The sequence below is a fragment of the Lytechinus variegatus genome, chromosome 3 (assembly GCF_018143015.1).
Source record: "Lytechinus variegatus isolate NC3 chromosome 3, Lvar_3.0, whole genome shotgun sequence".
Classification (NCBI taxonomy): Eukaryota; Metazoa; Echinodermata; class Echinoidea; order Temnopleuroida; family Toxopneustidae; genus Lytechinus; species Lytechinus variegatus.
In genome coordinates, this window is record NC_054742.1 from 69,032,939 (window position 1) to 69,093,886 (window position 60,948).

At 36.2% G+C, this 60,948-nt stretch overlaps 1 protein-coding gene across 7 annotated transcripts; it reads right to left on the bottom strand.

The window, feature by feature from the left end:
- Positions 1-14,185: 14,185 nt before the first annotated feature.
- LOC121411787 (stAR-related lipid transfer protein 3-like) lies at positions 14,186-60,621 on the bottom strand. 7 transcript variants are annotated; one of them, XM_041604639.1, is made up of 13 exons: positions 60,586-60,621; positions 45,319-45,638; positions 42,816-42,860; positions 37,096-37,344; positions 36,354-36,518; positions 34,683-34,742; positions 33,330-33,486; positions 32,844-32,963; positions 31,922-32,049; positions 23,629-23,784; positions 22,524-22,699; positions 21,630-21,834; positions 14,186-15,847 (listed from the first exon to the last, which is right to left on the bottom strand). In XM_041604639.1, the coding sequence occupies exons 2-13, from the start codon at positions 45,331-45,333 to the stop codon at positions 15,737-15,739; spliced, it is 1,587 nt and encodes a 528-aa protein (XP_041460573.1). In that variant the 5' UTR covers positions 45,334-45,638; positions 60,586-60,621; the 3' UTR covers positions 14,186-15,736. The 7 variants fall into 7 exon arrangements, with proteins under 7 accessions (XP_041460573.1, XP_041460572.1, XP_041460574.1 ...); XM_041604638.1 differs by having other exon boundaries at positions 60,582-60,619; XM_041604640.1 differs by having other exon boundaries at positions 60,578-60,601.
- Between the last annotated feature and the right edge of the window lie 327 nt (positions 60,622-60,948).

Here is a 60,948-nt window from a genome sequence, read left to right on the forward strand (position 1 = left end):
TGCCACTTGTTAGTACCCCACCCATACTAACACCATATAATGTCCTGCTTGAATCATACAATTCCTCTTTAATTGGAATTCTTAAGCAAGGGTATTTTAAATTTCGAGAGCATTGGAGATCCATGTTTTGTACATTAGAATGTTCGGACATTCTTGAAAATATCTACTAAGGGAGAAGGGTGTTATCTATTTAGAGGAGCGAGAATACCTGTTTAGGAGGGCGGGTTTTTTTTTTTGGGGGGGGGGTGCAAAAACATAATAAAATGTCTATCTTTTGTTTCACGGTTATCCATTGTCTTCCTTGGGAAAACATGTCAATCTTTCAAATTTGGTGTGTTGGGAAGCCAAAATTGAAAATTCATGTCGTTATTTTTTTACCTTTACTATACAATTGCGTTGTCTTGATAACTCTCATAGTTTATGTTGGATATGCATGTTTAAGGTTTGGGGAGGGTGCAAAAATGAGTCACTCTGTGACGTGGAATCCGTAACAGGTGATTCCCAGCACCTCTAGGGTGACTCATGACCCCTGTTTCACCAACAACAAAAAAATAATCAGAAGGCTTGCTTAGTTCGTTGAAGAAGTACGTCAAGTCTTAAGACATGCATGATGGTAATCCCACTGGCTTGTATCGTATTTTTAAAGTTTCTTCAAAGAGGCCGATCAGATGATCGCTTTATTGGCATCATCTGATCCTGTCGACTCTTGAATTAATGTCCCAACCTTCACTAGATCTGCCGAACTACAAGAAATGAAGTTAATTTTACGCACCACCGAAAAAATCACCAAATTTTTCTCAACCTTACTGACCTACATCAAACTTCCCTTAATTATAAAATGCAAGGAAATTACATGATTGATAGAACAAAAACGAGAACTGACTAGCCAGAGAACCCTGTCTATCCAGTTCCGTCGGGACGACAATAAAGTGGATACTGCCATGTAAGGCAAGCGCATTACACTAATATGACCTATATACGCCATGTTGCAACCAACTGACACAAAAAAGCTCACTGTGAAATTCTGATTGCCTTTCATTCCCTGCATCGCGCCTATCAAACTGTTATGAAGATAAATGATGTTCAAGACAATATGAAACATTTAAATTTTTGTGTTCCCAAGACGACCAATCATGCTAATAACGATTAGTTGAACGTAATCAATTGAAAGTTCACGAAGTCTCTTCAGGTTCTTAGCATATGAACATGTACAAATATCAGAACCTCTTGAAATCTGAAAATAGTAAATCGGAGGACGATGCAATTCAGCAGGCAATGTGGCTCCTAAATCATTACGAGACAAGTCTATATACACCCATCCAGATACTTAGGCACGGATACCCAAGCCATTATCACATCCACAAGTTTACGTTTATAATCGAGTCTTCGCCGATATTTGAAGTGACATACGCAAGCACGGAAGCACTGAAATTAGTTTACCAGTTTTTGCCTCTTAATTCCTCACCCTCCTAGGTAAGAGAAAGTTACATGCGGTAGATCGATCTATCCCTGCGATGTCGCCTGGAATATTGTACCTCTTTGATGGAGAAGGAAGACTGAATGCTTCACAGCAATATCACATCATTGAATGGCACAACCACTGCAAAGAGGCACTGTTTAGCGATAAAAACTGTTAATTGCATCGGCAAGATCAATTAATAGACCGAATTTGATTATTTTTTTCACCAATCATTTCTGTCAGACAAATTAAACATTGCATGAAAACCATCCTCAGCAAGATTTTAATTTTTTCCCCTCATCTTCGTCACCCCGAGTCGTTCCTTAACTCTTCCTTTGGGTCTATTTCATGAGAAAATGAGAGAAATTCAAGAGATAATGTTTTAATCCTCGATATTCAAATAATTGAATACGAGCATCTGTAAATATGTTTGAATTTGAGAAATGTAATTGTTAATGTTTTATGTTATTGTTTCCTTTTAAACCTAAACTCAGCAATGAAAATATAAACACGTAGACACCGCTTCGATTTAAATTCAGGTATTTTGATAATCAGAAGAACAATGGTTTTCTAAACAACATCCTATTTCATCCCCTATAAATTGCAATATAATTATCAATCAGAATATATATTAAGTTAGTTAAGTTAATCAGTCAACGATAACAATAATACAGACACAAAGAGATTGTTTGGGAAAAAGGAAGAATCACTTGGGAAAAGAGTGAGCGAAATATATACGTTTTTAATGATATTTTCCAAATTTTCGTCACCCCTGTATCTTTCAGTCGTCATAAGGACACATTGTTTCCAAAGTCAAATGTAGTTTTCTTTACTATAATGCAAAGCTAAAAAAAAATGAAGAGAGAGGGAGAGAGAGGGGAGGGAGAGCGGGAGAGAGAGAGGGACTTAGCGAGAGGGGGAGAGAGGAGGGGGGCATAGATATATATAGATAAGCGAATGAGCGAAAATGTTGACCTTTTTAAGATGAAATTTAGTTTTGTGAGAAAGGGATCGCTAGAGAGATGGGGGGGGGGGGGGTGAAAGGGGAATACATTATCTCTCTAGATTTCCCGCATAATGATACCAGTGTCTATACATCATTTCTATTTTCAAAACAAATTAACCAAAATAGATGGAAAACCAGACAACTCGTGACATTCTGAATATTGAATTCTCGCTTTTCACTCCAAATCTCCACACGGATCTCTGATCACAAACATTTTCATGTGATCATTATGCAGCGGTGAGCTTGGAGCAAAAAAGCGAAGTTCGCATATATCACGTCTTTTCTTTTTCCCCGAGGGGGACGGTATCTTCGACATCCCGATTGTGATATCCTACTAATAGTCGTCCTCGAAACATGCCATGGTCAAGGTCTCCGCCGATTCCATGGATGACACTTCTGATTCGAGTGAGAAGTACTCATCTCCCTATTTATTCATAGTCTCGACGCTCAAACACTATAATCCTCAGTCGAAAGTCTCCGTGCTCGAATACAAATTAGCGCGGATCTTTGCGATCACTTATATAGTACCCGTTAGCACACAGACTTACAATTATTCTAAAAATTCACAATTCTCTCAGCTCTATAGAAAGTTCATCGATACCTTGTTATATATTTATTTATCAGTACACCTCTTAATGAGAACACACAACAACACATTTGGCCTAAGACGCTACAAATACGGCCGACATGATAGTAGCTGATTTCTTCATAAATTTCTATCAAGTATAGATGGCATAATTTGATGTACAGAATTCCTAAGTGGGATTGAATACTAAAATCATACCTCAGACATCAAATGCGATGATGAACATCGACATTTAATCGACGTCATCGACACAGAATAAGGAACGGACAGATGTTTGCCCTCTTCCTGTGGAGCAATGATACTTTCCTCCAGATATGAGTGGGGATATTCTCGACAAAACCACCCAACAGAAATGAAAATAAGACATCTCTCTCCCCACGTGACGTGCAGCGGTGAAACCCAATTAGGAATTACAGGCAAATAAGCTTGTCTTGCTAATCATGGTAATGAAGAATCTGAAGGTGATATGCAATGGCGGTGTTGCACAAAGCTTTCAAATTCTGTAGTAAGATAAAAAGAGAATATTACAGACTACAGAGTCATTTTAAGGGGAGAGATTATGCCGCCGATAATACACGATAGTTGGGCAAGATACCCGATAATCCCTCTACGTGGAGACCGCGGCAAAAGATTCCCCCAACCGATTATAAATTATGCATTCAAGTTCACGTATAATACGAGGATGATAACATTACAACCCTGAAAGTGAAAAGCAGTGTCGTATTCCGAAGCTTACTAACATGACGAAAGAAGCATGATGGGAGAAAAAAAACGTTGTGTGAGGATGACGAAGGAAGAACAGGCTGTCATCCATCTCTAACATTTGCAAATCGTCACCAAATGTGGCAAGTTTTCGTGATTTGACACGACAACATTAATGTTCGTCGAGCTAGCTATGTAAGTCGGCGGACTGTCAGATCAGGAAAATGTTAATGTTCTCAGTATTATCAAAACCTAGACTATTTATCCCTTCGTCATTCGATGCTCAGGTCTGCGCTGTGCCTGTGGTTTGGCGTCTGCGTTGACATCCTTAAAAAGCGTCCTCACCGGCAGTGTGGACGGCACTGGTAGACGAAAAGGAAACAAAACTTCGGCTTCCCTCGATCATCGAAGCTGATTAATGAGTTCTTCTCCGGGGAGTAAAGGGATATGGTGTCAAGACGTTGCTATGATATGGCCCTTTTTTCGGTCATCCATAAGATGGAGAAGGGACACACTGACAATATGGCGTACTCGATGATTGAATGAATATGATAATTGGAAAATGATAGCATAGCCGCAAATGACAGAGGTGTTATAACTTTATTATCTTTATTTCGCAAAGATTGAAAGTCAACAGGACAACTTTCAGTACACCATCGTCCAGTTAAACTATGTGTATTCAGGCCAACCCTTTTATAATCAAATTTATGCAACCTGCGTCCAATATACGAATAAGGGCAAGGGACTACTGCCCCAAAGAAGAAATGAATTACCAGTAGTCATGGTAGTTGAAACAAAATATATTCCATATCTTACTGCGAGGTGGTTCGTTCAGATCATCGAGGCAACTAATGTTCAATAAACATTTGCAACATCTAGGCCTGTAAACAAAAGAACAGTCAACTTTACCCAAAATATCAAACAAACAAATTTGAAAAACAGTCGCAACAATCATCATCAGCAGCAGCAGCATATATTTGCCAGATTCTGTATTACTTTACTGCAATCCCAATATATTACGACTAATATTTCTTATTGCAGACAATGCTGTCGTTACACAATGCGTCAACAAATGAAGGGATGTACTCTTGAAATGAAAAAAAAAATAAAATATAAAAAAAATAATAAAGAATAAATAGCTGAACAAATAAATGAATGAGTAAATACACGAATAAATGAATTCATAAATGGATAGTTAAATGAATAATTAAGAGATGAATAGAAAATCAACAAATTAATATGAATAAACAAAAGAATGAATAAGTAAATAAACAAGGTTAATGAACAAATAAAAAAATCACAATTACAGAAGACTCGAAGCACCTATGGTTCTGTTACAAGATTTGTTTAACGACATAATTTTAATGCATTCAGAGTCATAATTTTTCACGTTACCTTCTGAGACTTTTCAACAGTAGATCAGTGTTTCCTTCCTCACCCTTTCGGTCCATTTTGATGAAAGTATGTTTCTTGAAATTTGAACATAAAGCTCTTAAGCACATTCGAAGCAATCATTTTAAGAAATAAATACATTTGCAAAGGCCCGGTGAATGGGCGATAATTAACTACATACACAATATGCATGGATATGAGGCCCGAGGTTCACATCAAAGTTAGATCGAAACCATCATACAATGAATGTGTATGTATATCACAACATGCTACCTCTAGGAGTGCCTTTAGCTTTGTTTGACCCATCACGGAGACCGATCAAACCTACCATTTTCGGACATTAACTATAACATGTTAAATATAACTAGAATTTTCCTCCTATTTTTTTTTCCTTCGCTGGAGCTTCTCGCAGCCCACTTGAAAGAGCTTCGCGGCCCACCGTTTGAGAAGCGCTGATCTAGAGCAACTGCCTGCTGCCTATTGGCTAAGAATTGTGAAGTCCATTCATATACTTTGATGATAGAAAGAAGGGATAAGGGTCTGGTGGGTGTTTCATAAAGCTGTTCGTAAGTTAAGAGCGACTTTAAGAACGACTGGTGATCCTTTCTTGTGGTAAATGGTATATACATTGGCGATGGTTAAGCGCATAAGAAAGGTTCACCAGTCGTTCTTAAAGTCGCTCTTAACTTACGAACATCTTTATGAAACGGCCCCCTGGAGTGGGATTTATCTTGTTCATTCCCTTCTTAGGCACAACTACAACAAGAGCAGTTTTAGAAAATGTAGTTTTCCTGTTCAAGGATATCTACTACAGCTTTGAAAGGACAGTAGCAAGCACAGTCCCTTGGTACCGAGGCTGACTATTCCGTCTGAACCAGTTGCCTTGGATGCGTCAAGAAGTGAAATTCTCATTTTTAACAAATTGTCTTTTAAAAAAACTTTTACAAGTTGCAAAATAATTTTTCCAATAACGTAAGAAATACAAAGTGGTGTTAGCCTCATAAATCTTTCATGGTTAAAGAGTAGCTTCCAACACGTAACTTCAAAGTAGGATTTAACAACACATCCCATCTTTATGCTTTAATTAGAAATCGAACCGTATTCTATTAGCATAAATTCTCAAAATCCCCACTCCTAAAACAGATCTGATAAAAATGAACCCCAATCCACCATATCTCCTCATTATTATCATGTCTATAAAGTTAAACCCCTTCATAAACCACTTTTGCCCAAATCCCTGACATTCTGAACAATTTCGCAAAAGAAAAAAAAACAAAACGTATCATTTTTTGTTCAGTTTATAATTCGCCGACACCTCTCAGAAATAACGTGTTTGAAATCCCTCTTTTTCAGCAATTACAAACAGACCAAAGGGTTGTTAAAATGTAAATGAGAGGATGAATACTTGAATAGACCGATATCTTATCAATATGTGAATGTGTTGTTATTTAAAATGATGTGACATTCAAAGGCATATTTCCTGATATTAAAAACCTAGTCGGAGTCCAAAAATGAGGACTGCGGTGGCGATGATTTTGTTTTTGTTTTAAAGAGGTCTTTATTGATAATTCAGTAAAATCAAATCGTATGCAAAACCTGGTTCTTACGGAAAAGAAAACATATGTAAGTATAACACAAAAGGCATAAATATTCATGTAGATACACACACACACACATATTATATATAATGTAAGGGGGCCCTCAGCACAACGAGTAGTGCAGGTACTCATCATTATTTTAGTGTAGATAAACTTGGAAGACAGAAATATATATATATATATGATAGCTATATATTGTTATATTGGTTTTCTTTTCCGTAAGAACCATGTATTGTATAATTCAAGTTCAATTCTTGGATTACTACAAATTGCTTCATTTTGACGGTTTCTAGAAACAAGCCTTCTTATAATCCCCCATACATCTAGGATAAAATAAAATCGACCCTGCTCATTGGGTCAGTAAGCTTCACACCATCACCCCCCACCCCCACCAGTAATTCTCATTGGCTGCCTCGAATAATAAAGCTTCTGCTATTTTTGTTTACTTTTTTCCCTTCATTTTTTAAAGGTTTTAAAGGATAACTCAGATTGAAGTGAAAGGAAATTTTAAGGATGTTTAAGACATATAAAAGGCCATATGGTCATAAAGGCCATATGGGCCAATCAATCAATCAAAATATATACAAACTTTGCACGATTATTACTGAAGTAGGTCTAGATGCCTATGCTTTTATTCATTTATTTTAATATTTTTTGGTCAACTCATTCCACTTGCTAGATCATTATAATAGGAAACAGAAGGTACAGTTTATGTACTAATCAAAGCCACTAGCGTACCTACGGGGGGGGGGGGCAGACTGCCCCCCTTTGACGAGTCACAACCCATGCAGGGGAGCTATCCCTGCCCCCCCCCCCCCCTGACGAGAAGTTGAAGATTTTTTTTGTTGCTTGTCAATTATTTTTATTTTTTCTGCTGTGAAATGTCCTTTATATCTTGTTGAGGACTTTTTTTTGTCAATTTTTTTTTTCTGGCACGAAATCCTTTATTTTTCGGTTGAAGACCTTTTTTTGGGGGGTCACGATTTTGCCCCCCCCCCCTGTGGAAAATCCTAGGTACGCTACTGATTAAAGGCAAAATTCAGCTCATAACAACATGAAGAGTAATGTTGGCATATTTCAATAATATCAGAATATTTGGGGATTAGTAAATTTGAAAAGTGGAAGCACTTACCCAGCAAACCCTTAAACACATATATGTATACGCAAACACATCCTAAAGTAAGCGACAAAACTGATCTAAAAAGGCTAAATCATTCAAATTTCTTTTCTTTTTAAGTCCTTTTATTGAAAAAGTGTGGTTGCATTTATTAAAAAAAAAGCTCATACTTCATTACTGCTCTTCAAACAGACCACATAACTGGCATTAAGATACATCACCACTGTTTATATCATTATTATTTATATACTGCGCTTTTCCCAGAATGATCCAAAACACAACAAGTGGAATGCCTCTGGCCGTCTCACCTGCATCACGCGGTTCAATATAGCAGCAGTGCTGACTTTGAATACTACTCTAACTCGCACAAGATGTTCAGTGATACATGGTTACTCTTATGTCCACTTTTTATGAACTAGACCAATAAACTTACAGAGATATGATGGTTATTCAACAAAAACCCCAACATGGCCAAAGTTCATTGACCTTACATGACCTTCGACCTTGATCATGTGACCTGAAACTCGAACAGGATATTCAGTGATACTTGATTACTCTTATGTACAAGTTTCATGAATCAGATCCATAAACTTTCAAAGTTATGATGATAATTCAACAGATACACCCAATTCGGCCAAAGTTCATTGACCTTTGACCTTGGTCATGTGACCTGAAACGCGCACAGGATGTTCAGTGATACTTGATTACTCTAATGTCCAAGTTTAATGAACTAGACCAATAAACTTTCAAAGTTATGATGGTAATTCAACAGATACCCCCGATTCGGCAAAAGTTCATTGACCCTAAATGACCTTTGACCTTAATCATGAGACCTGAAACTTGCACAAAATTTTCAGTGATGCTTGATTACTATTGTGTCCAAGTTTCATGAATCAGATCCATAAACTTTCAAAGTTATGATGGGAATTCAACAGATATCCCCAATTCGGCCAAAGTTCATTGACCCTAAATGACCTTTGACCTTGGTCATGTGACGTGAAACTCATGTAGGATGTTCAGTGATACTTGATTAACCTAATGTCCAAGTTTCATGAACTAGGTCCATATATTTTCTAAGTTATGATGACATTTCAAAAACTTAACCTCAGGTTAAGATTTCGATGTTGATTCCTCCAACATGGTCTAAGTTCATTGACCCTAAATGACCTTTGACCTTGGTCATATGACATGAAACTCTAATAGGATGTTCAGTAATACTTGATTAACCTTATGGCCAAGTTTTATTAACTAGGTCCATATACTTTCTAAGTTATGACGTCATTTCAAAAACTTAACCTCAGGTTAAGATTTGATGTTGACGCCGCCGCCGCCGTCGGAAAAGCGGCGCCTATAGTCTCACTTTGCTTCGCAGGTGAGACAACAAGAAAGAAATTGTTACAACTATAAAAATGAAACCTTACAATCCTAAAAATCTGGATTGGAAAAAAGAAAGGTTTAACTCTCTTTTAAATGAAGCAACAGATGGTGATTGTCTAAGAGTAAAAGGTAAGCGATTCCAATACTGTATTTTGAAGCAGTTATGGTAAAATAATGGTGTTAATAATAACACTTTCTGTTTGTTGTTTTTAAAAAAGTTTATTCTGGTGATAAGTTCGCTTTCGCACGAGCAGAAAAATATTGATGAAGGTTTGATGAAAATCCATCCAAGAATAAATTATGAAATTTCACACTTTTTACTTTGTGACTTCACAAACGAGCAGCTCTTCCAAACGTTGTTAGATATAAATGAAAAAAAAAATTTATTTCTAAAAATGTTGAAAACGATTTTATTTGTGCGGTGGATATATCACCAAATCAGACATATCACTTCATACCCACTTCCATAAAAAGACATTTTAATTCATTATTTTTAATTTACAATAGAAGAAATAGGGGGTAGCTGCCTGCATATGACATCACAAAATAAAAAATCTTTAAAAACTCTCACTGATTGATGGATTTTTATAAAAACCTGCACCATTGTATTGTTCTAAAATCTGCTGCTTATGTAAGAACCAACTTAACATCAGGGGAGTCTTTCATACCAAAGGACTTGTCAGACGTTTGATCGATGAGTCCTGTTTTATCAGACAGTTACCATAGGAAATGTGCTTCTCAGCCAATCAAAATCGAGGAAAGTAACGGATCTGACATGTCAGACGAAAATGTTGTTGAAATGCTCCCCAGGGTGAACTTCCCATTCTAACACTCTTTTGTGTTATGTTCAAATTCCAAGGTGAAATATGAACAGATAAATAGTACTGTGGTCCTCTTAATACACCAAATGGCATTTGTTCTCAACACTGTACGTTTTTACAGTGCGTGTTATTTATTAACAAACAAATGATTCTCATAATTGTAGCAAAGAATATATTTTATTTACACATATTAAGCACTCACTTGCCCTAAACATATACTAAAAAGCAATTAGGTATTTCAAAGTTCATACTTAAACTCAATAGGGCTTCTAAGGATAGAGCATTAATTTTTTAGAATGTAAAAGTCACGAAAAGTCCAAAATGAGATTTAAAAAATGCTAATAGGAACACATATCTAGTGAGTTTCTCTGGTAAAATGAGAGACTTGGCAGGGCTTTATTTACACACAGAAAAAAACTTTCACATTAGGAGCATTAGTAATAAAACAAATCTCATATAAAAGAAAAGTACAACATATATAAAGTATTATTATTGCAACAATTCAGCGAGCAATACCATATAATTTGTATAGGATTTTTTTTAAAAATAGAACAAAATGGTTAACATGATAAAGAGTACCTTCAATTAGTACAATAGGTTTTCAATATGAAAATGCACATCTAGTATAAAAAGTTACTTTACATTTAGAAATTCTTGATTATTCGAGTGTTATGATTCATAACAACATGAAATGTTAAGTTGCATAAATAAATAAGCTACTTAGAGAAATGAAAAGTTCCATGCTTTACTGACATTACATTTTTTCACTTCGATAGGTCCCTAAGAGGTCTCTGGCCTTTGAACCATAATGTTTTCGGTTCATTTCCCACCTCAACATCCATGCCCTTTGGCAAGGTATTTATATGTATCTACATTTGCCACTCTCTACCCAGGTGTAGTAAATACAAACTTTAACAGAAACATTGAATTAAGATCTTTATAAGTGTTGCATATTTTTATTAAACTCAACATGCTTTTTTTATTTGAAACTCATGTGGCACAAATGTTCAAAATACATCCTTGATATTCTTGTGGGATTTTTTTTATTTATTTTATCTTCTGAATTTTTGTGTTGTTGGAGTAAAAGTTTCAGTGAGCATGTTGTATTCATCATCTGTTATGTTGTATATCACTATCAGACATTACATTTCTAATGTAATGGACATAATGAAATATAACATGCCCTAAGACCATATTCTCTTCTGAAATGGACCGAAACTTTACAATTTATATTAACGGGTGTACTGGGCATGATTGTATCATATACCCATTGAAAAATAAAATAAGTGGGGTTATCTAATTGGCCTATTGAAGTACAAGAGTGTAATGCATGAAAATAGTAAGCAGTACTTTTCATTCAAATTCACATCTTTCACATGTATGACTTAAGGCCTGGTCCCACTTGCCGACGGATACAGCGGACAAGCAAAGTTTCAGGGTGGCTCCATCCGTTTTCATCCGCTCCAGACAATGGACAAAATGAGCGAACAATTAAATCACAGTGGACGTATGCTTGACGGATATGGAGCGTATGAAACGCGTATGCATAGAGTACACAATGGATACATAACGTTTTCCAACGGATGGCAAGATTCTTTTCCGTTTTACATCATCTCTGCATCTGTAAGTGCAGTGGGACCAAGCCTTAACATAATGATGACATCCACTGCAAAGACAATACTGTACATCCATTACTGTTACTTTAAGAGAAAACCTATTTACCTCATCTTGTAGAGGTAATTATAGAAAAGTGATACTGGAGATAAAAATTTGTCACTTATGCTCAGAAATGATTTCAAGGACTTTTGTTACACTTTCTGCTATTGTACAGGTTTACATGAAGAATAATGACACCAATGGCTTTCCACAGATGGGATATACCTGAAGAAATGCAACTACTGAAGGATACGCCATCTGGGCTCCGTCTTTCAGAGAGCTGCGATTCAAATCAAACTCAATTCAAAATTGATCCAAATTTATTACACAAGTTGAGACCAATCTAACTTTGAATTTCATTTGAAATCGACCGGAACTCTTTGTGAGACAAGTCCCTGTAATAAGAGCTTTTTTGTACAGAAAACCCAAAACGAAGCTTTAAACGAATATTGCTTCAAGCACCTCTGTGCTTATAATAGCTGGCCCCTGTATTTTACCGAACTATATCACATGCTTAGGTATGATTTAATTACCAGTCTTGTTTATATTATTTACATTGTATCTTTTAAATTGTCACATTTAATTTGTATTCATTCAATTATGTGAACATGTTAATCTATCATTGATTTCTGAATAAAATGCAGAAACTCCTGCAAAAAAAAAAATAATAATAATAATAATCCTACAGCAGACCATGAACACATCATGCTCTTTGATGATAAATTATGATCATGCCCTCTATAGGCAAAATAATTACACTTCTGGAAGGGTTCACACCCAAAACTGCATTAGCAGAAACTTTGTATTTTGGCAAAGGCATACATGGAAAAATAGATGTTGGAAATGAAATATTCTCATGGTTAAAGGTATTGTTTAACTTTGTCAGCAGCTGATTTAAAAAATTCTCAAACCAAGATGAAGCATGTGTACAGGTGCATGTATCAGAACTATTAAACCCTGAAAACAATCATTATTGAGATTGAAAAGCTAAAACTACAAAAAAAAACCAGATTTTGCAAATAGGCGTCTTATAGACACCTAAATAGTACACATAAGTGTATGGGATGAAATTAAGATGGTGTCTCCGGTCACTTTATAATTCAATTTTTGAAGCACTAAATAATTATTTTCGGATGCAATTTTTTCTGGGCTTCATTTTTATAACATATTACAGACACAGGTGACAAGTGTGACCTCCTAGCTCAGATTTTTTAAAAGTCAAACCACTGTTAAACAATCACTTTAATCTCCGAATTGATTTTAAAATTTTCTTAATTTTTTTTGTTGTTGTAATTGTACCTAAATGAATAATGGTGTGATATTAATGGGATTGAACCAAGATCTTGGTGTCTTATGCAGAAAAGGGCACTGGACGCAATGCCTTCATATCACTTTCATTTCTCAAAATGCTGTTTTAATTCAGGAATGTACATGAGCTACATGGATCACAAGTTTACCCTCTTTGCTGAGACACTTTGGAGCTGCAATTTAGTATTCACATTTCTGGAGAATCTAAAATATTTAAATTCTCTATAAAATTGACAGCTCCTACATTGTTAAGTACAGAGTTAACAGGAATTTCAATTTCACTTGGATTAGCTTGCATTCAAAAGTCATTTATTACACATAGTCAAATATCACTTGGTGGATTCTTGACTGGGCACCATCAAAACATATGCCATAATCATAGTTGAATCTGAATTGTCAAAATCTTTCTTCATATCATCAGATCATCACTCTCATGCATGTACAAAGAAAGACTGATTTTCATTGTTCATCTACAAAGTTATTGTAAAAATGAGCTATGACCTCTATGATCTTGTGACCCTTAATTCTAAAGAAAATGCATTGACAAAAACACTTTAAAAACAACAGTTTTTGCTACTTTCGATATAAGACAGATTTTTTTATTTAAAAATATCATTATAGACCCTTGCACCTAATGAAGGTTTGCATTGTATACACATTGCAATAAATTTCATCATGCTATGATTTTAATTACTGGCCCAAAGCCTTCATCTCACCTCAGCTGCATCAACTCTGAAAATGACTGGAATTGAAAATAGCCTTGACCAGTATTTCAGAACAAAGGCAAAATGGAGGTAAAGATTGTCAACAGTATGTGTGTGTGTATTTGAGTTTTGTCAGACGTGTAGAGGTGCCGTGGCCGAGTGGTCTAAGGTGCCTGGCTATACATGGAAAGTCCGGTGCTCGATCCCCGGCCGCGGCACCTATGCCCGTGAGCAAGGCATTTAATCTACAAAGCTCTTTTATCTTGATTTTAAATAAATGGAAATGCTATATGCATTATTAGTAACTAGATGTGCACTTGTTTTTTTTTGTTTTTTTTAAGTATCAATGAGATATGATTATTTACGTCTGGGACCGACCTTTAACGTCACCATCCGAAAGACGTGACCGGGGCTCGAACCTCTGGATCAATTTGTAACTTCCCAACATAGCTTGGATTACAGGCGCACGCCACAACGCCCAGTTGTAAATTTCACACAATTAAATAATAATATTCCGCATTTATATAGTACTTAACACATGGGAACAACGTCTCTAAGCGCATAACAGATATATTATTACCCGGTCATCGGATCCTTGCATGCTCGCACACAATGTATGCACCTTCTCCACTCCCTGGGGGCATTCCAACAAGAGTTCCAAGACTCAACTGTTAGGCATAAATCTGCTAATGAAGGGCCATGATTTATATTGAAGCATTCCAACCAGTTGAAATTGCGCAATATGTGTTTTTGCTGAATATTGTGGCATGCTTCCCAATTTCATTATGCCTTTAGCCTTCTATTAGCACCTAATTCTCTTTATACCAACGTCTGGACAATAGGTCAAGTTGGATACAACACTGCAGACACTGCTATGTTGGGCAAGCATTTTAATGAAAGAATATGAGCCATGTGACCAACAGAAACAAAGTTGGTCATTTAGGGCTCGGGTTAAATGGATACAAGGACGCCCTCTATGTTTAAATCCCCAAATCAGGCACAAGAATTTTAGGACTTACAATATGAGTGATTTCAAGTTCACTGTTGCCTTATCTAGCACCACAACTGAATGTGGGTTTACAAAAATCATTCCAAGTGCATTATAGATAGCCCATCCCAGCATCAGCTGAATGCAAATTTGACGATGTAGCTAACGTAAAATTTGGTCTAATTCCAACAACAGCAGTCAGTACTTAACTTCAAATCGCCCATTATGAACGTACATAATTACAAGGAATCGTATCGGTGATTGATTTTTGACGACCAATGAGTGGGACTGATCCGGAGGCCATTTCATAAAGCTGTTCATTTCACATGACTGGTGACCCTTTCTTCTGCTTAATGATATATTCCTATGTCAATGACTTGGCCCCTAAGAACATATTCCAATCACGTGTAAAGACATGCATATTTATCAGGACAGCTTTATGAAACCACCCAGGGGAACGTTACATGAAGCAATTTGTAAATTACGCATGACTTTACGCACGATTGGTGACTCTTTCTTGAACTACATGATATTCTTATGTAGCATACTTACAACCTGACAACATGTTCCAGTTGTCAAGTCATGCGTAACTATACAAACTGCTTTATGAAATATCGACCAGGGCCGTGTAAGACAAAGCTTAGTGACTGATCGTAGGGCTCATATCTAGAATTGATTGCATTGATTACTGTATATGATCTATCTTGAAACCCAGCCCCACAATCAATTGCTAAGCTTTTGGTTACGGGACTCGGGTCATCTTTCATAAATATGGCCAATGGTCAGTGTGAGCATGCCTTGACAGAATCAATATTCAAAGTATCGTACACAAAAAGGGTAAACAACAAAACACACATCCTCCAATGAGTATCCTTCTTCTTGTGATTTATAAACAAAACAATGTTTTGGTAACAATTCAGTGATGAAAGCAATTAAGGAACTTCATTGATCACGAGTACTGACTTATGATTTGGTCATCGGTTGGTGTTATGGGTGGTAGCGATGTCATGTTTTCACAGTCGTCACGACGACGCCGTAGTTCGTTCCTGGGTCAGGTGTTTGAGAAGATCGCGGTACGAACCCATGATGACCCCGCCCATTACAGGGTCCATAATGTTCTGTGGTGTCCAAACCTGAAGGTTGAATAAAGAGAGAAAAAAGGGCATTTTCAATTAGGATTGATATGGTGGTGATTTTTAACCTGATTGCTAAGAAAGCATGAATGCCTGTAAGCAAGCAACCAGAGGACCATTTGGCTGAAGGTCCTCTCCAAGGGACCTGGTAATGAGGAATCATGCATTGCCAAATGGCACTAGCGTACTGATTGGAATCGAACCCGGGTTACCGGAATCCAAAACCCCCCTCTGACTACAAAATGGGGGAGGGTGTAGGAGTAACAGGCAAGGTAATTGGTTGGGCAAGCAATAGAATTCTGTCTTGGACATTCTGCAAAAACCCTCATAGTTCTATTCCATTTGAAAATGATGGCATTGAGAGTGATTAATTCATTTATAATCTAAAATTTTAAATTCTAAAAAGAAAGATTGAGAAAGCTACAAAAATATTTTCTCTAACCTTTCCTAAAGTTCACGCTTCTCTGTAAACTTTACTGTATCAAAACCCATACACCAGCAGCTCAAGAGAATATTTGGCAAGAAGCGCTCACCCATAAACCACGACAGGAAGCACAATTGCTTTTACAATTACTTCCAAAAACCAGATTAATCAATTTCTAAGAAATTAAAAAAAGCATGCCTGTTTACTTTAAAGGTCAAGTCCACCCCAGAAAATTGTTTATTTGAATCGATAGGGAAAATAAAACAAGCATAATGTTGAAAATTTCACCCAAATCGGATGTAAAATAAGAAAGTTATGATATTTCTAAGTTTCGCTATTTTTCACAAAACAGTTATATGCACATCTCGGTCAGTATGCAAATGAGGGAACTGATGACATCACTCACTCACTATTTCTTTTGTATTTTATTATATGAAATATGAAATATTTTTATTTTCTCGTCATTGTCATGTGAAATGAAGTTTCATTCCTCCCTGAACACGTGAAATTCCATTATTTTAACATTTTGTGCTTCAGGCAAGGAGGTCCTAATCATCAAATTCGTAAAAATTGAAATATTTTATAATTCAAACAATAAAAAACAAAAGAAATAGTGAGTGAGTGACATCATCGACTCTCTCATTTGGATGTAACTGGCTCGTTCATATAACTATTTTGTTAAAAATAAGCGAAACTTTGAAATGTCATAACTTTCTTATTTTACATCCAATTTTGATGAAATTTTCAGCATTGTGCTTGTCTGATTTTTCTCTATTGATTCAAATCAACATTTTTCTGAGGTGGACTTGACCTTTAAACTTTAAAATGTCATAACTTTCTTATTTTACATCTGATTTTGATGAAATTCTCAGTGTCATGCTTGTGGAATTTTCTCCTTTTATTCAAATCAGCTTTTGGTTGGGGTGGACTTGTCCTTTAATAATAAGTCCTGAAAAATTTAATGTGCTACATGTAGTTTACAGTTTAAATTATAGCCAGATGAACTATTCAATGCATTTAAGACAGGAATCATATTTAAGGTAATCTTTAAGGGACGGGTTACGGTTATAAATTTAAATGATGCATCATTTGTTACTGTATAAACATATCTGCACTAAGCTTAATCTGCACCTATCTTGCAGACTTTAAACACCTTTTATTTAAAAAGCTTTCAAAGCTTTTTACAGGTGCTCCTTATTCCATATATTTGATTACTTTAATCTTATTTGTCATGCGTTTGTATTTGATTCTTTCTTTGCATGTATATTTCTTTTTAATGAAAAAGTATTGAATAAAAAAAAATTAATACAAGCAAACTTTAGATAGGGCCGACAACAGGGCCGCATCTTACAAATTGTGATTGATACGATCAGTCTCAAATGTATGGAAATCCATCAATGTCATATTTTTTTATGCAGGAAATTTGTGCAATGTTCTTTGTAAACAAAATGGATCATACTGAATTTTCAAGAAAACAATGAATGAATTAACAGCAAATCTGGAAAATTTTGAACAAACATGCATTTTAGATGTTGACGTTGCTGGCCGTCCATAGTTGTGGTTGATCAGATCAATTGCAACTCTTTGTAAGACGGGGCCCAGGTCTTATAAAAATCCAAATCAGCCAATTTTATGAAAACGAACACAAATTACATGCTTTTTATCTCAAAACATGGTCCCAAGGTGTTCAGACACCCTCATGATGTCATAATGATTTTAATGCTACATGTATGTCATGAGTTTGCATGTGCAACTCTGGATATATCATTTTGTGCCCATGTGTTCTAAATTGTGGTAACTATTCAAAGAATTTTTTTAGGTCTGCAGCATTTCATGGTCACCTTGTGCTAAACATGTAAAAAAAGTCTCGTCTTTACAACATTTGTAACACCTCATGTCTGACCAGACCTTTAATCTTCATTAAATTCCTCTGAAAGTTACTAAAGCAGTCAGTCCTCTGGTCGCTCACAAAAAAATCACGCTTTTATAGCAGTTAGGGGAATATTAACTCATTCATTTCTTAGAAAAAGGCAATACCATATGCATACCTCTATGCATATGGAAAGAAAACTAACCCAAATATCTACCACTACCTCTGAGAATAACGTGTTTATGCTCCATAAACCTTTTAAAATAGGCTGGTAATTAAAATGCTCTCACGCTATACATCAAGAATCTTGATTACACATCACGTATACGGGAAACTGGCCTGTCATAAGCAATTAACGACATGTCATAATTCATGTGTGTTAAAAGAGATGTGTATGATCATTGATCAAGGTAAGATAAAAAAGGACAGGATTTTCTTCCCTTCAAATTTCTACTCTGCGAAACTAAGTTTCATGATTAGAAAGAGAAGTGCTTGTTTATGTAACCTTGAAAACATATGCATTCATTATGATGTGAATGTGATAAAGCTGAAGAAAACACATGTTCGATCATAATTTTCTAATACTTCCGGGCAACAAACATATGATAGCATTTTATCATTAACGTCGGAGGATACTATATTTTCTGAAGAGGAGAAAAGGTCATGTTGGTAGACTCTAAACAAGTATTTAAACAACAGTCTTTAAAACATTAATTTTCAGACAACTATTTAAATGCAATAGGAAGTGCATAGCGGTCTTTTATAAATAGCTAATTCTCCCTTCTGAATTATAAGCAAAACTCATAACAACGCTAAAAATACAAAAATAATAGAGTTTTAAAAATTTAAACCCCCCCTCGGTCATTTATGAAAAAGAACATACATGTACACAAGAGGGCCAAATTATCATTATCAATGACTTGCACTTAACCACAGTAACACCTCTTTCACACTTGGAAGGTTTTGAATCGGTGTACAAGGATGAAACACATTAGAAAATCTATTGTGAAACGTCTCTGGCATTACAGCGGTGAAAAGATTATACCTTTTTTAAATGTTACCTAACAATTGTTGAAGTTAAACAAATAAAAAACTACATGTCGCAGTGGTTCATATGTGAACAAAAAGCATGAAAGGTTGTCACAGTGAAATAATTGATAGATTAGAAATCTAGCACTTTCACATGTAGGTGCAAATGTAATCCTGAGCACTTCTCTTATGATAATTTCTCAGGAGTTCAGAAATGTCAGAATGTCAGAAATCATCACCGATAAATTCAACATTGGTCCACCGTTGTACAAGGTAATGCAGTTCTTGTATAGCACATATCACATTATGTCATAATGTCCCCATGCACTTCTAAAGTACTTGGATATTCTTACCCTGGCTTTAGCCCCTCAGCCTTTTACAGCGCGGTGGCATTTCAAGGAATAAATTCCTGCCATGTACCCATTCATCTCACCCGGGTGGAGTGCTGCGCAATGTGGATGAATTTCTTGCTGAAGGAAATTACGCTATGGCTGGGATTTGAACCCACGACCCTCTGTTTTAAAGTCAGAAGTCTAAGCCACTGGGCCACAACGCTCCACATGAAAATAGTGTTGGGTTATTATACATCTTAGTGTTTAACACACACACAAATTGAACTTAAGCCTGACTAAAGAGATGACCTTGTGAACCCATCCATTTCCGTGATTTCACCTGTCCCATCATCCCATGTTATCATTACAGGTATGAAGAAAAACTTTGGAAGTCAGCCAGATTCTCTTAACACCTGCTCCCCCTTCACAAAGTCACTCTTCTCAAACTGGTTTCAAGGCCAAAACAGCATACACCTTATCCCTGTTAATGTCTATATAATCATTTAGACACGCATCTCATGGACATAAGTTTTATTTCTTGTAAAAGTGTAAACATATTTTGGGCTTGCAGGATCATCACTGAATCTCACCAAGGACACTGATCTAGGATAAACATCTTGATATCAGAAAGATTTTAACATATTATTAATGTGGACTGCTGCCTGGACAATGCCCATTGTAGCTTTAGTCATCATTATTAGTTTGCAGAAGCAAACCCCCATCTCATTAACTGGTCTGAATATTGCATTGAAGCTTTTGCAAACCACAGCAAGTTGGAACATGTGCTAGACTTATCTCAAGACCCAACTGTTGATAAACAAGTCAATTAGGGTCTGTGCCATCAGACTGAGTAATTATTGGTCTGAATAATAATAATAATAAAATAAAAGCTAGATTGCCCAAGGATACAAAGCACTGCTACTATTACCCCAGCTTTAGCTCAAGCTCGAGAAAAAGGTTTTTGTTGGTTTACAAGTGGGGAATGGACGCACTAAATCTCACTGTTTTGAGTAGACAAGAATGCCTCCCGTGGATTTGCATAAGACGAAACAATTAGATACCTGAATGATTCATTAATGCTTTATTTAATTGAACATATACATATATAGTTTTCATTGTTTTAACACATGGAGGTGGAATAAATAATATAAGATAAAATCGACTTTCAGTATTCTTGAATTGACTTTTGTGACTCAAGTACATTCGATTTGTCTCATATACTCAAATCACATCAAATTCAGTTGTTATACAAGAACTTTTACTGGACTCAGCCTTGGAAGAACTATTGGGCTGATTCAGCATCCTCCCTTGACAAGTCAGGATGAGACTCATGACTATTTCTTCTACATCTTACAATTTACATCAAAGTTGTATAACAATCCAATCCTTTAATTCGTGCCTCAAGCTATCTTCATTTGACTCAGAATTAAGAGTCAAATTGACTTTTGACTCCAACCAATGCAAAAAATGGCAACAATTTTTAAATTCTTTTTTAACCCTTTGAACCCAATAGGCCACGAGTGAACGCGCATATACCATTTAGGCCGGAATACCGGCCTGAAGCCATGTAACTTAAAAAAATGGGTTCTACATGTCAGGTGATCATTTAAAAATGACGTCATCTTTCTAGTACCGGTACGTGTAGGGATGTTTAGTCAATAATTTCAGTGAAGACTGTTGTTGATTTTGGAAGGATTTAGCATAAAATATGGCTCAAATATGCTACTCTTCTGCGGTTGCTTGGGTGGTATGTGCAGTAATACACGGTGTAATACACGGCAAGTAACATGCTGACTATGAGGAATCTATTGATAGATCTGACTTTAGTGAAAACAGTGATTTTGAGCCCAAAACAAACACCAAAGTTGATATTTCTGTTTGAAGACCAGGTCTACAAGAAGCTAAACAACTTCATTACTAGCAGGGGAAAAAAGCCGATGGGGCTCGAATCATGGGAGTTTGTGAATGTGGTTGATAAGTGCAAATAATTCAGGGTATGGGTCACTGCTGCCCCTAATGATTAAGGGTTCAAAGGGTTAAGCAATGGGGAAGGAATGTTACATATATGCTTCATGAATACATATGATCATTGGTTACAATTGATGGTAAAGTTCTCATAAGGATTACCTTTAGTTTTATATCTGAGTTAACAATCCAGATATATCTGCAGTGTCCTGGCCTGTCGTGTGCTGGTTCTATCACCCATCCGCTCACCCGAATCTCACCCCTGACATGGTCTGGTACCGGTGGCTTGTCGGGGTGCTTGACAGCGATGGCGCTAGACACGTATCGATCACCTCGCTGCTCACACAACCGACAAGTTACAAAATCCCTAAAAAAAAACAGATGCATTTCACTTATTTAATTGGTCAATTATTTCTAACAAGGTAGCCCTTTCAGAAATGAAAACTACTTGACTAATGGTCCCCTGAGTAAAAAAGAATTTAAAAAATAACAAAACATCAATTTACGTAAAATTAAAATGAGTCTAAAACAAATGAACATAGTATATATCACTGAAACAAGTGGAAAAATAGAGGAAAAAGGAAGACCACTTTACAAGAAAAAACAACGCATATGCATATTCATGTAAGTATTGGAGACATATTCCATATCATATTTTTATAATGACAGAACCTTTTAATTTTCAAAACTATAAAGTTTCTGCACAGACATAGATATTACACATGCTTTACAATTTCTATTTACAATAATAACTTCCATTACAGGATAAATTACTTAATTCTTGAATAGTATGAAACATGAGGAAAACAACTTCAAAAAGGAGCTTCCTTTAACAAACATCATCATCACAAAAATGGGGTTAAAGTTAAATAATCCTTTATTATTTCACTACTTAAGTTGAAAATGCTTTATTGGACCTCATTTTAAACTCATCGATAGAAATGCAATTATTCTGTGGCATACTATATCTTGTCCAATCAATTTGCAATATGTCAGTAATGCCGAACACTCTATCGATAAACATGTCCTGTGAAACATGGCCAAGGATCATCCTACCTGCTACTGAATACCCCTTTGCCTCCAGGAGCTGATACACTGTATAGAATATCAACATATGGGTTGATATCTTGAACCCTCTCGGCTTCTAGTAACGCTGAATTCCACGATGCCGACTCATCGCATTTGTCCCATATTACTTCTCGTAATACATCTGGTAATACTGGAAGAATTGCCTGGAATGAACAAAATAAGAAAAAAATATAAGAGTAAAATGAAAAAAAAGAATTGAAAAAAAGAAAGAAAAAAAAACAAGGAAAATAGGGAAAAAAGGAAATAAACAGAAAAAAAGAAGAAAAAATTAAAGAAAAATATTAAAGGCCAATGAGCATCATGGCATATTCCTATCTAGCTACTTGGGAACCCACACAGTAGCTAAGGGCCCTGTTGCAAAAATAGTTGCATTCAAATGCTAATCAAGAAATCATGCACAAGCCCTAAATGCACTCCTCTGATTGGTTGAAAATTAAGATGTGTTTAATTATTGGTGCTGTGTTTGATTGCAACTCTGCCTACAAAAGGGCTCAGATCAACCTTTCAAGCTTGTGGTAAATGATCTAAATATGAGTCGGAACAGAATCCAATAAAATGACTATCTAGGTATTTGTTGAAAGTACAAGCTAAAAGGCTCTGGTAGAAAATGTGTTATTGCCGAGAAATAAGCAAAATAAGCATGGTATTGATTCTTGTAGGGTGAAGGGTCTTTTTCCAAGCAATGATAATATATGTTCCCACACATGCTTTTCCGTGTCGGCAATCTTTAGTGTGCTCTCACTTTCCTAAATGATCATTTCACCATGTAAGGTATGCATAAACTTATGCGATCTTGATCTATAACAATATGACATCAATTAACCTCATTTTATGAGCAACAAGTATGGGACTACACAAAAATGCTTGGCCCAAACATATCAGCTCTTTCTTGGAACATTTAAGCTCTTTCTTGTCCTATTTTTCATAGAGAGAGAGAGAGAGTATCTGAAGAACAATCATTTTCAGCGGACCTTCATACAATAAATCCTTCCTATGACAGAGGAAAAAAACACACACAGAATTATTACTTATTTTCCCCTTTCCATCAACACAAGTTTCCCTTTCAACTTACATCTAGCTTGTATAATCTCTGAGTTATCCCTGGATATGTCCCACAGTATACTGTTGCGTCGTCTTCGCTGGTCTCCTTCTTCCATATATCAGTATTGTCCAAGATACCTTGAAGTTGGACCAGCGCATCCTTGGCCTTCTGGATGTACTCCTGCTCCTGTTAATAATAAAAATGACACACTTTTTATATAGGTGTTCCAAAGTACGCACATGGACTGATTTCCTAATAATGTAACAACAAATTAAAGAAAAAGACAGAGAAAGGAATAGTAAAGTCATCCATAAATAAAAATAGAAAATAAATGTAATCCATTGAAAATGGTATTAGTCTATCAGAGCAGCAGACCAACAGATTGAAGTTCAAGTAAATACATTTCATAAGGGGATAAAATCTTTGTCATGGGGATTCAGTCCGAGTAACCATTAAAAAACATGCATGTATGTATTAGTCATTTGATTGGTGAATAAATTTCATTGTGTACCGCACATTTGAATGATGCATCGAAGGCAAAATACAGAGATTGCTATAGAGTGCTATTCACTTATTAGTAATTTGGCGAGTCAAAAGAGGCCTTAGCTTTCGATCCAAGCAGAATCTTCGTCAGAGGTAAAATGACCAGTAATTTGGGCAAAATGAAAATTTAGTAATATTATATTATCATTATTGATAAGGTTGGTGATTAGTCATTTGGTCTACCATTTGATCTACAAGCAATTATTCTACTTCTCAGAATCTGACTCAGACAGTCTTATACCACATGGGCTGAACCTATTTTGTCTACTATTAAGTTGGTCTAATTGGTGTCTGGTCAACACTACACTTGGTCTAACAACCACTTAGTCTAATTCTCATTAAGTCTTATTTATAGCACTTTGTCTAATTTCCTTGTTGTCTACTTATCAACTTTTACTTTGTCAAATGAAAATTTGATTCATAAATGTTTCATCTAATCTTATAGACTAAGTTCAGTTTTTAGTAGCTATTATTAAAGATAAATACCACTGTTGGTAATGATCTCAAAATGAGTTCGAACAGAATCCAATAAAATTACCACCAAAGTGTTTGTATATAAATGAAAAATATCTGCCAAACAAATGACTCTGGAAGAAAAAGCGTAGTTGCTGAGAAATGAGCAAAATAAGCACGGAATTCTATCGAATGTTGAGTACTTCTCGAAGCAACATCAGTACACTGTCCACATATGCTTTTCTGTTAATAGTGATCAACAGAATTATCGATTTTGAGCTAAGATTTCAGTATATTACAAAGATAAGCTAACATTAATGTACCAGGGGCCCGTTGCAGAAAGAGTTGCAATCAAACGCAACTCTAAAAATCATGCGCAACTTGATTTTCAACCAATCAACAGCGCGCATTTGGGACTTGCGATTGATTTCTTTGACTTGCGTTTAAACGCAACTCTTTCTGCAACGGAACCCCGATCTAGATGTATGATAATACTTGACTATTAACCTTGATTTTAAAAACTTTCTCACAAAATAATTGCTTGCTGCATCTACAGTCTTTTACCATCCAAGTGGATGTTAGACAAAATGAGAACAGTCTAACAGATTAGACAAAATTCTCAATGGACTGAATATGCAATAATAGTACTTGAAACACAAAAAATTTAACTGAATTATAAATGAACATATTATTTTTTCATTATCAAATAGACTTAAAGTATTCCAATTCGTAAGAAGGTGAAGTAAATGTTGAAAAACTAGGATTAGTTCATGCGGGATGATATTGAGAATTAAAACAGAGAGTAGACGATGTAAGTGGAGGCGAAATGGAAATTTACCAGGTTTTATATACTTGGCGTTTGCAGCCACGATCATACAATATTTATTACTGAATCAACAAATAGGTCATGAGAAGGACTTTAAACACATTGTCAGGAACATAGATGAGATAAAAAGAACTGATAAAAATGACATTAAGGTAAAAAGGGGAGATTTACATGTATATGTCACTAAGCCTGTGAAAGGAGATTAAAAAACCCTCTGTAAATACAAGCATTATCTACTCTACATTGGTATTTATAACAATATATTGTACAGTATTTCTACTACAAGCTTCTGTTAAGTTTCGGTGAATCTACCAAAAGTTTTTTTTTCAATATTCACAGATGTAAGGGAATGTTTTGATTACATGTGCATTTGAAAAAAAAATTAAAATCAATGAAATATGTATTTATTGATAGTTTAACAGGTACTAAAATATGTACAAATGGACAGCTAATTACATGTAACTACTATAAAAAAATAAACCCAACAGGAAATAATGGAATGAAGACAAAAATCTGATAGGTTAACAAGAAATATTCTCAAAGACAGAATAATACTACAAGGCTGCTTTAACCCTACGAAGACTGGGGGGGGCTGATTCAGCCACCCTCAACATTTTTTGCGATAATCCGCCAATTTAAATTTTTTGACCGCGTCGCTCGCTGACTTTTTACTTTCAAGTCTCATGCAAATTTTGAGACCAAAATTGTGACCCCTGGGTACGCGGTTACGAAATTACGCAACATTTCGTAAGTGCACGCAGACCCAAAATTACTCAAAAACGTGAATTTGTGTACAAATCAAAAACAAATAGTGTTTTTAGCCTAAATTCATGAATGTATCATTATTTTTCCTTTTACTGCTTAATATCAATTAATTTTATGGTCAAAATAATGTCCCCGACAATTTCCATTGAAGAAACGATAAAACACAAAAAGTTGAAAAACACAGAAATACATAAGAAATTTAGAAAACAATAGAATACATAAGAAAATAAATGTGATGTTGAAATTAAAAAAAAATAAATTTGATCAGATGCCTATCTAGAGTATGTGAAACAAAAATTAGCATTTTAGGGGCATTATTTTATTAATTAGAGCAAACTTATGATTTTACGCATAAATTAGCATAATTCATGAGCGATGAGATTTTTCACAGAATTTGATATTATAGCTTTGTAGATAATGCCATGGGTAAGGCGCATGCCAATTTTCGTCGCGATCACGCGATCGACAGCCGAGATCATAAGGGGGGCTGAATCAGCCCCCCCCCCCGTCTTCTTAATAGACGTCGAAATAGCCCAGTCTATTTAGGGTTCAAGATAAATTCCAGTTCTGGTAACGATCTCAAAATGACTTTTTACAGAATCTAATGTAATGACCACCCAAGTGTCTGTTTGTAAGATATGTCCCAAAGGATTCTGGAAGAAATTGTGTAATTGCTGAGAAATAAGCAAAATAAGCACGGATTCGGTCACTTCCGTCGGGTCTTTATTCCAGCAATAAATATACACTGTCCCAGTGTGCCTATCTGTGTTGGTGATCTTCAGTGGGAACATTTTTCAGCGTAGATTTCAAGATTTCACAAAGTTTAGTTTATGTAACTGTACCAGATCTAGATCCTCGATGATATACTGACAATGACATGTAAGCCTAGTTTTGCAGACTGCAACTACTGGCATTTCTCTTTAAAGGTCAATCCTTATATTTTATTTCAACATTGTATCTGCAATTCACTAAATGGACATTGTGATTTCCAAGTAAAGATTTTAATAAGGCTTTGACAATCAGCATCATGTCCAATGATGGACATTGTCCATCAATATTATTAATCTAATTACAATTATCTATCACCCTTACAGTGGTTATATTATACTGTAAAAGCTGTTATTTTCGCGTACAGAATTTTTCGCGAATCGCGGGGGTCCCGACATTTTCGCGGGTTGTTAAATTCGCGATCGGAAGATGTACGATACATTTCCACAGCATTTCAAGGAAGCAAAACTAGTGCAATTCATGTGCAAATCTACACTCCTCAAGTCCACCATGCTGATATGTGTTTTGTACATAAATATGTCCCTGTAAAAACAGTTACAAATTGTGGAAAAAGTGGCTTAAATTTCACTTTTTTAACCTTTAGATCTAAAAATTCATCATGCCACAGGATCTATAGGGTTAAGCAATCTTTGGAATTTGTGTTTGGTTCGATTCATTTTTCAAAAAGTTGGTAAAATGTGCAAAATTGTGGAATTTTGTGAACAGAATGTTCACCTTCAAAATTCTGGTCATGTGTCTTATGAATATTAATGTGTATGCAAATACCTGCCAATACGTATGTATAGAGTCAATCAGATGACAATAAAATCAAATTGTTTCATGGAAATTACATTTCAATATTACAGTGAGTGTTTAAATATTGATAAATTGAAGTTAGAAAATAGTTTAGGCCTGATTTTGTTTGAGTAATTAAAATATGTGAAATTCTAGCTAACTTTTTGAATCACTAAACTGTACTTTCTAAGCCTATTTTTTGTACTTTAGAGGTGCTATTTTATCAACATGATGGTTTAATATCAAAGCTTTGCTGTTGGGGGATTGGCACTGTCTAAGAAATGTGTCAATTTTTGCGCGTGTTGTTTAATTCGCGGGCCGATCGGCAATTCGCGAAATCCGCGTAAAATAAAACCCCGCGAAATAACAGCTCCTACAGTATTGTCTTTTTCTTTTAATTACCTTTGGTATTAATGAAGTTGATTTTTTTGTTGGAACAGAATTGAAAGGATATCCAAGAATATTTTTAGCTAATGATCATGATCTGTGATCACACAAATCACATGACTTGATTTTTTTTAATCACAAATCCATGTGCTACTTAAAATAAAACTCTGCATGGTTATAATAGAATCAAAGTCCACATTACTTTTATTTGCAATGTAAGAATCTATTTCATCAATATAGAGAGGAAAATAATTTCCTCAAGTTTGGAAACAGAATCAGATGAAATTTTCCATTACTCTTCACAGCTTAATTTCACACTTTTACGAGATCATTATCAAATTTGAACGAGTTGCATTCAAGTAAAACAATGCTCTGATACTTGTACAAAACATGACCCTGTAATGACAATCTAATAAAAATCATTAGTTTTGATGGCTCACCAGAAGAATACTTTAAAGATAAATTCCAGTTTTGGTAACGATCTCAAAATGACTTTTTACAGAATCTCATATAATGACCACCCAAGTGTCTGTATGAATAAAAAATATGTGCCAAAGGATTCTGGAAGAAATTGTGTAATTGCTGAGAAATAAGCAAAATAAGCACGGATTCGGTCACTTCCGTCGGGTCTTTATTCCAGCAATAATTATACACTGTCCCAGTGTGCCTATCTGTGTTGGTGATCTTCAGTATGAACGTTTTTCAGCGTAGATTTCAAGATTTCACAAAGTTCAGTTCATATAACTGTACCAGATCTAGATCCTCGATGATATACTGACAATTACATGTAAGCCTGGTTTTACAGACTTTCTCATGAAATCAGAGTTTACTGCAACTACTGGCATTTCTCTTTAAAGGTCAATCCTTATATTTTATTTCAACATTGTATCTGCAATTCACTAAATGGACATTGTGATTTCCAAGTTAAGATTTTAATTAGGCTTTATCAATCAGCATCATGTCCAATGATGGACATTGTCCATCAATATTATTAATCTAATTACAATTATCTATCACCCTTACGGTGGTTACTATTATATTGTCTTTTTCATTATAATTACCATTGGTATTGATATATGAATTTGATTTTTCGTTGGAACAGAATTGAAAAGGATCTCCAAGAATAGTTTTAGCTAATGATCATGATCTGTGATCACACAAATCACATGACTTGATTTTTTTAATCACAAATCCATGTGCTACTTAAAATAAAACTCTGCATGGTTATAATAGAATCAAAGTCCACATTACTTTTATTTGCAATGTAAGAATCTATTTCATCAATATAGAGAGGAAAGTAATTTCCTCAAGTTTGGAAACAGAATCAGAATAAAATTTTCCATTACTCTTCACAGCTTAGTTTCACATTTTCCCAAGCCCATATCATTATCAAATTTGAACGAGTTGCATTCAAGTAAAACAATGCTCTGATACTTGTACAAAATATGACCATGTAATGTCAATCTCATAAAAGTCATTAGTTTTGATGGCTCACCAGAAGAATACTTTAAAGATAAATTCCAGTTTTGGTAACGATCTCAAAATGACTTTTTACAGAATCTCATATAATGACCACCCAAGTGTCTGTTTGTATGAATAAAAAATATGTGCCAAAGGATTCTGGAAGAAATTGTGTAATTGCTGAGAAATAAGTAAAATAAGCACGGATTCGGTCACTTCCGTCGGGTATTTATTCCAGCAATAATTATACACTGTCCCACGTGTGCCTATCTGTGTTGGTGATCTTCAGTATGAACGTTTTTCAGCGTAGATTTCAAGATTTCACAAAGTTCAGTTCATGTAACTGTACCAGATCTAGATCCTCGATGATATGGTGACAATTAAGCCTGGTTTTAAAGACTTTCTCATGAAATCAGTGTTTACTGCAACTACTGGAATTTCTCTTTAAACCCTAATAAATCAAGAGCACCTATTATAGGCAATAAACCTATAGTGCTCAGAATCGAAACAATGGGTGATGGTTTCAGACCCTCTTGATCACTAAACTTCCCGAAAATTTACCAGGGGCCTGTTGCAGAAAGAGTTGCAATTAAACGCAAGTCAAAACATCAAGCTCAAGTCCCGAACACGCGCTGTTGATTGGTTGAAAATCAAGATGCGCATGATTTTTAGAGTTGCGTTTGATTGCAACTCTTTCTGCAATGGGCCCCAGAACTTGTACAAGACTTCCATATTCACACCCACCCAAACAAGACCCTGTTGGGGTGAGTTCTCAAAGATATGAGCATGTGCAGTGCAAACTCTTCAGCAGATTAGGATTAAGGATGAGGATTCAAAATCGCTAGCTCAGAAAGCTACAGGGGTGTGAGTGGTCACAAATAAAAAGATCTGAAAAAAAGCTGGAGAGTATTGGAAAAGTCTGAAATAGAAAGAGCTCCCAAACTTTTCATACAGAGGAAAGCCAAATATAAGCTGAAATTCAGCTGAAAATCAAAACAAAAAAATCTGAAATCAGATAAAAATCTGAACTCTCACAACCCTGAAGATAACGACCCAAGCACCCTACGGTCACCATGCATGAATCCCCACACCCAACATTTTTTCATTTCATTTATTTCACATTAAAAACCAATACACACAATTACAAAGAAAGAAAAGGAAATTACTCCATGTATATAAGAGAGAGAGAAAAAAAAACATACAACAAAATTAAAATACGATGGTAAATAACGTGACCGGGGCTAGAAAAAGCAGAGATTCTCGAGTCTAGCCCTGGCAGAAATGGAGGGAAGGAAGGAGAGGCTAACCCCGGGAGCACATACTGACTGGAATGTGCTAGAAGCACCTGAAATTTGCTTTCACACTAGGGGAAAGATACCTTGGAAAGTCCTTGTAATTTTGAAAAGTACCTACATACTTTTTGATTTGTTTTTATATCATGATTGTGTGGAAGAAATGGAACAGAAACGTTTTATCTCAGAATTATTTCAATCTTGTGACATAAAAACTGTAAAAGCTAATAAACTCTGCCATCAAGTAATTAGATATTGAACCCTAATGGTGTAATTTGACCCTGGAACCACATAGATTGCATTTTGTCAGTGTGCTCTTAAAACCTCATATCTCAAATTCACACATTTTGAGGAAAGCTCAATAATAGCTCTATTATGAAGTTTTGACATAAGTGGCAAACCATCTTTGCCTAGAGAGTTCTCTGCAGGAATATAGGGAATGTTTTTAGACAATATGGCCCGAATTCACAAAGGTGGTTTTAAAAACCCAAGGTTGAATCCATGGTTTATGCAGATTTCCTGTATAAAGTACGCTTAATTGAGCGCTTATCGGGCGCGTGTATCAACAATGTCCAATGCTGATGTGCACTTTGTCACAGTGCGCCAAATTGACGCCTGTTAACATGGTTAGATATGCCATTTTATTCATGAGTCCACTGTTTGAAGAGTGGACTCATTATTCAAAAGAGTGGACTCATGAATAAAATAGCGTGGATAACCATGGCAGTGGGCGTCAAATTGGCGCAATGTGACAAAAGCGCCAATCAGCATTGGACATTGTTTATACACGCGCCCGATACGCGCTCAATTAAACGTAATTTATACAGGAAATCTGCATAAACCATGGACTCAACCGTGGGTTTTAAAACATCTTTGTGAATCCGGGCCTATGAAGTTGATATTAAATGCTATAAACCTAAAATACAGCTTCATCAGAGTTGATCTGATTCTTTCTTTTTTAAACTTTGAGATACAAAATTTCAATAGCCCACAACAATTTAAAATGAGATCACAGAAAATACTGTCTACTTACATTGACCGATCCCGCTAGATCTATGGTACTTCCTCTTTGGCTATTTGGTAGGGACTGAAAGTCTGCCGTCCGTGACGATTTGAAGCTGGAGTTCGATTGCTCACTCGTAAGAGATTCGGTGTCTGAACCTAATGCATTATAGCAAAAAAAAAAATAAAGTATATGAAGTTCTTTTGTATGCCAGAGCAGTCAGCTTAAAAAAAATAATATACATTTTACAAAGAGTATTCATTCAAGACATCACAAACAAAATTTGAGGTTTGGCTATAATATAAAAATTGACAGGGAGCCCTGAAAATAGCATCCAAAATACATAAGAAAAAATAGAATGAAATATGAACTATGCTCATTTCTAATGCAATATTATGTTTAATTCACTTTTAACAATCCTTAAAAGGAACATTATCACATTTTTTTTCCAATTGGAAATACAAAGAAAACAGGCAAATTTGTAGCAAAAAGACTTTCATCTATTTATGTCTCCTACTGATAACTAAACTCAGAAAGGAAAAAATGCAGCAAAAGCAGAAGAATATAAAGATGTTCCCAACTTGAAGAGTAGAACCAGATCAAAAAAGGTACATATAATTCATGAATTGGTTAATGAAAGTCAGAGATTTTAATGATTTTCATTTTTCAAATGTTGTATCTACTGAATCTTGTTCAACAACATGAGCTAGTAATAACCTAACCCAGGGAGCTCCTGCCCACTGAGGTTCCAGTTTGTGCCCAGATGTCAGAAAACTGCCACTCGTTAGACCTTCATCCATATAATCGTGGTAAGTGCATAATTTATATTTTCAGAATTCATTTGGAGAAATATTTAGACCATAAATCACGCTAGTCCCGTGAGCATGGTCAAATACAAGGTAAGCCCCTGGGCTCACGCCCGCGCAGCTCCCTGGGGTTAGTAATAACCTACCTTGTGGTGAATCATATGGTGAATAAAAGGCCTGTCCTCCTGGTAGATCGTATCTTCTATTGTCATAGGGATCCAATAGAGGGCGCCTTTCATCCGGCTGAGCAGGGTGAGTTATCAAGGCTGTTGATCAGGGAAGTTAAATGGAGAACAGTTAAAGAGGCAAGACAAAAAAATCAAGATTTCTTTATCATTGGCTGATCTTCAGCACTACTGTTGCTGATTCTACTACTGCTACTACTACTACTACTTCTGCTACTTCTACTCCTGCTGCTGCTGCTAATAATACTACTACTAATACCACTGCAACCAGTACTACTACTACCACTACTACTACTACTACCACCACCACCACCACCACCACCACCACTACTACTACTACTACTACACCTGCTACTACTACTTCTACTTCTATTTTCCTACTTATACTCATAATATCTATAATGAGTAAAAGTCATAATGATTATCATGCTAAATTGTCTGGCTTACCATCTTCTAACAATTGTTTTTCCTTTGGTATAACCTTGAAGTCAAATACCCATAGCTCAAGCCAGGCTATGAGAAGACTACATAGCAGCATGAAAATCGCCATGAGGGCATTGAATGTTCCGTTAGGTGCGCAACCCTCTGGGAATCCATTTGTATCCTACAGGAAAAAAAAGTTATGACAAATCAACAACTAGTATATGAAGTACACACATTTAGGATTTCTGAAAAGAATAACAGTATAAGGAACTTATATTACAGATGATCAGCATGTGAAGGGCAGTTCAAATATGACTTCACAAAAGTAAACACTAATCTATAAAAATAAATTAAAGAAGCCTGCCACTGACAAATCATGGGGAAATTGAATCAATACGAAATTTGCAAAAGGCCAATAGACTTGCATAATATAATCCGTCCGTCATGAGAGCTCGTCAGACTAATGCGATCGTTATTATTGACTCGAGTTGTCGCAGCTCTCATTTCCAATAATCCCAATTTCTAGACTCTTAGCAGGTCTCTTGATTGCTAAACCAAAATAAATAACCTCTGTGAAGTGTTTCAAAGTGAAAACATGCAGTTTATTTCTGGGTGGTTAGTCTACTATTTATCGCTCTCCTATATTAGACCTCCTAGACATGCCGGCGTCTATTACATAACACCCCTAGGCATGCAGCTGAGTGAAAGACTTGAATCCCTTCTCTGTTCTGAGATTGGCCTTGATTTCCCCATGATTTGTCAATGGAAGGTCACTTTAATATTTTTCTGATTTTTTTAAGCATTTATTAGAGCCAACCTGAAATAAGACTGGACATCCATTGGAACCACCTATGCATATTTCTTGTATTATTATGCTTCATTCAAGCATGAATTTGTGCCTTAGCCAAACGCATGCATTTATAACTGGATTCATATTAGTAAGCACAATGAAATAACCACAATTATGTACACAAATTCTGCATAGTTCATGGTTTCATACCATGGTACAATTGAAATATCTTGTAGTTATGACTTTCATCTTCCACTTTGAAGGACTTGAGTTCGATTCCAAGCCATAGCGTGTTTTAAGCAGGGCCTGCTTAAAACTGAGGTAACTACCCTGTGTCAAATAAGACATTATTATTACTATCATTGGAAAAAATAGGCATAACTCCCCCCCCCAAAAAAAAAAATAGCCGCTGTATAGGAATACACACTTGGAAATACAAGTATTTCCATCTAAAGTTCAGTATCATGTCCTGAACAAATTTCACTTGAAGTCATCAATATTCACTAAAATGTTTTCCCATTACATTACTATCATAAAATGCCATTTGAAAAAAAAAAGAACAATAAATTTCTATCAGCAATTCTTACCGAAAAATCATAAAGGAAAATCTTGGCCACAATCAAACCACTGGTAGCTACTGTTGTTATCTACAAACATAGAAAAGGAATGAAACATATCAAACATAAATGCCAGTTAAGGTGAAAAGCTAAGAATAAGTTTGTACAGAATGCAATAAAATGACCATCAAAGAATTTGTATCTCAATAAAAAATATTCTTGGAAATGTGTAATAGTTGAGAAATGGACAAAATAAGCACAAGGCATTCTAGTCATGTGTCAGGATCTTTTCCCATGCAGAAAATAATACGCTATCCCACGTGTGCTTATCTATGTTGGTGATCTTTAATATCATCTTTCAGCTCAGATTTCAAGATTTCACAGATTTTAGGTTCACGAAACAGAACCAAATCTAGAACTTCATTCTAACGACCTTCTCATAGAATCTTTGACTGCTGCAAAAACAAGTACTTGGCTTTCTATAAATAGGAGTGACAAAGAGGAAACGTGTATGATGTTTTCATGTGTCTACTTCGAGAGTTTGTTAATGTGTCAATTGGAGCACTACCAGGCAGGAAACACAGCACATATCTCGAAAGCATTGTGAATTTATATCAGGTTAATGCAGATCTGCCAACCTTTTACAACAAAAAAAGGTAATCTTAGAAGGAAAATAAAAGTATTTTTTGACGAAAAAGAGTATTTTTAACAATTTGCCTCAACGTAAAAATCACCATTCTGTTGCAGTGGGATCAGGGAAAAAAAGTAAAATAACTCCATGTGAAAATTTGATAATTCACCCTTATAAACATGTGCTCGTAGGCAAAAAGGTACTTGTTCTTTTCATGCAACAAGTTACTGGCCCGACAGTGATTTTTACTGGTCTGAGACTGTCGGACCGGCACTAGTGTCACATGCTTTGTATAATACATACTCTATGATTGGAAATTAAAGAAAAAAGGAACAAATCATAAAAAAAGTATTGGTGTATTAATAGCAAAAAATGAACAAATACTCTAAAAAGGGTTGGCATGTCTTTTAATGGGACCTACAAAATCAAGAGAGCATTTCACAAAAAGTCTTATCAGTGATTTCCACTGAGTAGTCTGCTCTCTGCCAATCAGATGCGAGATTCCAGTAGCTAATAACACAGAGTCAGTGAAAATCATTGGATATTTTATTCATGAAAAGCTCCCCAGGTCTTCCGTGGCCAAGATTTCAGGGATGACCAGAAATTGTCAGGTGATATGAGGTTCATGGATTCCAATATGTAGAATGAAAATTGACCCATCATTCCAGCTTGCTGGTGTTAAACAGGTAAATCTAGGATCTACTGTATTCTGGTACTCATCACAGAGTCAAAGATCACACATCAAAACTAGAGACAACTTCCTGTTTCATAGCCATTAACCTGGGAACCTTTTCACAAAACACTGGCAAAATGCTTAATGAAGAGACCCCTGGTTTTCCGAAGACATGGCATTTGCTACGGTCTTAATATCTCAGAGGGCATATGGTTAGAGTTAGGATTGTAATAGAATTTTTGGCTCAGAATAATATGAAGACAAGGATTAGGGTTTATTTAGTAGTGTTGGAGGTTAGATTTTATATTTGGCTTGACATGCAGATGTTCCATCGGAGCAACTGTCATGGCCCTGGTTTTCCCTGTATATATACAAACATGTAAAAAGGAGCTCTTACTGCAGCAAAGATCCAGTGCTTGGCTTTGCACACGGCATAGGCAAGGAGAAGAACCACGAAACGGAAGAACGCCATGATGACGATGTCAAAGAGCGAGTAATCGAAGTCGTACTTCACTATCTGACATCTGAAGCCATCTTTTACACCGCCGGCCAGTCTAATAAGCTGTAATGGGGGTAAAAAGAATATGAAATTCAGAGGAATTCATGTGAGATATTAAACATATCCACACCTAATTTGCATACACAGTTTTCACTATCGCAGTAAACAGACCTAGTACAACCCCAATATCTGTATGTTTTAAATATGACGAGCATTACTTTGTATGCAGTTTCTTTTCAAAGGAACAAATGCTTCTTGACAATCATAAATGAGGTGCCTGTCATGTCTTATCTTTTATTCAATCTTTGTTCGAATTAAGGAAAAATTTTTGGTGAAGAGCAGTTGGCTCACTTTAGTTGTCATCATTGAAAATGACAAAAATTGATGTAAAATCATTTCATTAGGAAGCATTTTTTTCCCCTTTTCATTATTGTTCTCATCATTATTAAACAGATTCTTGCTAAATCATTCCACAAGACAGCAAAACTCATCGGAAATCTTAAATTGTAAAAATTCAAAATTTTACGGTATTGCCTGCTATGGTCTTGGTAGGCTCAAACACAAAAGTCAATATTGTAAAAAAAGCAAATAAATGGAAAAAAAAAAGATGTTCATGGCTATATCCAACAACAAAACTGACCTGAATGTAGAGAAACCATAGCACGGCCGTCAACAGCAGGTCAAAGGTCGCGAGTAAGCAGAACATCCTGCGTACCGAGGAGAAGCTATTTTGCGCCGATGCCCGATTCTCTGTTACCGGTGGATGAGTGCCATTGGCTTGCGTAGGTGATCTAACGACGGGAGGGGAATCAGGGGCATTGCTGTATATCAGTTGAGCCGCAGCCCGGGCTTCCCGATCTCTCTCCTCACTCCCCCTTGGCATAATGTACTGTGGGATAATGTCAAAAGCTTGTAAGGTCAATGCTTGCCCATCCCTTAACATTTGAAATTTGTTTAATGCAAAATGGTAAGCACGAGGAAATTGTGGACAAAATTTTTTTCCACGATTAATCTTTAAGATGTATATGTATGTTCAGGTGAAAGTGCACTCTATTTCACTCCATTGACATTTCAAATTGCATACTTCAAGTTGTCAGTTCAAGAAATCAATGATGGATTAGAAATCACAATGAACGTTCTCAACTCATTTAGTACATAAGTATTGAGTGCTGCACTTTCTTCTTCTATTGTATATGTGTAGCTTATAAAATATTTGTTAAATGTGAGGGACTGGGAGATAAATTTTGTCAGACAAGCTCTAAAACAAGTTCTCAAACCAGGCAAAGAGATACTAAATTGAACACAATTATTACACAGGACCAATGATCAGGATCGATCAAGGAAAGTGGAGGGGGCCCCAAACACAATTTATCTGTCATTGCCAGAAAAGGAAATATGAAAAGCAAAGAAAGAAGTTAAATGTTATCAATATTCACTGTAGGAGCAATTGCAAATGAAGGGATAAAGGGGGAGGGGGGGGGGGGTCTACGGATGGGCCCCAGCCAGTTGGGCCTACCGGATTCGTCTGTGTACATACATTTATGGGTAGTAGAATTGATCAAGTCAGAGCAAGCCTTTTTTTCAACAGCAAATGAACAATTTTTATTGAAAGGATTTTAAGGTTGTGGATAATGATCCAAGATGGTAAAACCAAGTAAAACCAGCAAACCAAGTAGTATTTCAAAGGTGAGCAATGATTGATAAACAAATTAGAATTAGTTATAAGAGGAAAGTCTTTATCAACTGGTAGGAGAAACATGAAACACCAATCAAAACGTATGGTAGCAGATTGTATCACTGAACACTTTTCATTCATGTATTCCCATCATATCAAACACATTATTCTCATAAAATCCACCAAACTTTCACCATAAATACAAAAATACCAACAAAATATGAATATGTAAAAGAATTTGCTGAAATATATATTTTTTGTAATATTAGCTTCCGATTACACTCCTCTTTACATGTGAAATACTTTGGTCATTTGAAAATGGTAATGTATTGCATTATCGAACATGCATTTTCTGTGGGAAAAGTTGAAAAAAAAATCACTGATCACTGGACAGCTACTCTTACAATATTTTATTATTTTGAGAACTTTGTGTTTTGAAATTTTTCATCAGTAATCACGTTCCCCTTGGAAGAATGCTGCTAAGCTTTCTGTGTATAAATTTATTTTCTGACGCGTGTGATGCACACGTTCGGTAATAAAAGGTCAGTCGGCAATACAATCACTCACCATATATCATAGTAAATGCAATACATGTATATGGTTAATATGAGAATGAATGAAAACAAATTACATGCTTTTGTATACATACATGTATCTTTTCAACAAACAATTACTAGCACAATACAGGCCTATATGTAGTCATGTAGACACAAAACATACTATATGAACTTAAATGTTAGTAAGTAAATACTTACAAAGCATGAGGTATTTAGCACTTAAAAATACCATACATGGATTACATTTTAATACAAGCATTTCAAGAACAGATGAACGCACAATGACAGTCCAAAATTAGTCCTGTTAATGACAAGGGAAGCTTTGAAATGAGAACCTATCTTATGTTTAATAACTACTTGATCTGATCATGAGCTTTCCTTCTTCTTCTGAACTTTGATCATGCACGAGCAAGTCAGCACGAAATGTCTTATTTGTCTTTGTAAAAAAATAAACTGAAACTCAAAGTCCATAATTCCTCCTCAGCCAAAGTAAAATGCCTTCATTCAAAGAGTTGAATGATATTTAAGAACTGCTTTGAATAATCAAAGTGCAGTCACCCCCAACATTAAGTTTCAGTGTTGTTCTTGTTTCATTTTCTCTTTTTATTCAATTATCAATCGATTCAAATCAACTGTGGGGTGGACTTGACCTACCAAAGATTGGACATCCATTTTCATGCAATATTGTTGAACTGACACAAACAAGCATGGGGGGACAGCTTCTTGCAGAGATCATTTTATCTACCACTATGTACATGTATACCTATGGCCCCAATATTTAGATGAGAAAAACAAATTCTGTAGTAATTCTTTTTTTTAGGGGAACATTATATAAAGTCAAGTTTCAGAATAAAATATTTCCTTCCAAATTGAAACTAATAACTAATTGCTAAGAACTGAATTACAGGGTTTTGAAATAGAAAACTTTGAAAAACATCTATGCTGTCTGGACCCTTCTCAAAGCCAACTATGGTGCGACAGTGTCAACAGTAATTACAAACTTTAATATATCAATAAGCAACATTGCTGATGTTTTACATTGAAATATGTATTCTCTTTTTATCTACATTGTCAGTACTAATATGTACAGGTAATACATGTAGGTCCTTATGTTTTGAATATATTGTGTCTTGGCTTTTCAAATGCCACCTCGGCCCTGTTGATGGTCTTCATTTTTTTGTTAGTTGCTGAAATATTTTTTAAGCCCCTTCTCACAACCCATTTTCCCCATTTATGCTGAATAAATTTGGTTAAGCCCTGAAATCTATCAACCTTTCATGTGAAAACATGTGCATATCTGGCATGTGCATACTTTCTTTCTAAAAAGGCTTTTAGAAATAAGGAAACAATTTGATTTGATCATTTACTTTATCATCAATTAGGAGGAAATATAATTTTTTATTTTTTGACTAAAAATGACCTTTGAACTTGATGCAGTGACCTTAAACATAAATTTTACTAACATTAAATGACAATACACAGTACTACTTCTTTCAAATCTACATTGTAGAACCCCCTCTCTTTCACACGACAAAAGTTGCACGTTGGTTATTCAATAATTGACCAATTTGCCACTTTGAGATTCCCAAATAGTGATCTCGAAATTTTCTAATTTTGTTCTAAAGCTTTGTCAATCTTTATATTTCTGATTTTAACGTTTTTTCCTGGTAGTTGCAGAATAGATTTTGCTTCCTCTTAAAAATGCAAATAGAATGTACTGGAGTAACGACTAGCATGCTTCGTATCAATCAAATGGTATAAACTTGAGCCTTTTCAATGACAAAATGACACAAAGTCCAAACACACAGACACTAAAGTAATCAGTTTACTTGTATTCCCAGTTCCCACTTGAGAAAATTGGAAAGTTTTAATAGTGGATAATTGATTTATTGCCAATAAATTTACAGCATGATCAAAAGAACTAGAAAGCTTTTGATTCGGTAACAAATCTGGTTCTGTGACATTTGCTCTGGCGACAATTGCTCCTCAGCAATTTCAAAACATTAATGGAATAATAACTTCAAACCTGGATTTAACACTATACTCTACCCTAAACATATTAAAGATAAAACCCTATTGCAACCCTAACCCTAAATTTTTAAACAAAATAATACCCGAAGCAATTATCACCAGTGCAAGTGTTGTGTCACCAACAAATCCACTTCAACAGAAATTTTTGGTCAGTTTCAGTTCACCAGGAAGGGACAAAAATGAGTGGAGGAACATAATTATCTGAATAAAAAATAGAGACATGAGATTGAATTTCAATAAAAATGAAATCACACCAACTAGTTCATTAATCAAGATGGGCCGGGATCCAAATACAATAGAAAAAAATACAAGAAATCCCACTCATTGAACCGATCGTATCCTTGTATCTTAAAAAAATTTATCTAATGAAATATTTCCCCATTTTGCATCATTTACTTTAAATTTTTTGGATTATCAAGAAGGAACTTCATACAAAGGGGAAAATCCTGGACGTGGATCTCAATATATTTCCTTTTTCCTAGATCTGGTCATGATAAACTGTGTAAGAAACTGCTTAATGGGGAAGTTCCCCCTGAAGAAAAATTGTTCTTAAAAATAGTGTGCTACTGTATTTTCTATAGTAAAATGTAAAATTTGGGCTTCAAGGATGCCTATTAAACAAAAGATAATTCATGCACTGACAGCAAGACACTCAGTTCATTGCGTAATCCACCGACAGTTCATTGGTTCTTGATATCAAAAAAGAAGGCCCCAGTTATTTTGCTGCCATACAGTACTCTGAATTCAGTACACTGAATTCATCTTTGTTATCCATAAATCAACTTACAGGTGATTTATAGACACAGTTGAGCCACTTTTATCTCAATATTTTGTCCACCGAATGCCTACAATTTTCACAAACCTGCAACGCGAGTTGGTTTATGGTTTCTAATCTAATTTTGTTTCAAAGTAGTATTAATCTGAAAAGGGATAGTCAGGTGGCTAACATTAGGTGAGGTATTAAAGTTCAGCATGATTATTAAACTAGTGATTAACCTGATCATACCAAAGTAGTTGTTTAATACCAAATTGAATTACAACACCAATAAATATACTACATGAATACATAAATCAATATTCCTTTTGGAATGACAGATCTCAAATGCGATCTGGATTTTCTAGTTTCTGCTAGGCCTAGTTTCTACCTGGTTTCTATCATCCCTTTATAATTGAAAAGAACTGTGACATTCTCCATACCAAAAAAGCAAGTTTGAAACCACTTTTTTTGCAAAAGGAAGTTTTAGGGGATGAATGAACTCTCTCAGCGATTCAACACAGCCATATCTCCCCTACATATGAAAAAAAAACATAATAAATAAAGGGGATACAATCCACCCTAGTAAAAAAAATTGAATTTGATTTGAATAGAAAGAGAAAACTCCAACTAGCCTTTTCCTGAATATTAAAAAAAAAGAAACTATGCTGATATAATCATGGTGGAGCATCGTAGCCCAGTGAATTGGTCTCAGGACTTTGAAACAGAGGGTCGTGGGTTCAAATCCCAGCCATGGGGTAATTTCCTTCAGCAAGGAATTCATCCACAGTGTGCTGCACTCGACCCAGGTGAGGTAGATGGGTAACGGCAGGAAGTAATTCCTCAAAAAGCTGTGAGCTACTGAATAGGTAGCCTAGCTTAGCCGGGTAATAATAGCAGGGCCTGCTGGCAGAACAGTTTTCGGAACTGAACTGGCTACCCTGGGTAAATATACCATTATTATTATTATTACTATTATCATAATTATCTGGCATGTTAGTAATCTGAACAAATGCATCCTTCTCATTTCAAAGCTTGCAATATTAGCATAAACCTCCCTGTATTAGTCACACAACACATCCCTGTAATTGTTACATTTAATAGCACAGAAACTAGTATACAGACAACATATCCCTGATATAGGTTATTACATGTACATATTTGCTTCAGAATAAGAAGTTGAACAGCAAGCAAATTAAAAATAAAACAAGTTTTGAAAATCAACCTTTTTAAGCTGAGCTGGTGTTTGGTGGGCTTTTTTCTGAATGATGAAGCTGTTGATATAGATGGTTTAGAAAGGCAAGTGAATAATTTTACTGTACAAATAACAAGATATAACTTGCATTGTTTGAAGCCGATGCAACATCAGACAAAGGACGAGCAATATACTGTGTATGTTTGAAGGAAAAACAGAAACATATTTTACAAACTTTCCACAAGTACCATGATCCAGGGATTACAACACCAGAGGAAAATTAACGTTTTTCGAAGGATTTTTTTGTTTGTTCCATCGAGATGGGGCAGTTTTGTGAATACCAGAATTTAAAACAAATGAGTGTCATTTAAACTAGGCAAATATGATAAAAAACCTTTAGCAAAAATATGGTGTCCAACTATTAAAGGACAAGTCCACCCCAACAAAAACTTGATTTGAATAAAAAGAGAAAAATTCAACAAGCATAACACTGAAAATTTCATCAAAATCGGATGTAAAATAAGAAAGTTATGGCATTTTAAACTTTCGCTTCTTTTCAACAAAATAGTTATATGAACGAGCCAGTTACATCCAAATTAGAGAGTTGATGACATCACTCACTCACTATTTCTTTTGTATTTTGTTATATGAAATATGAAATATTGTTATTTTCTCGTCATTGTCATGTGAAACGAAGTTTCATTCCTCCCTGAACACGTGGAATTCCATTATTTTAACATTTTGTGCTTCAGGCAAGGAGGTCCTAATCATCAAATTCGTAAAAATTGAAATATTGTACAATTCAAACAATAAAAAACAAAAGAAATAGTGAGTGAGTGACATCATCGACTCTCTCATTTGGATGTAACTGGCTCGTTCATATAACTATTTTGTTGAAAATAAGCGAAACTTTGAAATGTCATAACTTTCTTGTTTTACATCCGATTTTGATGAAATTTTCAGCATTGTGCTTGTCTGATTTTTCTCTATTGATTCAAATCAACATTTTTCTGAGGTGGACTTGACCTTTAAGGAAAACATCAAGAAATATTGCAATTTCTGAACTGACTACTGTCAGTGATAAATGTAATGTACATGTAACAGAGGTAAAATAATGAACTCGAACTGCAACAAATCCATAATACACCTGTCAATTGCATGACCCACCCTACATGTACATGTACATGTATGACCCCAAGGAATGGCGTGTCATGGGGCGGGTACATCAAACTAGTGACGCACTGTACAGTCATTCTACTCATTTGGTGTGTTACAATGTAGCCTGTGGTGTGCGTCAATATCAGTCAGTCTACCTTGGGTGCATTAATATCTACAGAAGGACAGTCGAATCCAAAAGTGGTGCATCATGAATTTGAAGAGGGTGTCCATCATTGTCTGCAATTGTCCGTCATTAATTAGACGCACACGTGCATCATGGCGAGGCTTCACACTTACTTTTTTCTCAATGGCCCAGTCGGTCAACCAAAATCATCAATTTCATAATTTTGGTGGCCTCAAACAATAGCAAACATTACATTTTATAAAAACTTTTGCAGCCTAACCGGGCCACTAAGTGTGGGTTTTTAAAAAATTTTGGTTGCCCGACCCACAATTTAGGTTTCCCTGGGCCACTGTTAATGTTGAGCCCCGGTCATGGTATATTAAAATCTGACGCACATTATACAAGTAATGCACCATTCCCGGGGGTCATAGGGTGGGTCGTACAAATAACAATTACTCTTTTAGTGATTGCTCATGGGGCTGACTTAAATTACTTAAATAAAACAATAAATAAATAACTAAATAAATTCAGTCCCAAGATCATTCACTAATTATAAGGGTGCTGCATTGATCTTCAGAGGGAAATGAAAGTCAATACCTCTATACATGGACATCTAATTTGTTGCCACAACCAGATGGAATGACCCTATATTTGCATTCAGAGAGAATTCCCTTGAATGTGTGTCATCAGGAAAACCAGAAACTTGATTTGCTTACGTTCAAAAGGCATATTAATTGAAATGAATTTAAAGGACATTCCCTGAGTATTCTAACCTTTGATTGGTTTCTAAATACTGCATTAAACGACATTCTGAGCACATTCAAGGGAGAGCAAGAAAGGCACCCAACTTCAAAATTCAGCCACTTACTGCTGCAAAGTCTGACAGTATCTGAGAGCTGGCCAAGTAAAAGCCATTTGTACAATCTTGAATTACTTCTTGAATGTTTACTGAACTATGAAAAAATTGTCTTTTGAGCTTTGAACTTGATTCCTGAACATTAGGAATTTGCTTCCACAAGGTTGCCCAATTTTTCTCAAAACTCCTTGCAAATATCACTTTTTTAAGATTTAGTTTTCAAAATGTTGAAAAGCCTTTCATTTCTAGTGCAATCACTCTGGCAAAACTTCAAACAGTATTAACTGCAGTCATATGGACACCAAGCATGCAAAGATTAGCAGAGGGTTGAGATCTGCAAATTTATACACACACCCTACAAATATCCCCAAAACATATATCTCCTTTACTGCAGCATGCACATGTAACTAATCTGTATTTAGGATGATTCTAAACACACCTGATCCAGTGTCGTACAATGCAACGTTCATATAAAAACCACCCTGCAAAAGGCTGAATCAAGATTCTACTTACACTATTTATGGACATCCCCGCAGACTTGCACACCCACAATGCAGACCTCTGAAAGTCCTCACGTGTTCAGTGTTGATCGGAAATATTACCACAGCGCTGGCAATACCTTCAACGGTAGGCAACAGACTGATGAATTGTTTGAAGGTTCTTTTACACAATCACATGAGGGCTTTGCTGGAATAATCAGGGCTCTGGAAATTGTTGTTGATGATATCCTTCCTGTTTCCTGTTGGTTTGTGGTCTAAACACATGGCGAGTCACATTCCATGATACAATGTCCAGGAATATCTTGGACTCCCCTAAACCAGTGTTATGTATACCTACAAAAGAAATTTTGAAATGAAAGGAAGGGATTATTTAACCTATAATTAGCATACATGTAAGTGCTGAAAAAATAAATTTGGTTAATTGGTTAAGTTGAAATTTTTTTGCAAGCATGAAATTCTTTAAAAAAACACATTTTATACAATGTTCACATTAACATTTTCATGTTCTGCATACAGTATACGGACCAACACAAGAGCCCTGCCTTGCTTAACAGTCAAGTCCACCCCAGGAAAATGCTGACTTGAATAAATAGAGAAAAATCAAACTAGCATAGTGCTGAAAATTTCATCAAAATCGGATGTAACATAAGAAAGTTATGACATTTTAAAATTTCGCTTATTTTTCACAAAACAGTGATATGCACAACTACGTTAATCAGTCAATGATGTCCATCACTCACTATTTCTTTTGTTTGAATTATGATTTCATTTTTCATAGATTTGACAATAAGGACCAACTTGACTGAACCATATAGTATTAAATAATGCTAATTCCACATGTTCAGGGAGGAATTAATCACGTATCACTTGACAATGAGAAAATTAGAATATTTCATATAATAAAATACAAAAGAAATAGTGAGTGGATGACGTCATAGTCTCATTTGCATACCAGCCAGGATGTGCATATAACTGTTTTGTGAAATTAAGCGAAACTTTAAAATGTCATAACTTTCTTATTTTACATCCGATTTTGATGAAATTTTCAGTGTTATGCTTGTTGGATTTTTCTCTTTTTATTCAAATCAACTCTTTATTGGGGTGGACTTGTCCTTTAATGACTGCTTGTACAGAAAGTCAACAATGAGTTGGGGAAGAGAAAATGATACAGCATACTTAATATTTTTGCTTTTACAGTTAAAGGCCTGGTCTCACTGGCAGACAGACACAAAACGGATTCATAACAGATACAGCGGACAATCACAATTTCGGGGTGGCTCCATCCGTTTTCATCCACCCCAGACAATGGACAAAATGGGCAAACGATGAAATCACGGTGTACGGATGCTCGATGGATATAGAGCATATGAGTGCAAAAAGAATACATAACATTTAACGGATGTCAAGATTCTTTTTCGTTTTACATCCTCTCTGCATCTGTACATGCAGTGGGATCAAGCATTTAATTTTAAATTCATTGTACTTGTCTTTTTTCAGTTTGAAACTGAATGTTATAAAGCAAAATGTTGAGGGAAAATTCCCCCCTCTCCTTTCTTTTTTTCTTCCCCTTTCCCTCCCCCACCACCTTTTCCTTTTTCTCTCCCTCTTTCTCCTTTTCTCACTCTCCCTCCTCTCTAGTTCTACTTAATGTCACTCTACTTCATATATTCATAGCACATACTTCCCATTTTAGTGTGCTTGCCCATAATATCAATATACAAAACATACATGTAGTATACTCCACTTCACAACAAACTACAGATGTTAATCTTTAATACTATAAGTTGTGTTAAATATGTTCAGTTTAAAATCCAATTTGCTTAATACCCGTACATTAAAAAAGAGTTATGAACGAGCAGCAGGAAATGAAACAACAGAATCTATTATGAATGTGAAACTGATCTTTTCATTTATTCTTGTGACTCAATTATGAGCTCACAACACACATACTGCAGGTCTGTCTCCAATATCAAGTAATGAGAGTATACAGGGAAGTGGGAATTAAAGGAAACCAAAACCCAAGAAGAGAAGCAATCTTTTTGGAAAGGGTAAAATGAGAGGAACAATCCCAAACAAGAGAAATAAGCAAGTTATGGACGTTTACGTCTTGTACTTTCTATGGGGATCCTTAAATTGGCCACCATGCTTCAGAATCAATGATTTTGTGGACAACTCTCCATTTGTTTTACACACAGATTTTCCCCATTATCTTTCAAATTGCATCCTCCCTCCTTCTGAGCATACTATATGTCATGGGAAAATATAATTCACACCATATATGTCAAGGTCAGGAAGAGATAATGTGAAATATGTATGAAAATAAAGGGAAAAATCTGAAAAAAAACTTGGGTGCCTTATAGGTGCTAATTTTGGTGGATTGTCTTCAAACTCATTTCGAGGTCATTACAGGGCCCCATACTTGCAAGGTACGATTTTCCTGGGGCCCTCAGTCCCTCACAATTGTTTACTTGTAAATTTTGTATGTATTTGCTATACTTACGTTTTTTTTAATGGAAAAATAAATGAGATGAAAATGAATTAAAATGGTATGAGATTGGACAATTAAGAGCTTAAATTCCCTGCCTACCAGTCGCACCACCATCATGTTTGTGTTAAGTGGCACGTTATCGTCATCTCAACTCCATGTTTGGTAAAGATATCAATCTATAATCTAAACAGCTACTGTACAACACAAATGACCATCTCTTTGCTGTACAAGTTGGTTTAGTGTCACTGACATTATTATGTAATAAATCAAACAATGAACACCAAATTGGCAAGACATTTAGGTACAATAAAATTTCATTCTCACAAAAATTATATGAGCACCTTATATACACATGACTTGCTGAAACTATAATAAATCAAAAGAACTGGTTGGAATTTATTAAAACAGTGTGATTATATGATGCAAAATCATCATGCATTTGCATGCTGAGTCAATGGTAATACTGGTTCAAGAAATTATATTCCATCATCTGCTGCATAACTGATTCTGCATATATATCTGGAGGTTAGAGTCGGGCTGATAAAGCACTGTCACAAATTTTTTTTCCCCATCTCTTTCTTGTCCTCTTTTGCTCTTGCTTTCCGCTATTTATATATGCCCACATCCTACGTAAGGGCGCAGTCTATGAATGGGTTTATTCCGTCATAATACACAAATAGCCGTAAAAATGAAGGTAGAGGGCGTAAAGGCGTATTACGAACATTGAAAGATGTAGAGAAGTTTTTTTTTACTTCTTCCTGTTTCTATTTTTCCTTTTACTATTTTTCCATTTTTTCCTTCTATTCTAATCCTTCTTTGCCTTTTCCTCTCTTCATCTCATCATCTTTTTTTCCTTACATTTTAACCTCTTTCTTTTCTATACTTCCTTTCTTTGATTTCTCTTTCTTTTTCTTTCCTTTCTTTCTCTTCTTTTCCCCCTCTCCTTTACCTCGTTTTTTTTCAAAATTGAACTGGGCATTGTGGCGTGCGCCTGTAATCCAAGCTGTGGGGAAGTTACAAATTGATGCAGAGGTTCGAGCCCTGGTCACGTCTTTCGAATGGTGACATTAAAGGTCGGTCCCAGACGTAAATAATCATATCTGATTGATACACGTCTGACAAAACTCAAATACACACACACACATGTGTAGCTATGATATCTTGACAAATGTCAAGTCAGATTGAGGCAGGACAATCTGGAAAAAGACCACCATGAAAAAGCAAAAACAAAAAAATGCCGTAAATTTTTTAAACATAGACCTAGTATCATTTGATACCAAACAATGCCATGGCATAGATGACGTACAGTGCGACCTCTCTTATCCGGCCTCCCCTTATCCGGATCTCTCTATTATCCGGAAGCACACTTACCGACATTTTTTTTTTTTTTTTAAATCTATTACAGGTACGTGAGGAAATGAGATTTCAATCTAAACTCAATCTTATACATAAACCCACTCTGATTACATATATTTCCCAACATAGTCACCCTACACCAAACATATTTTTCATGAAAATATCTCACCCAAATCACCAAAAGAACTTTAGGAATGATAATTTCCAGTAAATCAGGGTGCAGCGCAAACATTTCATCACATTTTTCTTTTTGATTCGCGGGAAAAACAACACGTCTTGCTAACTAACTTTAGGCCTCAATACGGTCAGCGCCATCTATCATGTTTGAGCCTACAGTCAGTGGAACAATGGCTGACATTGCGAAGCTGCGATACCCACCGCGATGATCTAATTTTAAAAGTCATTCGAGTCATTCACTTTCTTTCGAAGTATGGTTGATGTATACCTCAGTCATTTTAGCAGGTAAATTATCCAAGAGTTTTGGGCATCGATCGATTTCATTTCAATAAAAAACACTGCCTATAATTTGCACTGACTCTGCAGTGAATATTGTCTTTACCGTACGCCCACTACAAGAGTGCAGTGTAGCTACCGCCGGTGCCCTGGAGAGGCAGCCGGCAGCGCAGCTGCGTGTATTTACATGTAATATTGGGTCTCCCACAGGGCTCTCGCAAAGTAAGGAATTACGCGTGGCGCATTTTTCAGAATTGATATTTTCCAACACCCAAATCAGTTAGCGCGCGCCGCGCCGTTACGCGCGCGCGCATTACGTGCGCTCACGATACACGCGTGCGCGCTGCTTAACGGACGATCGGGAACATTTTAAAATTGATTTTGAGGCGCTAATGAATTTTAAAAAATACTCTGTATACCTTCCAATTTGAACTCCCGTTCTCCAAAAAGAACGGAGGAAAGGAAAATAAAACAGAATAAAAATAAGAAGTCCTAAATATCTCAGATTACTAAACGGACAACCAGAAACGTTTTAAAATTGTTCTGAGGTGCTAACAAGTCAAAATATATTTTATATATCTTCCGTTATGAACTCCCGTCCTCCAAAAGGAACGGCGGAAAGGAAAATAAAACAGAATAGAAATAAGAAGTCCTAAATATCTCAGATTACTAAACGGACAACCAGGAACATTTTAAAATTGTTTTGAGGTGCTAACAAGTCAAAATATATTTTATATATCTTCCGTTATGAACTCCCGTCCTCCAAAAGGAACGGCGGAAAGGAAAATAAAACAGAATAGAAATAAGAAGTCCCAAATATCTCAGATTACTTAATGGATAATCAGGAACGTTTTAAAATTGATTTGAGGTGCTAAACAAGTAAAAATATATTTTATATACCGTTCGTTACGAAATCCGTTCTCCAAAAATAAATATAAATGACATAATATTATTTAGACAATGGGGGAAAGGAAAATAAAACAGAATAGGAGTCTTAAATATCTCATATTACTAAACGGACAACCAGGAACGTTTTAAAATTGTTTTGAGGTGCTAACAAGTCAAAATATAATTTATATACCTTCCGTTATGAACTCCCGTCCTCCAAAAGGAACGGCGGAAAGGAAAATAAAACAGAATAGAAATAAGAAGTCCTAAATATCTCAGATTACTAAACAGACAATCGGGAACGTTTTTAAATTGATTTGAGGTGCTGACAAATAAAAATATATTTTACATACATTTCGTTCTGAAATCCCGTTCTCGAACAGAAGTCACCAACATCTCAGAATAATGATCGATTTAGAATGTTTTAGAATTGTTTTAGTGTATTTAATGGCTTAGAATTAGTTTTATATACATTTCGTATTGATCTCCCTCTCTGGTTTGGCTCTCGTATCTTGTTCGATTAGCCTGATCAGTGTTTTGACTATAGGTCAGATAAGGACAGCTTGTCCACCAGGAGTATTGTAGGTTACATTTTATTTACAGTCGATCAAGTTATTTTAACAAGTGGATCCCCAGGCTCGAAGTGGCAAGTGAGTTTAATACGAGGGTCGTACAACTTTTATTTTTAAATCTTTCTGACCATTGAGTGACACCACATGTTTGCACTGTAATTTGTGTGTGGATTGTGTGAGCAGTTTGGTCAACTTGATCTGCTCAATTGGTAGATGAAAACACGCCCCCCCCACCCCGGAAAAAAAATATTTTGTACCAATTTCCAACTCCATATGTCTCTCCTTTCAGCATCAGTTCCGACTTTCCTTGAACCAGAGCACAATGCAGCCATTCTCCATGCTGGTCTGAGTGGTCTCTCCTCCATATCATCTTTTCTTCCATGCTTTATTCCTCTACTATTTTTCTTTATTTCTGTTCTAACAAGTTGTACTTCGTTTTAATAGTGTTTGGAACAGGATACCAAATTTAATTAGATTGAATAAATAATATTGAATAATATATTTAGCATGAGATATTTTGCCACTTATGATCTTATTTCTTTAAATCTGTTTTCAATTCACATGCTATATATATTTTTAATTTCATATCCTTGTATATACTTCATTTCAGAGTTATCCCCCGAGTTGTTAATCTCTTCCATATTGAGAAAATTACGTTCCAGCTTTCATCATTCTTTTGGACCAGTATGATAATAAAGAAGTTTGTTTGCTAGTCTTAAATTGGAGGCTTGCCTTATTGGCAAGAAATCAATGATAATACGATATGATCAATAAAAGTACCAGTCGTGGTTCAAATTCAATTATGGACGTTTTCCAGTCATATTTAATGCAAATGTTTTTAGTTTAATCCAACTATTCTTTATTTTAAATACATGTATAGTTTACTGAAGAATATGCATTTTGGCAAAGCAGTTTGACATTTTAGAACCGACTGAAAACGTAGACTAGCCCCTTTCACGAACCCTCCTCCCATCCCTTTTGTTTACGGAAAAGTACAAATTGCGCAATCTTGATCGAGAAGCACATGGTCATCAGAAATCTCATACTTGTGTTGTCTAAGGTTTTCATTCTATTTGGGAGGTGTGTTTGGGGGAGGGTGGAAAATACCGTCAGATCAAAATGCGAGACAAGGCTTATTTGACTTTGAAGGGATATTGAGGTTTCTTGAGCATTCATGATGATGTACTGTTTTGGCCAGTTTTAGCATAACTGTGAGACATGAAATATAATGGTAAGAACATTGAAAATATTGGCATTCATGATCTATTACTTCTATTGCCTAACTATGGTAAAAACTTTTTCAACTTATTTTCTGTCAAACACGTGAATTAGTCTTCTGACTTTGAAACAGAGGGTCGTGGGCTCGAATCCCAGCCATGGCGTAATTTCCTTCAGCAAGAAACTCATCCACATGGTGCTGCACTCAACCCAGGCAGGTGAATGGGTACCCGGCAGGAAGAAATTCATTGACTGCTTGAGCGCCTATAGGCAGCTCAGCTACAGCCGGGGTAATAATAATAGCAGGGCCCGCTGGTAGAACAGTTTTCGGAACTGAAGTGGCTACCCTAGGTATTTTTGTTATTACTTATAAAAAAAGTTGTATAACTTTTATCTTTGCTTGAAAAAAATCACAATTATCCAACACTCGAAACTTTGCACTCCAACAATTGTAAACAAAGGCATATCTCAATTTCAAGATTGATTTGACAATTCGTGCAGGTAAAAAAAAATACCAAAACCTCACCTCAACCCAAATATTACACATTCATAAATCAGTTAAAATAACATTCAACCATGGAATACCATTCACCACTACCACTAAAAATTACAACTTCGACTTTCTTTGTATTACACAAAAATAGGAAGAAATGATATAAGTGACCTGTGTACTACCTTGTAAAGGCCAACTGCATGTTTAAATTAAGTTGGCGTTTTCTATTTTGTGAGTGTTCAGAACTTCAGATATTTCATTACCGTCACGGGTACCATCAAAGAAAGAGAAATTGTAGATTAGCGACATAACAATATTTCAATAAATTTAAGTCATTAAAAAATAAAAAAAATATCAGGTCTATTATAACAGACAGGCGCGGATCCAGGGGTGGGGTGTGTGCATACATGTACCCAAAATAAGTTTGGAATTGATGACTTTTTTTTACTAGTTTGCTTGTCATTTTTCAGGGGGGGGGACAAAATTCCTTTATGAATGATGGCATTTTTTATTATTTTTATAGTGGAGAGAGGTCGTCTAATTTAGGAGACACAACCACCCCCTCCAAATTTTGGAACCGCGCCAATCTATTGGCCCATAATATGATTAAGAAAAAAAAAACACACAAACATCCTGTAGTTGTGAAACTTGACAGATAAAAAGGTAGGTCGGAAAGTAAGGGTAAACAAAATTATACATATAACATTTGATGGAGTTAATTCTTTATCAAGTCACTCAAAACAATCATCAAAAATTAATTTTGAAATACTCGATCATGCACAGACTTCGAGAATACTGAATTCAGAGCAATACATTCTTTCTCAGTCATTGATTGTGTGTGTACATCCCTGGATATACATCATATATTGAGAGAAAATGTGTAGCTCTCTCACTATACCAGCTCGCCATGTAGGCAAATAACGTAAACAAGCTCACTTCAACCGCCATGCCTACACTGTCAGGGCGGTGAATATGTGATGTGCTGGAGTCAATCAGTGCCGTGGTGAGCGCGCTAGCGCTGGCATCCCTGGGTCTGGCATGCATGCATGGTAGCGGTCAGTCAGGCGCTTGCTTCGACCAAGGAGGTAGAAAATGCTTCGAGCAATTCAGGCTTGGCGTTCGCGGAAATTGGCGTGGCGCTATTTTTTTCGGCGTGGCGCTTCATCGATGGAATGATTTACGCGTGGCGCTAAATCTCCAAAATTGAATTACTCGATGGCAGCAAGCGCCACGCGTACTCAATGGCAGCGAGGGCATTGGTCTCCCAGATCCGGATAAATCCCTTATCCGGACTGGTGCTGGTCCCAACGTGTCCGGATAAGAGGTCGGACTGTATATAAAATTATTTTATAATAGGTCAAACCGATCGCGATCGTATGCGATGTTTTGAAATCAACCGTGAATAATACGTATGAGGAAAAAAAAAATTATTCCCACGTTACTCAGTAGAGGCGCTGGTCCAAAAATTGGGATTGTCCCAGAAAACAAGGATATCCTCATAAACCAAGACAAATCATGTCTTGATAAATTGAGACTGTCCTTGTTTATGGGGACGTTTTTTTTTCACTTCCCCCTACGGGACAAAGACAGCAATTACGGATATTTAGAGTGCTAAAAATAGATTCAGTGACCTCAATTCCCCCCAGTTCACCGTCTATTTTTTATGACTTACCGTCTTCCAATAATCTTGTTATGAAACCTGGGGTGCGTTTATTCGACACTTTTTTACCCTAGAATCATGATTAGAATCATGATTCAAATCACGATTCTGCAGAATCATGATTGCGTTTAGTCGAAATTGAATATAATCATGATTAGAATCACAAACATGAAACACGAAAAAAGGGGCGTTTGGAAAGACGTTTCTGTAGAATCACGAACGAAAAAGGTCGTATAAACGATATCGGGATTTGAATCATGATTCTACAGTGCGTCCCAAAAAAAACTATACACTTTTGAAATGGCTGCCAAATAAAAAATGTAGCACTTTGGGGGAAAAGACTTATAGATATGGAAAGCCAATAAAGTCAACTTTCAAATGACACCAAAAAGTTGGAAAATTATTCATGCTTGAGCGAGCACTGCCCACTGAAACAGAGGGTATGCAAATAAGGGTGGGCTGGAATTAGCCTTCCAATATCTTTCAGATGTTTTGTTTGGTACTTGCAAAGTTGAAGGTTATTTGGTGAGTTAAAGATCAGATGTTATCAGTTTGTTGTTTGTGAAAATTTCATACGTTATTAAATTGAAATTTAATGCATGAGTGATCATGAATTGCAATTTTTAGTGCAGCTTTATCATGTGGATCATGGATCTTAACAATGTGTTCATGACAGTCAGGAGAAGAGGGGTAATATGACTTAGGTAGGTGAAGTAAGTTGATGGGCTTAAGGTCAACAGAACATTTAGCAACCCCTCCCTCCATCTCACCCCCCCCCCCCACTTCTCTCCTCCTGGGAGACTAAGCTTGGCTAGGCTGGGCAGGAATTAGCCATACAGTTTTTTGAGAGGTTAGTCCTTTGGAACTTACAAAGCTAAGGGTGTTCTGCTATTCATGAGTGAGATAAGTTTTGGTTTTAATAGGCAAATTTCATGAATTACTCAATTGAAATGTACTGCATGAGTGAACAGGAATGCAATTTTAGTGTAGCATATTCATCTTGTGGACATCAGAAGTGTGTTCATGAGAGTCAGAGTAATGTGATGGTACATGTACCTGTTACAAGCAAGAAGGCGAGGTATGCTAAGACTTGGTTAAAAGGGCATTCCTCTTCTTTTTGTCCTTTTACAAATTAAAAGTCATAGGTACCCTCCCCTCTTCACCTCCATTTTCCAGCCCCCCCCCCCCCTCTCTCTCTCTGTCTCATCTCCCGGATTGTAGCCTTTTCAAAACTTAACTGCCAAGTGACCGGTGGCTGATGGTCAGTTTGAATGATTGCCAAAAAAAAATTAATGATTATGATGATTAATGAAATAATTTATTGGAAAAAAAATGAATGTTTTATTGATCACATTGCACATTGAATGAGTTAATTTACTGATAAATTGTTGATTGAATGATTGATAGGAAAAAGTTGATGCCCTATTTCAGAATTAATCATTAAACCAACATTCTGCTCTGGACTTCACACGTACATAAGAATAGCCATCAGTCTCTCAACAGGAGGGGAGGGTGGGAAAGAGGGAGGGGGCGGGGCTGAATGTTCTGTTGACCCTTATTCCATCAACCTACTTCTCCCACTTAAGCCCTATCTCACCCCCTATTCTCCCGACTGGCCGACTCCCATGAACACATTGCTGAGATCGCCATGATAAAGTTGAAATGCTGCCCCAAAAGATATCCAAATGATAAAGCTGAAATGCTGCTCCAAAAGTGTAATTTGTGTTCACTCATGCATAAAAGTTCAATTTAATAACTTAAAAAATTTGCTTAAGCTATCAAAACTGATCAAGGTTGATCATTAATTTATCACAACGCCCTTAACTTTGCAAGTTCGAAATGATTTGCCTCTCAACAACTGAAATAAATTGGAAGGCTAATTCCAGCCCACCCTAATTTTCATACCCTTTGTTTCAGTGGGCAGTGCTCGCTCAAGCATTAATATTTTTCCAACTTTTTGGTGTCATTTGAAAGTTGACTTCATTGGCTATCCATATATGAGAGTCTTTTTCCCCAAAGAGCTAGATTTTTTATTTGGCGGCCATTTCAAAAGTGTATAGTTTTTTTTGGGACGCGCTGTATGACGTCATTGTGTCGTGCTTCTTCCAGGTTCGACTCAAAGGCGCGCGCTGTGTTTCGTGCAGGTTAATTTTCGTGTAGCAGTATTGCCAGCATTTAGGAATTATCATTCTGTGTATTGTACCCCGGGGTTGTACTGTAGCGTCATTTGTATTCATTGTTTTCATCAATCATTTCTTCAAGTTCCCAAGGCACAAATTGGACTGATCGACGATGAATTAACTCAGGGCTCTGCTTGTGCTTTGGGCTCAATCTGAAGCACAAGCATCCCTTACCGGGATTCACAGAAATAAGATGATCCCTTTCAGCGGCGCTTGCGAGGGAGGGATTTCAACGGAGATGTGCACCGCCTGTCGAGACAAAATTAACAGAATTCGTGCCCAGTACAGGACCATCATAGACAAGAAAAATCGATCGGGAGGTGGGAGGGAGGATAATGACCCCTTCTGGTAATGTTGTAACCCGCACCCATTGCGGTACGGGTTAACCTGCCGGTATGCCTTCGATTGCGGGTTGCGGGCCGGGCCGAGTTCATTCTCAAACCCGCAGACCGTCATGCAAAAAAAGGGAGAATAAACGACGCATAATAAAAACATTCACAGTGAAAATTGAGTTAAGATCATGTGCTTCTTACGTGGCAGATTCTTTTAGAGACGTAGATATTTCCTTTTAAAAATGCCGGCGTATTTTTGTCTTGTGAATAGTGAACAGGACCGAGTGACAGTTCAACATGATAAATAATACATCGAGTTGCTCTTTCACAGGCCAGCGCCAGTGCATGCAGCGCAGTCAAAAGCAACCGCATGGGCCAATGAAACTCGATGTTGAGTTTCCCGTCCCATTTTTTCCAGCTCATAATGAGGAACCGATTTCATTATTCATTATTTTTCAGAAGATGAAAGTTTGGCCTTTTGTTACCTTTTGACGCACTTTATTCTGTGGAACTTGAAGCCAGAGAAAAATTAATCATTTTTTTCGGGGGCTCCATTTTTATTTGTTTGTAATATTTCAGGGGCTCTTTTCAAATGCTACTTTTTTGTATTTTGAGGAATACCTGTTATTAATTATTACTTGTTGTTTAATATTGTATGATTTTTAAAGTTTTTTTCATGCCTAGAATCTTGGATGTGGGTGTGTTTGTGTGGGTGAGACTGTGTGTTGAACTTGATATAAATGAATTTAATATCTAATTTTTACTCCATCTAATTCCAGTACTTGGCCATGTAATAAAGGCCCACATACCCTTACTTTTCCTGAAGTTCTTTGAAAACGCAGATCTCCACGAAAATTGTATTTCTCTATGGGGGAGTCTAAATTTGGTGAGAATGAACTCATTAATAACTTAAATATACATGACAATGAAGAAATCATCAAACTTCATTGGCAGTTTTGAAAAATATACCCGAAATATAAACTCTGTCTGAAGCAGAAAATCACCATCATTGAGGCCTTTACAGAGCGAATTGTCCCCCAGAGCTCTGGCAGAGAGACAGAGCTCAGACTAGCTAGCACAAGCGCCAATGCGTACGTGGGTGAGCCTCCCGTCGGCCTTGTAACAGATTGAGCTTTGATGATTTTTTTTGTCTGATATTTACCTCATCCCCTGGAAAAATAAAACAAATGATTTTTAAGTTATAATTAGCAAATAAGATAAGTTATTTTGGATGTTACTAGGCCGTATGATAACTCACCAACGCGAGGTTACTAGACTTTGGGATTTATTGAGGTAGCTCAACCATACCTTGAGCGATGTTCGTGCAGGCTCCACCACTTCTACAGTTGTTGAGTAGAGCCTGCACGAACATCCCTCGAGGTATGGTTGAGCATGCAGCGTCATTCCATTCACAAAAAAGAAAGAAAGAAAAGATTAACAGGTATTTACAAGATATACAAGTGATTGTGTTACTGAAAAGCTTATATTAAAGTTTTGAATCTAGATATCCAAATAGTTAATTTTCAGAATTTGATTTTCAAACGCAGGCCAAATTTCATAACGCGGCGGGCGACGGGAAACTGAACATCGAGTTTTAGCGGCCATATTATCGAATGAAATACAAAAACAGAAGGAAATAATATAGAGATAAACGAGAAGAAAAAAATGACTGTATCATTATCCAGGTATTTATTGCAATTTTGATTACTTTATAGACGAGGTCCCATAGAATTGAATATTGTAATTATGATTGTTGTGAGTCGCAGTGTCGACCGACCTGGACTGAAAAACAACATTGCCGTCTGCCGATCCTTGCTGGGCAGCCTGGGCTAGCTAGCGCGCTGAGCTGCGGCTCGCTAGCTCCGATCCGAGGCGTTAATTGCGTAATGCTTTCAATTTCGAGATCAGAGCGGACCCATTTCGTGGTACAAAGTCACCCAAAAAAACATTTTCTCTCCGGAATAAAAGGCGAATTTGCAAATTGTAAGTAAATTCACTCTAGGCTAGGTAGTAGTAGACATATATTTTCCTGATTTGAGCCTGTGTAGTGTGGGGATTGCAGAAATAATGTTTTTCATTTTTCAAAGATAAATTGACTTGCGGGTTAAAACCAAACGGGTCAGTGGGTCCCGCTTGCAAATTATTGGATTACACGGGACGGTACGGTTCGGGTTTTCACTTGCGGGTTACATTACCTTCTGGTTCCCGATCAAAAACAATATGAGGTACAATACACGGAATTCTGGAAGTAAAAGATTTATTTTTCGGAATCCGAGTAAGCGTTGCACTTGCACAAACGTTTGCTCGTTAGCTCCGGCAGCATCAAAAATCTAGCAGCTGACGTGAAGTTAGAAACACGTGCGAAAATGTTGACCTATACTTCCTGGGTCAAACTGCGCACTGTGATGCGCACTGGATCGGCCCGAATTCAGGGAGAAACAGCGTTAGAAAGATGGTCGTATAAACGCTGATTCTGTCATATCGTGATTCATGCTGCTGTTTTGAATCATGATTCAAATTGTGATTCAAATCATGATTCTGGGTCGAGATCGCATAAACGCAGCCCTGATATGTTTACATTGACTAGCACACTTGATTGGTGTCAGCACTTGACAGGTGAATGAATTTTCTTAGATTTCTTGTGTGAAGAAATCCTTATAAACTGAGACAGTCCCTGTAAACTGGGATGATCCCAATTTTCTGACCAGCGCCTCTACTGTTAGGATGGGGGGTCGGGTGTCCGGACACTTTATCTTTTTGAAGCCTTCTTTTTTGTCTGTGGATTACACTAAAAATTAATCCATTACTTGTAATCATTTTCTATTTTGTTCTTTATAATATTTCCTAACATTTTGTACTAAAAATTGATGAAACTTTGCTGGTAAATTTTTCCAAATGACATTGTAAAATTGATCGTACGGACACACAACCCGTTCGGATACACAACAACTGGGTATACTAGTGAAAAATAAATTGCAACTGTTTGGAAATTAGTAATTTTGGTCACAAAAGTAATATTTTAATGATTTTTTAAAGTGTGTGCTCTGTACAACATTGGCATACCATAGTCCTACCTGTAGATTCCCCACAGGCACGATGGTTCAGTGAACAAGTGGTCTACATCATGATCATCAGCGATTCATCATGGTAATATCGGCAAGCTGTAATATCCTCAAACTCAAAGCGCAAGGCCAAACTACCAGCACAAAGAATGAAATTCACATCTGATTTATTCAATATTTGATCTAGAATCTATATTTATTTGGAAAAATGCTTGCCATGTGTAACTAAAATCTTAAGTTTACCTACCACGCACAACAAATCATTGAATGTGCTTTTACCCTAGGATTCGCCCCTGTGCAATTCGAATTAGTGTATCACGGAACTGTGATATTCCAATTGGGTACATGTGCAGCAGAATTGCATGCGCCGTTGATGGAAGCGGTCTCCTAAGTTTTCTGATCGTGTGCTACAATTCGCTCAGCTCCGGGCGTTGTTTCTAATTCAGATGACTGAAACAAAACTACTTTTTAATATTAAACATTTTCAAGATATTCAAAATGACTGAATTACGAACATTTGAGAGTACTACCAGGAAATAATCTAGAAATTCAAGGAAAAGGTCGACTCACTCACCAACCTTTCTTCTTTCACGGCTTTCCACCAGCCACCACACTCACTTATCTAGCCTTGAATTAATTGTACCCCCATCCCCGCCCCAGCCCCATTGGCGGAGGAGGAAGCCAACAAAATTAGGAGGGTCCACCTGAAATTTCGTGATGGACACAGGTAAAAAATAGGACAAGCCAAAAAAAAAGGTCATCAACCAAAATTTAGGGGAGGGGACCTAGGGGGGACGCAGGAAACAAAACTGACAAGCAAAAAAAAAAAAATGGTTATCAATTATCAACTAAAATTTTAGAGGGGGACCGTCCCCCCACCTCAAAATCTGTCCCCCCCGCTTCCGCTGTCTATGCCCAGCCCCTGACAAAGTTACCCTCAG

Coding starts and splice junctions, on each gene's coding strand:
- LOC121411787 (XM_041604639.1), bottom strand. Junction 32,050..32,843: donor ACCATATGATTCACCACAAG/GTAGGTTATTAC, acceptor ATAATGCATTAG/GTTCAGACACCGAATCTCTT. Junction 23,785..31,921: donor ATCTAGCGGGATCGGTCAAT/GTAAGTAGACAG, acceptor TATTATTAACAG/GAGCAGGAGTACATCCAGAA.